This window comes from Tenrec ecaudatus, chromosome 14 (genome assembly GCF_050624435.1).
Source record: "Tenrec ecaudatus isolate mTenEca1 chromosome 14, mTenEca1.hap1, whole genome shotgun sequence".
In the NCBI taxonomy this organism is placed as follows: Eukaryota; Metazoa; Chordata; class Mammalia; order Afrosoricida; family Tenrecidae; genus Tenrec; species Tenrec ecaudatus.
Genome location: NC_134543.1, coordinates 86,594,072 through 86,666,160, shown reverse-complemented (window position 1 = coordinate 86,666,160; position 72,089 = coordinate 86,594,072). Strand labels below are relative to the sequence as shown.

Sequence of the window (72,089 nt, the reverse complement as noted above, 5' to 3'; positions counted from 1 at the left end):
ACCACAGCACACACATTGGTACAGATAAGAGCTCTTGGCACATTCAGGACAGATAAAACCCTTGAGAACAGTAGCATGAGTAGCAATATTATGGGGGTAATGGGACAGGGGAAGGAAGAAGGGGGGAGGGAAAGAAGGGGGAACTCATCACAGGGGTGAATATGTACCCCACCCCCTAGAGGGATGAATAACAGAAATATGGGTGAAGGGAGACAATGGACAATGTAAGACATGAAATAACAACCAAAATAGAGAATTAATCAAGAATTCACAAAGGTGGGAAGGTGGGGGAGGGAGGTGGAAAAGAGGAGCTGATACCAAGGGCTCAAGTAGAAAGAAAATGTTTTGTAAATTAAATGTCTTATGCACAAGTGTGCTTAATACAATTGAATGATGGGTTGTCATAAGATTCGTAAGAGCCCCCTCCAATAAATTGATTAATAAATATACATATATATATAATTTGAGCCATCTTCTCCCTAATAGTTATTATATCATAAGACATCCATCCAGAACCATGTCTTTTAAAATTGTGTCAGCTGTGGGGGAAAGCCTTGTCTCCTTCAGTCTCTGCAACACCTATGCTCCTATGCTTCATGGCAGTGTGTCAGTAGAATCATGGATGTCAAAGGCAAGTCTAGTGAGTGCGCAGGAGGAAATGAGGAGAGCTATAAATTCACCATCACCTTAGGGACTATATATATATATATATATATATATATATATATATATATATATATATATATATATATATATATATATATATATGGCACCAGCAACAGAATGTTGCTATAAATGGAGATATTAAATTTGTTTCTGGTGAGACTTTTTTAATTATGAAAATCTGATTAAACAGCAGAAGAAGGTTGATGAATTTTATGCAGTGGCAAAGATCTTGCCTAAATGATGTGCAAATGGTTGTGAAAAGTAGAACTTTCTTACACATGATGAACTAGGATATTGGACTGGGGAGGTTCTAAATGAAGTCTTAAAGGGGCTGTGTGGTTTCTCCTTGATGCCCATCGAAAAATGTCATAGAAAAGAGATAGAATTAAAATGAGCTGTGCCCAGTCTGTGTGATCATGAGGTGTGGAGCAGATCAGGTATGAGGCATCAAGACCCAGAACAATAAAATATATCAGTGTGAATGAGGGGGGGGTGGTCGTAGTGGAGACCCAAAGCCCATATGTAGACAACTGTACATCGCCTTACAGAAAGGTCACAAGGAAAGGACGAGCCGTCAAGGTGCAGTGTAGTGCCAATGAAACATACAACTTTCCTCTAGCTCTTTAATGCTTCCTCTCCCCCCCCCCACTATCATGACCCCAATTCTACCTTACAAATCTGACTAAATGGACATTGCTACAGGTAAGAGCTCACAAAACAGGGAATCTAGGACAGATAAACCCCTGAGGACCAATAATGAGAGTAGAGATACCAGGACGGTACAGGGAAAATGGAGAGAGAAAGGGGGAACTGATCTCAATGATCTACATTTAACTGCCCCCCTCCGAGGGGGACAAACAACAGGAAAGTGAGTAAAGGGAGACAGCAGTAGATGTAAGACATGAAAATAATAATAATTTATAATGTATCAAGGGTTCATGAGAAAGGGATGGTGGAGGATGGAGGGGAAAAATGAGGAGCTGATACCAAGGGCTCAAGTAGGAAAAAAAATATTTTGAAAATGATGATGGCAACATATGTACAAAGGTACTTGACACAGTGAATGGATGTATGGGTTGTGATAAGAGCTATATGAGCCCCCAATAAATGATTTTTTTAAATAAAATAAAATGAACTGTGCAAAATAAAAGCAAAACTTCACATTTTGTTTTCCAAACAAGGACATGTGTACTAAAATTCTCTCTAAGCACATGACTATAATCTTTTGTTAAAGAGATCAAGCCTATGATACAATGATCTAATCAATTACAAAAGCAGAAAACATATCAGCTAAGACTGAAGGGGAGAGATAGGGAACGAAAGGGGAGAACATTGTCTGCTTCATAGAATTCTGCAGACAAGAAACAGATCAAAGATGTCACAGTAGTTGTCCTCCAAGGAAAGAACCAGCCCCAAAGCACCTCAGAGATCAATAGGACTGTTAGAAACAACACAAGAAGCAAAGTTCTCTCAGTCTCAATGGGTGGGACCACAGACTCTGGGATCTTGATAATGAGGCCATGGGCTCTGAGGTGTCAGAGGGTAGAGCCACAGCTTCCAAAATTTGAAAGAATCAGATCTTCAGCAAGTTAGTTCCAGTGTGAGGGGATACCATTCAGTTTGGCCAAAAGGATGGGTCAATCCATGCTCAAAGCTGAAGGGTGCGGCCTCCTTGTCCCTAAGGCAGAAGACTAAGGCATGCCGACCCAGGAGAGGAGGTTGCCACTCAGATGACCAGAAGAATGGGATCACCCAAAGCCAAGGGAGCCGAGTGGAGGTCCCAGAACCTCAGGTCTGAGAATCTCCATCCAGAATCCAGAGAGTGTGGCTAACATCCACATTTTGGAGAGTAAGGCCATTGCTTGGTGGTCTCAGAGAACAAAGGAATGTTTTCAAGCCTTAAGAATGAATGCAATTGTTCTGCTAGGTTTTGGATTTGCTTAGTGTCCATTATCCCTTTGTTCCCTCTAATTCCTCCCTTTTTTATGGAAATGTATACCTTCTGCCTGCTCCACCAGCATGCTTTGGAAGTAGCTATTATGTGTTTTAGATTCTACAGATTCACAGCGGAGGAACCATGCCCCAGGATGAAATACGCATCACATCTCACTTATTTCATTTAGATGGTTCAGAAGATGAGATTTGCGACTTGAAGTTGACTTAAGACTTTAAGGATGATGTGACAGCATGAGAGTGTTTTGTATATGCCAAGACATGAATTTGGGGAGATGAAATGGTGGAATATTATAGATTGAATTGTACCTCCAAAAATTTGTCTTGTAAATCCTCTGTGCCTGTAATAGGAGCCTTGAAGGAATAGCAGTTAAACACTCAATTGTCATCCCAAAGGGTGGTTTGGACCCAGCAGCCACTGCCTATGAAGAAAGCTATGGCAGACTGTCCCTGTAAAGATTGCAGTCGGCCACTCTATAGGGCACATCAACTTTGCCTGGTGGTTTCCACTCTGAGTCAGAATGGCCTCACCAGCAATAGATCTGGGATTTTGTTGTTTGCTGTTGCAGTTTGTTGTTATTGTTTTTATTCTAATTCCTGTGTTATAATCTCTTTTGGGGATGGGTTATCTTTTTTTTTTTTTGAGTCAGGATCAGTGTCAGGTGTGTTTTAAGTCAAACTGTTTTGAGATAGAAAAGAGATTGAACAAGCATATAAAAGAAGTAGAGGTGGGGAAAGAGAGGAGTTAAGCCACAAGATCTCCCAAGGACAGAAGCTCAACGAGATAAGGGCTTTCCCCCAAAGTCAAGAAAGAAAGAAAGTCTTTACCTAGAGCCAGCACCTGAATTCAAATTTCTAGCTTCCTAACTGTGAAAAAATAAATGTATATTTGTCAACGATATCTACTTCTGGCATTCCTGTTACAGCAGTATTATATAATTAAAGCAGAATTCAACAAATATGTGGGGGAGAGGGGTGCAAAACAGCATAAAATGTAACTGACTGAATAGGTTTATGAATAAGGTGCTGTGGAGTGGCTCCTTGTATTGATTTTTACTACACTGCTTCCTAGCATTAGAATCAGGATTTTTTTTTAATCTGTCTATTGTGGGAACTTTAAGATTATATTGCACCTAACAACTTGTTTTGAGATTGTATATAGTCCGTGTGAAAGAAATTGGAAAAATCAAAACTAGGTTTCAGGATGTTTGTGAAAATGTTGACTGAAATATAGAGTAGAGACAGAATCAATTAAGAGTAAAATCTGAAAAGTTTGAAAAACTCAAAATTTTAATTAAAGAATAAAATGAGTTCTAGATGTTATATTTAAAAGGAAATTGAGGTAAGCATTGTAGATTCCAGAAAGTACCTAGTTCACACTGTTCAGACCACTAGTCCACTTACTCCTCTCCCATTAGAACAGCATACTTCTACTCTGATTTCTAGTATCATTTGTTCCTTCTGTCTGAGATGCTTCTCAATATCCTCATGATGAGTTCCCTCACATTTTAAAGTCTGTGCTTGAACTCTTGCATACCTGCTAGGCTCTCCTTAAAACAGATCATCTACCTACCTACACTAATGCAGAAGTGTGGGAAAAAAACAACTTAACAGACCAATAACAAAAGAAATAGGATAGGACCTTTTAAAAAATCCCAATAATAACAACAAAAATCTCTGGCCCAGATGACTTCACTGGAGAATTCTACCAAACAGTCTGAGCAGAAATCTGCCCAAACTATTTCAGAACATAGACAAGGATGGAATGATCCCACATTCATTCGATGAAGCAAACATAACCCTGGTACCAAAGCCACGCAAAGGCATCACTAAAAATAAAATAAAATTCCTCATGAACATAGACACAAAAATTCTGAACAAAATCAAGGTCATTAAATCCAACATCATAACAAAAAGAGACAAACGAAAAAACATTATAACCAAGTGGATTTAGACCAAGTATGCAAGAATGGTTCAACACTAGAAAATCAATCAGCATAATCCACCACAAAATAAAACAAAGTAAAAGAACTCCATGATCATCTCAATTGATGCAGAAAAGACATTTGAAAAAATCGTAGGCCCATTCCTGATTTAAAAAAAAAAAAACTCTCAGCAAAAGAAGAACAGAAATTTCTCAACATGATTAAGAGATTTATATAAGGTCTCTTATCTTTCAATTCCATTTGTCCATGAACTTTTGGAAGCCCCAACGTACCCAAATCCACTGGTAAACATTATTCTCAATGAAAAGAGACTGAATTCATTCTCTTATGAATGGAAATCAAAGATGACCTTTATCACCATTCCCACTTAATATTTCATTGAAAGTGCTAGCCAGAACTATAAGTCAAGAAAGAGAAATAAAAAGCATTTAACTTGATAAGGAAGAAGTACTATTATTTGTGTTTGAAGATAATATGAGCTTATACATAGAAAATTCCAAAGACCTAACCAAAACTTTTTTCAATTACAAGAGTTTCTAAAACTAATAAAAAGATTAAGAAATGTAAAATCAGTATATAAAAATCAGTTTAATATGGTGAGGAGAAAAATATGAGAGCAAAAATTATGAACACCCAATTGTTGGAGGGCTATGGGAGATGACGGGAGCCCAAAATTCATCTGCAGAGTATCTAGTCAGAAAAATGAAACAATGTATGTTTCATACCATATACTAAAAGGAACTCAATATGCATTAAGTATCTAAACGTAAAACCTAAAGCTATAAAAAATCCTCATTGAAAAATAGAGACAAACTTAGGAACCTGATTGTTTTAAGCAGGTTTCTCTAGAGAAACAAAACCAGGACACTTATGATTATATACATGTAAAAAGATAGGTTGATACCACAAGAAAGAATATAACAGCTAATTAGTCCACACAGCAGTACAGAGGGTTCGGTTCAACTCACTTTCCTGGGACAGTTAATATACTGAAGGTCCTTCAACTCACACAGCTGCTGGTTCAAGATCAAGGAAGCAGACAGAAGAATCTGCCCTCGGGCAAGACAAGCAGAATCTGTCAGTGCTGGGTGGGCAGCAACAACCTATAGCACAGGAGTGTAGTGAAGCAGGCCATGATGCGGTCTCCATCTTTAGCAATGCACAGCAAGGCCTCACAATTCATGGGTTGGCTCAACCCACAGGTAGTGCAGCACAGGGTTGAAGCAAAGGACTAAGTCAAGCAGCAGCATGCCGGTCCAATCACCAGGGAGAAAGAGAAAAGCAGACAGGTCTCAGAAAGCATTTATCTTAGTTGCACTCCAATCAAGCGATGACCTGATTAAACTCTGCCTACATGCTCCTTCAGAAGCCTAGTTGACAGAATTGACCTATCACACTGATTTATGTAATAAATTGTCTAGCAAACATAACCAAAAATGCACAAGCAAGAAAGATAAAATAGACAACTGTAATTTCCTAAAAAAGTAAACACTTAAGGGCATCAAAACTTCTCTGGAAAAAAATAAATAAATCGTTTCTCTTAAAGTGTAAAACAACCTACCAACTGGGGGAAATCTTGATAATGATATCTCTGAAAAGAAATTAATATCTAATATATTATTAAAACTTAAACACCTCAATTAGCAGAAAAAAGCAAATTGTTATTTTAATCATTTTAGTTATTTCAATGGACCAAGAATATGAACAGACATTTCACCAAAGACAACATTCAGGAAGCCAACACACACATGAAGCAATGTTCACAGTTATTAGCCACTAAAAAAACAAGCAAGAAAACCCTTTATAGCAATCAAGTTAATTCCAATTCAGAACAGACCTACAAGACAGGGTAGAACTGTCCCTGTTCCACTCTTAATTGAAGTAAAAAGTGTTTTCTTGCTCCTGAGGAGAGGTGATGGTTGCTAACCTTTCAACTAGTTAACAACTCAATGTGTAACCACTGTACCACTATGCCAATCCAAACAATAATGAGATAGCATCTCACCCCAGTAAAAATAGCAAAGTTTAAAAATGACAAAAAGAAAAATGTTTGCAAGAGTGTGTAAAATTTTAAACTCTCATGCACTGTTAGAAAAACTGGAAAATGACACAACCACTATTGAAACTGGTCTGGTGTTTCCTTAAAACGCTGAAAATAGAAATACCATATGATCCAGCAATCCCATTACCAGGTATATGTCCTAGAGAGAAATAAGAGCCTAAGCATGAAGAGGTATATTTACCTTCATGTTCTTCACAACATTATGCACAATATCAAAAAGATGGAAACAACCTAAGAGTCCATCAATGGATAAATAAATCAACATATTATGGTACATATACCCAATGGAACACTATACACTCAACAATAATAAACAATGCTGTGAAACACTTTTTAGTAGATTTATTAACACTTCATCCACACATCATACAATTAAATTATATCAAGAAGAATTGTGCTATCATCACCACAATAAATTCTAGAACATTTTCTTCTTCCTTGTACTCATTGCTATTCAGGTAATATTTTTAATTGTGGTCAAAATATACACAGCAAAAAGTTCCCCAGTTCTTCTCTTTCTTCCTTATTCACTGTCAAGCTTTCACAGACATATGAGGTCACTGAAAATACCATGACTTAGGGCAGACACACCTGAGTCTTCAAAATGGTATCCTTGGTTTTTACCCCTTTAAAATAGATCTTTTGCTGCTGAATCATCCAGGGCTGCATGTTGTGTTATTCCATAACTTTGCTTTCAGGGGCATTGATTATGGATCCAAGTAAAAGGAACTCCTTGACAATTTCAAGAGTATACTGAGGTGAACGTTCTGGAAATTTCCTAGCCATAACCAAACACCTTGAGGAAATGAGTCTCATGGCTTTGGTACTTAGGACAAGAGCTGCACTAGAGATTTCAATCAATTCGGCATAACACAGAGACCTCATATTGTCCATAAAGATTACTCTAGTGAATTGTAACTACGGGCTTAAAACCATGCTAGGGGCCATCAAGATGCAACTACTGGTCTCTCCCGATCCAGGGAAAATGAAGAAAACCCAAGTCTCAAGTCAACAATTAATCCAAAGGACTAATGGACAACCTGAGCTACTACATTGATACCAGAAGAACTAGGTGGTGCTCAACTACCACAGCACCACTCTGATCAGGACAAAAGTAGAGGATCCTAGATGAAGTGGGAGGGGAAAAAAATTTAGGAAAAAAATTCCAAATCATAAAAAGGCCAGACATACTGGTCTGATAGAGACTAGTAGACCCTGAGATTGTGGTCCTTAGATACCCTTCAAACCTCGAACTAACCCCATTCCTGAGAATCAACTCTAAATAATAGTCAGACCTATAAAATTAATAATAACACCTAAGTTAGCCATACAAGACCAAAAGGGAAGGCTTTTCCCAACAGCAAGTTAAGGTGAATGGGAACAGGCAAGCTAAGGAGGAAGTGAGCAGAGTGCTGTGTGGGGATTGCCGCAAATGTCAGGAAACAAAATGTGTACATGTATTTTCAATGAACCTGATTTGCTCTATGCTGTTTGTCACCCAAAGCACAACAAAAAGTACTTTGGCTTTTTGAAGAAGAAAAAAACATCAATATAGTTCACATGCACACAAAAACTATACAGAGAGCCTTTAAACAAATGAAAAGATATTCAATTAATAGTCTAATTTCTTACATCATAGATCTGCCCAGAAGCTGGACAATATACTTTCATATGCACTCATGGCACAGCTTTCATGGAAGAAGATTTGAATCTATCTAACAGCGTGCATTTATCCTTCCTGTAGTCTCCCACTTCAAGGATATGTGCTGAAGCTACACTTTGATAAACAGGAAGCAGATATGTAGAAGGATATGCATTGTGTTAGTTTAGGTAGTTTAGAGAAACACATCCACAGAAACTCATGTATGAGAGAGTTTTATATAAAGGTTAGGTGAACATCAAGAAAACATCCCAACCCAGTGCTGCCCAAGCCCACAAGTCCAACATTAACCCATATGTCCAATACCAATCCACAAAGTCCTCCTCCATCTCACAAAGCACACACAGTGATGCCGACTGCAGGAGGAAAGCTCAATCAGTGAATGAGTGGACATCTCAGTGCTGGCAGGAGTCTCCACATGGCTACACCAGCACCCAGGGCTGAATTGGGGTAGGTTCATGTGGCTTCTCCTTAGGGATGTCTTGAAGGAAGTGAGCCTTGCTGGCTGAAGCAGGAAACTGGCTAAGGCAGCTTCACCCTACTCCAACCATCAGAAAGCAAGGGACCCAAGAACTGGAAAGGTGAGGCTAACTGAACCATTTATCACTCCGCCCTTCAATTAACCCCAGATGTGTTTATCAGCCAAGTTGGCACAATAAATGTACAGAAATGCATTGAAGTATTATTTACTACAAATAGTGAACAAATAGAATAATAGCAAAACAAATAAAAACAAAAATTTCCACCAAATTCAAGAATGTGTTCCTCAAAAAAATACATTTACAAAGAAAAAAATCCTGTTAAAATTACAAGCCCTTCCCCCACTCAAAATCGCCCGCTATGTTTCATTTGCTGTTTTTGCTTATTTTCTGTTACCTGCCTCCCTGATTGAACTGAATTGCCCCACAGAGTCAAGACCATTTTCTCTTTCATTTACCACTATCTCTCATGTCTGTTAAACACTTGATTCATGTTCATTGAGTGCTATCACAGGCCTAGCTCGCAACTCGAATGCCTCAAAGCAACGAAGGTATGGACTGACATTGGTGGACTTAGAGCATTTTCTCTTCGAACTAGAAACAGGGACTCTAATGGTAGATCTTCCCACTGCAGTCATCACGACAAGCTCTATTACTCTTTAATTATTCCCCAGAAATCATTAGAAACACAAGGATCTGGTTCACCAGGTACTATTCTTTAGGGAATTGTAACATGTGGGATTTCACAGTAAATACGTAAAATTCAAAATCTATCTCATCAGTGGAACAAATACTTTGAAAGCATCAGGGGACAGAAGTTCCAAATCTCAAAAGACCATGATGCAAGGAAGTTTATATACACAATACCTTCATTTGAGCTTCCTATTGACCGTAAGGATGAACTTTGGTGTTAAGGAGAAAAGATGCATGCTACTCATGGCAGGTTACAAACTGTATCGTTCAGTTCTTCAGAAGGCTCTCTCATCCTTTTCACCCTGTGGACTAATATTTGATTTCCCTTCTCTGACCTTTCTTCTCAGCACTTATTCAAACAGTGAGTTAAAAGTTTGCATCAATTTTCTGCAATAATTAGGTTCACAAGGTCTTTCTTCCTGCTCTGAGAATATAAAAGTTTGTTTAGAATAGCATGCATGCTGAGAAGTCTGAAAATATTAATTTCCCTCTTGTTCCCCTGAATCTTGGGGAATATTTTATCTAGTTGCCTGATTTCTGTAAAGTTTCCCTAATGATTTCCAATGGAAATTTTACCGCTGTAAATAGATTAATTATTAACATTGTGATGATTGTTGTTGCTTTTTAAATAGAGAAAACATGGTAAACCTCTAATACTGCTGATACACTTATTTCAACAACCCAAATACTGCTCTCAGTTTTACTAGATTAATGTCTTGGCTCTATGTTAATGAACATGACTTTTTAAAATTATGAAACAATTTAGCAGCTGTTTGCTTCTTGTTTGTTGAATTTATGTAGGATCTTCTTTGGACAGTGGCTTTCTACAGTTACTATACTGAGGCAATACTACAAAGAGAGACTCAAGCGAGGCAAGCATTGATATTGACTTGATATGCTGGTGTTAGTGCCTGAGTGTAAGTGAAATTAATGAAAGAATTGGCAGCAGGATTCTGGAAAAGTAGGACTCACAAGGGATAAAAATAACACACATTTTAAAGTCTGCCAAAATGTTGTAAAGAAATTGAATATCCCTAAGACTTGTGTGGTTGAATGTATTTCCCCACCACACACACCAAAAGAATTCGACAGAAAAATCTGTGCGCAACCGACAGGTAAGGCTATTCTCAAATTGACATTGACGTTCATATTCTTATGTCATGTCTTTGTCCGTGTATATGTTTATGTTTTCAATACCTATAGATAATGTAAATGTTAATAGTTTCAACTCAGAGGTGTTTCATTCTTATTTCTAGTGAATTATTGAAAGTCAAGAATCCCTAGCTCCTGTCTCTAAACTTCTGAGTTGATTCGGATGCAGAGAACCTGATGGTGTGTGTCATAGTAGACTGGGGTCTATAGCGTTCCTGGTAGCTGCACTTTGAAGAAGGGCATCTCCAGGACTTCTTTCAAGGTGCCGCTAGGTGGTCTGAAGCTCCTTTCAGTTAACAGCCTAGCATGTTAACCAGTTTGACCCTGGTAGGGCAGCATTTCTCAACCTGAGGAGTCACTAGCCCTTTGGGGGTCGAATGACCCTTTCACAGGGGTTTCCAGGTTCATTTCAGTATCAAAATTACAGTTATGAAGTAGCAACAAAAATAATTTTATGGTTGTGGGTGTCACCACAATCTGAGGAAATGTATTAAAGGGTCGCAGCATTAGGAAAGTTGAGAACTACTGTCCTAGGGATATCTCTCGAGACAAGAAAAAAATTACTCTTTCTTAGACACTGTACCACAACTTAAGTGGAGAAAGCATTCAGGAAAAAACATTCTAAATAAGCTTTATTTTATCTGTACCACATGAGCACAATAGATTCAGATAGAATCTACGTATTCCAAGATAAAGCTAGTGTGCATAAAGAAGACCCATCTTATAATTTGAGAGATTATGGTACCTGGCCTACAATGCCACCTGATCCAGGTTGTGTTTAGCCTCGATAGTTACAATCTGCACTACTCCCTAATAAATGGGTGCCAAGAGTAGGAACTTCAGAAACAAAATCTTAAGACGTTGATCTTTGATTCAGTAAGAACAAACTGTAGGCAGAAAGAGAACCAGAAGTAAATGAAGCAAGATATCCCATGTTTCATATTTGTCCCAGTAGAAAATGCCAACATGAGTTTTTCAAGTACTGGAGATTAGTTTAAAAGAGAGCAGGAAAGACCTGGCATAGAAAAGACCTGTGAAAAAGTAACAAGGGAATATACACATATCTACACACATTTTTAAAATTTTGTTTACATTACAATTTCTTTTAGCACTAAAATTGGCCAAGTCCACTCACATTCAGCAAGCCACCCATTCAAACCAATTACTTTCCCAAAGATCAACTGCTCTAAGTGATATGTCTAATGCTAGTTCACACATTCACAAAGGTGTGTGTGTTTAAAATTCCAACCATTTTTAAAAGCTTTAGGTGTCAAAGTTGTGAGATACTTTGACATAGTGTGGAACTCCGATGCTGAATCCTTCAGACTCAATAAAGAGAAGGCATTTCTTATATGCAAACACCTTGTGAGTAGAGTAAAAATAAATAATGAAATAGTCAATATTCTAGAATCAGAGAAGTCTACATAGTCATCATTTCACAAAACTTGAGAAAGCAAGTGGGCTAAGAGCAGGGAAATATTTCATATGCTCTTCCATTGCACTGCAGTGAGACAGAACCTTTGAAAGTGATTGTGAGGGACATTTCTTTTCTTATTATGAGCACTATCCCTAGTTTGGATTGCTCACCTCAATGAGGCTGCCTATTCCCAGAAAGACGTTCAGTCTCATCTGGTCACTGAGAGTCTCAAGTGAATTAATGGCAGTAGAGTATTACTAATTATGATAAATTTGCTTTCTATAAGGATTTACAAAGAACTTTACTGTACATTGATTTGTGTTTAAACTACGCCGTAGATGAAACATATGAGAAAATAGGAGGACACTTCCTAAAGTGACTGACAAAACAGAATTTTTAAAATAATGGAACTTTTCCATGCCCTTTTAGAAACTCCCTCACAAATATCTCAGCTCCCCAAAGGTGAAGGAGGTCTGCTTTTACCTGTGTCATTACGTCTTTAAGTGGCACTTGCAGTTCAGTCAGAACAGGTGGGTAAAGTCCTTATTTAGTCTTACTTTAATATCTAGAATCCCAAATTGGTCTGATCACTGGAAACACCTGGTTGTCTGGTGAAATGACAGATCCCAGAGCGCCATTTGCAACCTAATGAATCAGGATCTCTAGGAGGAGGCTCGCACCCAATCGCCAGATGATTCCAATGAGGTTTAGGAACCTAGGCTTTTGTGCAAGAAATGATTTAAAATCCTTTTCAGTTATTTTAAAAACTGCAAGCACAACCCCTGAAGGTGATTGTGATGAGGAATTTGCACACAAGGAGAGTTGGTTCAATTGGTTCAAAGTTGGGTAAATTTACATAAAATTAAAGAGTAAGTAAGGGTTATATATAAATGAGATATTCACCGTGGCCTGCAGAAGCTAAGTGACTTATCAAAATCACAAAATTTGTGATTTTGTGGTTCTCCTTAGGTAAAAGCTAATATCTTTGTCCAATGTTTACAACAAAACATGTCTTTTTTCTTTTATTGTTTATTTTATATATTAAAATGAAATCATGTTCTTGGAGAATAGACTGTAAAGATCACAGTACTCATTTTTGGTACTCATTTTTCAAATAAACCATAATTGGTGTCTTCAGGGAGAACCAACATTCAAGTTCACTAACCAGCATCCTCTCACCATGTCTTCCAGAACAATGAATACATCCAGCAGAGACACCACCAACTCCGTTACCCACTTCATCCTCCTGGGCTTTCCCTCAAGCCCGGAAAGGCAGCTCCTCTACTTTGGGCTCTTCTCGGTGACCTACACGCTGACCCTGATGGGGAACACAGCCATAGCCTGTGCTGTGCAGAGGGACCGACGTCTGCACATCCCGATGTACATATTCTTGGGGAATTTCTCTTTCCTGGAAATATGTTATGTCACCACCACGGTCCCTAACATGCTGGCCAACTTCCTCTCCACAAGCAAGTCCATCTCTTTTGTGCGTTGTTTTGCACAGTTCTACTTCTTCTTCTCTTTTGGCTGTGATGAGGGCTTCTACCTGTGCATCATGGCCTTTGACAGGTACCTGGCCATCTGCCGTCCTCTACATTATCCACGCATCATGACGAAAGAGCTGTACACGGGCCTGGTCATCTTTGGGTGGTCGTGTGGACCAATACTCTTTATAACACCAGTCATACTTATTTCACAATTGCCCTATTGTGGTCCAAACATCATCGACCACTTTATGTGTGACCCTGTGCCATTGATGATGCTGTCTTGTTCTGAAGACACCACCACGCAGTTCGTTTACTCTACTTTCAATACTATCTTCATGGTTGGTACTTTTCTTTTCATCCTTTGCTCCTATGTACTGGTGATCCTGGCTGTGCTCCGGATGCCGTCAGCAGCGAGCAAGCGCAAAGCTTTCTCCACATGTGCTTCTCATCTGACTGTGGTGGTCCTGTTTTATGGCTCTATTATGATGATGTATGTCCTCCCTGGATCAGGACATCCAGTAGAGCTTCAAAAACTTGTTACCTTATTTTACTCTGTGATAACGCCCCTTTGTAATCCTTTAATTTATAGTCTCAGGAACAAGGAGATGAAGGCTGCCCTAAGGAAAGTGTTTGGGACTGAAAAACTTGTTCATAAAACATAAGTGAAAAGTCACAGTTCACCAGTTCTGTCACAACACGTTTTTATTGATGTAATTTCTTTCTAATTCAATCATTTGATTACTAAATTGTCACAACAAAGTTTTATTGAAGACGTGAAATTACCTTTTGACAATTGAACCTAACATATGTAATTGGATCTCCTCAAGTCAGCGTAAGCATAACTCTCCTCTGTATTTCAAGTAGAAACAACATGTCAGATTGGGACACAGGCCATAGACGGCTTTGATAATTAAACCGTAACTGATTCTTCTCTGCTGGCAGCTACTGGCTTAAAGCGAGGTTTTCTACATGAAATAAAGCCAACATCACAAATGTGACCTTACCACTGGGCCTCCACAGAATGGTTTTCCTTGAAGTATCCTTCAGAAGCAAACTAGTAGTTTCAGCTCTATACTAAGTAGCAGGACAGGGAGTACTCGAAATAAGAATTAGTAATTGAATGGATACTGTTGACCTAGAGTAAACTTAAGATAGAAGCTAAATGTAAATGGTCAGACAGTACTGGGGACTTAACTGCCTTTGCTGTAAATGTGGCTTCCAGCGATGAATTTTAGTATCATATTCATTTTTAGTATTTGTGCTGTGTGACATATTTAAGTATTATCATAAATTTCTTAAAATTGTCGTCTCTTTCTTCAAATATGTAACCCCAACTGTGTCTTTAATTATATTTTTTATTCTAATCACCTAAAATCAAATGAAAAGCAGCTGACAAATCCGCAGTTGCAGCGGGCAGCTAGTCTAGAGCTAGTCAGGAATTCGAGTTGTCTGGACTTTGAGAAGAAGTGTTTATGGGAGTTCCACAGCAAGAGTAGACGTTTGTTTGTTGTATTGGAAAAAAGCAAAGTAAAGTGAATGGCCAAGCAAATGCATGGGGATTATTTACAAAAGCAAAAATATGTTTAACAATTAAGACCTTCACCCAAAATATATGCATGCCAGCCTAAGAGGCAAATGTATTCCTGACTATTTAATTCTACTTTCCCTCAGAATACCTAAGGTTCACTACCTCTTTATCTATCTTTCTTATCAAAGAAAGGGCAAAGGGGTGAAAAGACATGGAACTTAATAAAATATACTTTTGAATATATTTGTAGTCACTTTTGAGGTATTAATTAAGTAGTCTTATAATATATCTGGCTTTCCATATCTCGGGAAGATGTATGAAGTATGAACCTCATGCTTTAGGTTTCTGTAATAAAATCTAAAATATTGGTAACTTTTGCTGAATTGGACTTCCTAACTTGGGAATATAATGGTAGCAAAATTTTTACTCCAATTTGTCTAGTTAATTTTAAAAGATGAACTATTAAAGAATATCATCAAAAGTCTATCATACTCAGTAGATTTTTACTTGTCTTGATCACTCAACCATTCTCTCTCAATCCACTTGATACATTTTCATCTACCTTTTAGACAGAGGACCATTTTTTCAGCCCATTCCATTTCAATAATGTACACTCTACGTTGTTAGTACTTACCAGCTGCTAGTCACTGAAATCTGTTAACAAATAAGCTACACACCAAGAATAAACCAGACCAATTAGCATAAAAGAATGACATATTAAAGGCTTGGATAAGACATCAGGTGGAGTATAGCACCTTATAAAGCTGGAGCTCTTTCCTACAAGTAGTATATAAGTAGGTGCCAACTTAATGCGATGAAGACCCAAATCCTCACAACCACACCAATAGGTAACATCGGGACTACTGGAGGAAAGGTTGAGGTTGTCGGGGATTTTGTCTTGCTTGTATCCACGATCAATGTTCGTGGCAGCAGCAGTCCAGAGTTCAAAAGACATGTTCCATTAAGTAAATTTGCTGCCCAAGACCGCTCTAACGTTCTGAAAAGTCAAGAATGTTACTTTGAGGTCTAAGGTGTGCCTGACCCAGGCCGTGAGATTTTCAGTTGTCTCATACACATGTGAGAGTTTGACATTGAATTAAGAAGACTGAAGAAAAATTCATACATTAGAATTTAGGTACTGCAGAAGAATATTAAATGCACCATGGACTTCTAAAAGGACAACCGATCAGTCTCAGAAAAAAAGTATTACCAGTGAGCTCCACCAAGACAAAGATGGTGAGGCTTCATGGTACACATATTTTGGACATGTTGTCGGGAGAGACCAGTCCTTGGAGAAGAACATCGTGCTTAGGAAAGTGGAGGGAGGGGCAGAGAGAAAGAGGAAGGCTCTCAAGGAGGTAGACTGGCACAGTGGTTGCAACGATGGGCTCAGATATGGAAACAGTTGTGAGAATGGTGCAGGACCAGGTAGTGTTTCTTCCTGCTGTGCATAGGTCTCTCTGGGTTGGAACTGACTTGATGCCGCCTAACAACAACAACAACATGCTTGCGATGGCTTAAATAAACTAGTTGGTAGGACTACACCCTATCTTCATCACTCTCAGTAACCCACTTGCAGGATCTGTACCTGCTGCCTCCAGAATTTTAGCTCTGATGCATGGGAGGCTATTGTTGCCAAAGCGGGTGAGATTTCTATGAATGTATTCACTAGAGTTCCATTGAACATGAGCTTCTAGATGCCACCCAACATTTGACTTTCTCTTGATATTAAACTAGCAATTGCATGTTAATATCTTAGTAATGGCAAATCATCCTTTTTACAATAAAAAGCAAGCTTATGCCACATGACAGAAGCACGAGGGATTATAACTGACTCTTGGGCAATTCAATATGCTGTCTCTTGATAGTTCCATGTCAAAGTGTAATCATGAACAATTAGGGTAATCAATACCTGTAAAAGGCAAGGCAACCAAGGGCATGACCCCTTAAGAAAGAAGGTCTGTCATCACATCAAACGAGCAACTCGAACCATCAGAAGTGCTGGCCAAAGAAGACAGAAATCTACAATGAGTGCTGAATGAAAGAGATGGGGAGCAGCTACTGTCACATCTTCATGACCATCTTCAAGAGTAGAGATTGCAGCTTATTTCACTAGTCCTCTTCTACACAATATATTTATAAATTGTTGCCCTCTATTTCTGGGATACATCCTCACACTCCATGGGGATCTTGGTAGAATTAAGCCACTGGTGTCTATAGCAGATTTGACTAAAGCAAAATTACCTTAGTGGAACTAAGAATCCATAAGAACAAAACCCTCTAAAGTGAGAACAGAAGGACTATATGGTATCCAGCCACCCCTACCTCCCATGTAGACGGGAACACAATAGGTGCTCCAGATCAAATACAAGAAAACTGTAGAACAAACTCAAGGTCCTAACAATTGACACACTTGCTGGACCGATAAAAAGGAGAGGAATCCCTGACTATCACCATTTGAACTTGCATTTGAAGCCTTTTGTGTAGGTCACCAATCAGCCAAATAATGCATTAGCTTATAAAAGTAAACAATATCATTTAGGATGTTGTCCAACTATGTGGACACCTGCCCCTCCCCCTAAAATAATTTATTTCAGAGGACAGCACTGAAGCTGCAACTCAGGGAGAGGGACATGTCTGATGAGAGCACACGGGAGCACACCCTGGCCGACCTAGCTTTGAGGATAATATTCTCTCTCAGTGTAGCCAATCCACAGAGAAGACTAACTACATTGCCAGCCCCAATATAAGACACGACATCCCTCACTGACCCATATCCTTACAGTGAACAACACTGGAGACACAGTGTAGGAATTCCGTTCAATTTGATCCCACCACACGGAGGCAAAACACTAAGGGTGCGCAACAGAGCAGCAAGTGGAGCAGAGCAACAGAGTTCCCAGGGAATACCAAAAATAAACTTTGGGGCCAGGCTTGGCACCCCAACAAACTCGATGGAACACACTCCTATAGGCCAAAAAACAGTCCTTGAACTAACTACAAGCTTTTCTTTCTTGTTGTTTTGGTTTTTTTGGGGGTGGGGGAGTTGTCATTGGCTTGTTCTTGTTGTTTTGTATAATTTTGTTGCCTAGTTTTTCTCTATGTTATTTTTGTGGATGTTATTATCTCCGCAGTTCTGTCTAAATAAGATAGGCTGGATAAACAATCTGGAGGAGAAAATAATGGGACCAACAGTTCCAGGGGGACAGGGAGGAGGGGGAGATGGGGGAAAGGTAGTGGTGTTAACAAACCCAGGGACAAGGGAACAACAAGTGATCCAAATTGGTGGTGAGGAGGGTGTAGGAAGTGTGGTAGGGTGTGACCCAGAGGAATTATTGAAACCCTAATGAAGGCTGAACATAATAGTGGGACAAGAGGAAAGTCAAAGGAAAGAGAGAAAAGAGCTAGGAGGCAAAGCGCATTTATAAAGGTCTAAATAAAGGGATGTACATATGTAAATATATTTATATATGAGGATGTGGAAATAGATCTATGTACATATATGTATAGCTTTAGTATTGAGGTAGCAGATGGACATTGGGCCTTTACTCAAGAACTCCCTCAATGCAAGTATACTTTGTTCTATGAAGCTGGCTTTCCATGATGCTCACCTTCTCGACATGATTGCTGAAGATAAAGCGGGTGCATAAGGAAATGTGGTGAAGAAAGCTGATGGTGCCTGGCTATCAACAGATATAGCATCAGGGGTCTTAAAGGTCTGAAGGTAAACAAGTGGCCATCTAGCTCAGAAGCAAAAAAGGCCACATGGAAGAAGCACGCCAGCCTGTGTGATCAGGAGGTGTTGACGTGATAAGGTATCAGGCATCAAAGAACAAAAAACATCACATCATTGTGAATGAGGGGGAGTATGGAGTGGAAACCCAAAGCCCATCTGTAAGCAATTAGACATCCCCTTACGAAAGGGTCAGGGGGAGGAGATGAGCCAGTCAAGGTGCAGTGTAGCAACGATGAAACCTAAAACTTTCCTCTAGTTCCTTAATGCTTGCCCCCAGCCCTGGACACTGAGATGCTTACACACTCACTGATTCAGCTTTCCTCCTAAAGGCGGTGTCATATAAGAATGTTTTGTGAGATTGAGGTGGACTTTATAGATCAGTATTGGACATATGGGTTAATATTGGACTTACGGGATTGAACAGCACTGAGTTGGGATGCTTTCTTAATGTACACTTACCCTTTACAAAAAACTCTCTCATGAACATATGTGTTTCTATGGAGTTGTTTCCCTAGTCAACCCAGACTAACACACCTTCCTTCCTTCTGAGCTTTCTATCTGGATAAATGCTGCCCTTTTGATCTGGTATGGTTGATTTTTCTAAGGAGTGTGTACCTCCCCAATGGTATTGATGTGCTTTCTAGATCTGTCTAATGTTTGGCTGAAGTCTGAGTCATGAGTGTGGGGCTGAGTTCAGTTCCAAGCCCGCACAGTATCTAAAGGCCATTGTATCTGGAGTTCCACCAGTCTCTTCTTATATACACAGATTTTAGTGCTTTAAGCTAAACGGAAAATATTTAAGATATTTACTTTGAAATAACGTTTGCATAGCAAGGAAAAGGTTTTGTATGTGTCTGAAAATTTCATAGGAGGATCACTACAGACTACGAGGTGGATGTTAACCTCTTTGCATCTACATCATGATGTTTCCATTGACAAAGTAACAGCAGGATGTGATGGATCAAGTTAATTTTTTCTGTTGTCATTCTGAGACATGGAGATTATATTCAGTTGGAAAATAATAGGGAAGCTTGTGATGCGAGTTGGCTCTCACCAGCAAGTTTACTAAGAGCACTGACTGAAGCAAGAAAATATTTGGATACAAGAAATTATGTTCAAGAGTGAATCCAGAAGTATAGAAACAAAGTTCTTGTAAGACAGCAAGGAGTTACAAGGCACAAAGAGAGGACCGTGTGGCAGAAAATTCAGGCAGTCTGACTAGTTCAGCTGTAATTTGTCAATGGAAAACAGGAGATGATCCAGAAAAGAAAGATGGCCAAAGCTTTATCTAAGAAACATTTTGCAAGATTATTTGGTGCGGTTTAATGAAACTAATGAGGATTTCCTAGTTGAAAGGTTAGCCTGCTAATGAAATGACTAGAAGTCCAGTCCATCCTGAGTCCCTTACAAAAAAGTTCTAACATCTACTTCCAAAAAATCAGCCATCAGAATCCACTGCATCACAGTTCTATTCTAACATAGGGTGGCCATGGGTTCAAAGAGTTGATTTCTCAGCCCTCTATTTACTTCTGAATCTTTTAAATCTAAATATTCAGTTCATGAAATAAAGTAGCAGTTACTTACAAATATTTCCTCTCATATAAGTCACACAGAATTGGAGGAGAGTTGCTATGTTACTATCTCTGTGAAAGAGAATAAGAAACAACAGTTAGTTATCTTAATTACTGCCAAAATCTAAAAATAAATTTAAAAATTCTATTTTCCCCATCTTCCAGGAACACAATTCTTTTGAAGATGATCTGCAAAGACAAAATGAAATTTTGGCAAAAGACATTTTCTTAATCCTTATCTAATAAAATGTGTATAATAGTCATAAATTTGGTATTCCTTTTTCTTATGAATGTATGAAACAAAGTGAATCCTAAGACATAGGAAGGAAGTTAGAGCTCCACATACTCAGATATCCTGAACACAGCCCAAAGATCTGAGATGTTAGCTCTTTGTTTGGTAAAGAAGTCCGTGTGGTTCCTTTCTTCACAGACATAACTTTGTGACTTTGCTCAGAGAATACAACACGTCAAGAATCTCTTCATTTCCCATTATTATACCTTCCCAATTAGGAGGATCTGCATCTGGAGAGCACAACCTCAGCAGCAATGGGAGAAATTAATGGGCATCACACAGACCTGAGTGTGTCTCCTTTACAGTGATGATCATACTGGAAATGAAAACTATGTGATTCACAGAAACCAGGTACAGGAATGGGTATAGCAATACCTGAAGGGTAGGGGGAAAGGGGATGAAATGGGGAAGAACGGGCTAATGATCACATAACCACACATACACCCTCCAGGTGAAAGAACAACAGAAACCAGAGGGGAAGGGAGACAGTTGTAGGTGTGAAATATGAAAATAATAAAAATCTATAATCTATCAAGAGAACAAGAGGGTGGGGGAGGGGAAAAAAGAGGAGCTGCTCCCAAGGTCTCAATAGAAAGTAAATGTCTAGAAAAGAATGATGGCAGTATATGTACTAATATGTCTGATACAGTTGATGTATGGATTGTAACAAGAGTTGTAAGAGCCCCCAATAAAATTATCTTAAAATAAAAACTATGTGATTGTGCATACATTCCTGTGTAAATTCTCTCACATCCCCATACACTTTTTGTAGGCTAGTCACTCAATTGTGCTTCCTCCAGAGTTATTTGATCTGGCCGTAAAATTGTCCCTTAGATAACAAAGCTTTTCCACATGAGATGCACCATTGCTTTCATGGTTAGTGAGGTAGTTAGTTTATTGTGCCAACCTGGTCAATAAACACAAGTGGGATTAATTGAACAGCAGAGAGATAAATGACTCTGCAAGCCTCACCTTTCTTGTCTCTTGCTCTTTGATCATCGGACCAGTGTGTGGCTGCCTTGTTTGTTCTGTGCCTCAATTTGCAGGCTACACTACCTGTGGGACACCTAACCCGTGGACTTTGTCACTCTAATTTGAGATTTCTTCAAGACCTGCTTCGCCGCACCATTGGAATTTACATCTCTTGAGCCAGGGACTATCAGACTCTGTCATCTGGCTGACTGGGTGACCTGCCTTGCTGTTTTCTGCCTGTGGCCAGATAGCCTGATGTATGTATGAATTGTGATAAGGGTTATATGATCCCCTAATAAAATGAATTTTAAAAAAGAATTATTTAAACCTAGAACGAATGTAGTATGGGTCAATAAGGAGATCAAATAACTCCATCTATTATAATCAGGTGCACCTGACCCAAGCCTTGGCATTCTCAGTCGCTTAGATGTATGTAAAACCTGAACAATGAGTAAGAATAAATGAAAAAAGAATGGATTCATTTGGAGTATGGTGTTGCTGAAAATATTGAAAGAGCCATGAGCTGTCAGAAGCACAAACAAATTTGTCTTAGAAGAAGTATAGCTAGAATGTTCCTTGGAGGAGATATGGCAAGACTTCCTCTTAAGTAGAGTAAGACTGAATGTGTCACGTACTCACAAAGACATATTTGGCTCAATTTTATAATACAACATCAATCAAAGCATGCTTTCAAAATAGTTTTATGGGATGTGTCAGTCTGAGTAGACTAGAGAAACAAATTCATAGAGACACTCATATGTGTACAAAAAAGAGCTTTATATTTAAAAAGAAAGTAAGAGCTTTATATACAAGAGCAGATGATTGAAAAAATAGCCCAGCAGTCCAGATCAAGTCCATAATTCCAATATTAGTCTATATGTCCAATACCAATCTATAAAGTCCTCTTCAGACTCACGAAGCACATGAAATGACATCAAATTCAGGAAGATCACAGGCGAGTGGATGGGAAGTCTTGTGGATCCAGTGTAGGTAGAGACATCTCAGCACTGGCAGGGGTCTCAACGTGGTTCCTTCAGCTCAGGGTACTAGCATAGTTCCATGTGTCTTGTTAGATGCTGTATCTCCCAGGGTGTGAGCAGAGAGAGAGAATGTCTTCCACATCCAAGGAGGAAGTACCAGAATTCCCAGAATCCTTAGGGGAAAGACATGCCCACACAGAGGCCTCATTGGCTATGACCCGATTAACAGACTAGACGCCTCTCCTTCACTCTTAATCCTCTCAAGTTCCAAATTGACATCAAATTATGTAACTACCACATGGGACAATAATAGAGTGTGCAATAAGAAAATATTCAAAATAAATTATTCTAATAAATGCTTTATTTTATTATTATTATTACTACTACGTTAAGCAAGTTTCTTTACTGAGGCTCTTTACAGCATCTTTACAATATGCATATGCTCTGTAAATCACAAAGAAGCCAAGACAATATTCAGCATTTTTTTAAATATTTATTTTATGAATATTTTTATTCAGTGTCAGAAAGTGCTAGTGCTTTATTGAATTGATCTTTTCATAAAATCATGAAATATTTTATTGGCAAATGATAAAATAAATTAAATTAAATGTACAATGCATTTAACGTGAGATATAAATAAAAATTCAAATCTATAAGACAATGAAGGCAAGAAAAAGGAAAAAGTATGCAGATATGTAATTAAATAACTGGAAAATATGAAAATGATGTGGTTGATATAAAAGTTTATCAGCCACCAATTATGAACCAACATGATATGGTGCAGGACTAGGCAGTACTTTATTCCACTGGGCATGGGTTGCCAAGAATCAGACCGCAGGGATAAAGCTTAGAAAGCAGAAAGGAATAGGGAAAAAGGAAGCAAGGAAATGATAAACACAGGGGGAATTGAAATGTGCTGTTATTTTGTGGGAACTGTAACCAATGTGTGTATGAATTGACACATGGAAATCAATTTTCCAATTTTCTCTATAAACTTTCACCCAAATCACAATTAAAAAGAAAAAAAAAGCTAACAAGTTTTTACCTGAATTTAATTGAACTATATCTGCTTGGCAAACTTTCTACTCTTCTTGACTTTTATGCCTTCCAGATTTTGTGATGAATACTTATTACTTAATAATCAGAGAAGAAATTTATTTTTAAATTGCTGGGGCAATGCTGACGTACAATGTATTATAAGGGATAAATAAAATTATTTCTATATAATAATTTGTCACTGCCTGGAATAAGATGAATTATCAATGAGTAGCAACTTCCTGATCTGTTAAGCAACAAGGTAATTTATTAAAGAATTTAGGCTCTGCACTCAGAGAAACATGAGTTCAGATACTGAACTGACACTCTTATTAAATTGCATGACCTTGAGCTAATAGATTAATTTATCTAAACTTCAATGATTTCACCAATAAAATATAAATAATAGTAAATTACTGGATTATTAAATTAAAAGAGATTACTCACAAAAATTACCAAGAGCCTAGAACATAATAAACTTTAAATATTAACTATTAATATTTGTATGGTAAAGGTCAACTGCAAACCATCTGAGGGCCATATAATCAGTTAAAAAACAGTAAACAAAATAAATGTGCCTGTAATAAGAGAAAGAACGCCAAAAGACAGAGTGGAATTTCTGGTTCAGGGGAGAGAAAGCAGTATGAGATGCTTAAAATGAATGAACTCATCAAAGAATATGTATGTCCTTGGGGCAATGTACATCCACTTGAGTGACTCAGTGACTCTTTCCCCAAGGACCTTTGGGGAAGCTGGCTCTAGCCCAAAATAATTTCAGTGGGACAAATGAAGAATTCAAGCTTTCATTCTTATCACTGATGGGGAAATATAAATCCACATCTTTTCCTGTCTTGGAAAAAAAATTCCCAAATGCACTTACAGTGAAAGCACCAGGGACAGAACTCTGAGATTTAGGGAAAGTGAAGAGCCAAAGAGAAATTCTCTGCCATCCTTACTCCCTAGTCCCAGCCAGTGCTAGAATCAGCTCCTACCTCCAAGATTAGATGTCCATGTTTCATGAAAATGAGAGCTGGAAAAGTGGGTATTACATTTTGAGTTTCAAACTGTGGATTTAAGCAAGTACCCTTCTATCTGATAGTTTCTATTTGGAAAGGACACTATCCATTTTAATGTTTGCCCATTTAAAAGTCAGATGAAAACTTACAAGATAAAGGATTAGATTGTGCCCACAAAATCCTTTTTACTATTGCCATGATTTTCCTGTTGTTCTTATAAGTTACAGCATTCCACTTAAAATGTACTTAAAAAGTCAAAACCAAAAACTCTAACTAATGCCATTCTCTTTTGTGTTGCCGTTTCTTTTAGAAAAGAAAAATAGCTCCTTCCAAACAAGAGAAGGAGTAGCAACACGATTCCCCTCCAGAAGCTGATGTTTATTAATCAGAGTGTTGCAGTCCATTTTTATGATTCACTTCTGATTATAACCCTGACTTATTAAATGGTACTGATCACCCAAAAATTTAAATACAACCTGCAGAATGCCTCCTAGGAAATTTCCTTTTCCCTCAACAATGGAACAGAGGCTGGCTTCATTGATTTTTCATCGGAGCAACAACTGAAGAAGAGATGACTTCGTACAGGGTGAGTGGCACATGGCACAAAGAGGAGGCTGCCTGGAGTCCTAAAAATAATAAAAACCACAAACACTTCTTAAGGAAGGTAGAAGACCTAGAAGAAAAAGTACCCTTAAGACAATATTTTTAAATGATTATTTTTTCAGATGATAAAAGCAGTACATTATTCCTAGAAATATTTAGAAATAGAAATTCATTACCATCTAGTCAATTCTGACTCCTAGTGACCCTATATGCAAAATATGTAAATAACCCATAATGCAGCCATGCAATACTAAACACAATTAACTTTCAGCTGTGTTTCTTTCCAGGATTCTGTTCCCTATTCCATTATATGGGTTTTATTTTTTTCTTCAGAAATGTCTATTCAGATAGCAAATAATAATAATAATAATGTAAGGGTCCTGTGGGATAGGGTAAAGAAAGGAGAGGATAAAGGGTAACTGATATCAAAGAGTTCAAGAAGAACGAAGATGTTTTGAAACTGATGGTGGTAGCAATTGTAAAATTATGCTTGATCTAACTGAATTATGGATTGTTATCATCTCTGTAAGAGCTCCCAATGAAATGATTATTTTTTAAATGTCTTTTAGGAACTACATAAATCCTTGCAATGTAAAAACTCTGGTGGTGTAGTTACAAGGTGGGCTGCTAACCACAGGTCAGCGGTTTGAAACCACAAGCTTGATCTGCAGGAGAAAGATAAGACTTTCTATCCCTATAAAGAATAAGTCTCAGAAACCCACAGGGTCAGTTTTACCCTGTCTTATAGAGTCCATAGGAATTGGAATTGACTGGATGGCAGTGAATTGAATTTGCTATGCAAAGAACATCATAAAGTATAAAGTATACGCCTTTGTTAATCAGTGAATTCCCATTATCTTGCTGAAGTTTTGAATTTTATCCCCATCCCATTCTGTCTGAATGAAAATCTGCATTTTAACATGATTCCTAAGTGATTTTTTGTGCTGTCATCTTATTGCTAATTTTTCCACCACTAATATATATTTAATGGTTTAAAAAGTTTTAAAGGCTCTGTGTATTTCTAAATTACCTGCCAAAAATAAAATGTTTTGCATATTTGTATTCCCTCAAACACTTTTTGTAAGTGTCATTTTATTGCATCTTCAACATGATTTTTCAACTTTGCTGATTTGAAATGAAAAGGGTGAATTGCAGCTTTCATATTTAAATGAACAATAATAATATACTAAAATAATATATAAAATTTATATAGATTTAACTTGCAAATATACATCTAAATTCTCTATTTACTCCTAAAATTACCCTTAACTTGGTTGAAAACAATATTTCTAATTGCTAAAATATTTTACATTACAGGTTTAAAAATGTTGGGGGAATTAAACACAACATCTCCTGTCAAGCCAGAAAAGCTCTCCACAACTCTGAGACCAGAATGAAGTTAGTCCACTGAACTAACCGCTTCCATGTGTCCTATTTTCATCCACATCCTTCCCTCTGAATGAGGAAAGCCCATAGTTGCACCGTAGGAGGCAGCTCCTGAGCTTTTAAGACTCCAGTCCCTACTCATTGAATCAGGATGTAGAACCCTGTCTCTGTGAACCATGTTATGCCAATTGACCTTGATGACCCCTAAGACTATGGAGCTGAACCCTGAGGCCAGCGACTCATTCTCTTGAGGTATTTGGTTATTTTTGAGTTTTCGAAACTTTGTCTCCTGCATGCTCCAGTACATTCATGGATATATTTACAGCAAAAGTCAATATACATATACAAATATCCCCTGCCAAATATATATATTTTCATGGGTATACTTCCACTTTCCCTCTCCCACCTGTTCTCTGCTGCATTCCTTACAGGGCAAAAGAACATGACCTCAGAAGCCAGAAATCGCTCCCGCACAGTGAATGAGTTTGTCCTCTTGGGTTTCCCTTGTCGCTGGGAAATACAGCTCTTCCTCTTTTCCATATTCCTTGTGACATACATCCTGACTATTCTCGGAAACATGGCCATCGTGTGTGCAGTGCGCTGGGATCACCGACTCCACGCCCCCATGTACATCCTGCTGGCCAACTTCTCCTTCCTGGAGATCTGCTATGTCAACTCTGATGTGCCCAACATGCTGGCCAACTTCCTGTCCAGGACCAAAACCATCTCCTTTACTCGATGCCTTCTCCAGCTGTACTTCTTCTTCTCACTGGGCACAACTGAGTGCTTATTTCTCTCTATCATGGCCTATGACCGGTTTCTGGCAATATGCCGCCCCCTGCACTACCCGACACTCATGACTCCTAAGTTCTGTAGCAGCCTGGTCATCTTTTGCTGGGTGTATGGGTTCTTCTGGTTTCTGGTTCCAGTGATACTTGTTACTCAGCTACCGTTTTGTGGCCCAAATGTGATTGATGACTTTCTATGTGACCTGGGTCCCCTATTGGATCTGGCTTCAGCCTGTGTCCCAATCCCAGGGACTGTTCTCATATGTGGCACCATGAGTTCCCTCCTCATCTTTGCCACCTTTTTCTACATTATTGGCTCATACACCCTGGTGCTCAGGGCTGTGATGCAGGTGCCCTCTGCTGCTGGCCAGAAGAAGGCCTTCTCTACCTGCTCTTCACACCTGGCTGTCGTATTTCTGTTCTATGGGTCTGTCATGATAACATATGTGAGCCCAGGATCAGGACAGGCAGAAGGCATGCAGAAGTTCACTACTTTGTTCTACTCTGTTTTGACCCCGTTTTTTAATCCCATGATTTACAGCCTCCGGAACAAAGAGATGAAAGATGCCTTAAAGAAAGTGTTAGGATGCTCCTAAAAATGGTTCATGATGTTCATGAGTCAATTCCACGTGAGGTCCTTATGAATCTCTTGTCAGTAAAAAGGTGATCAACTCCAAGTAAATGTGAACTTGTGGAAGGAGGCAGCTGTAAAATAGCCAAGCCAGTTGTTTTTGGGTTGATTCCAGTCCAAGATGATGCCATGTGCATCTGAGTAGAACCATGTTCCAATATTTTTCGAAGGCTGGGATCTTTTAGAAACAGATCACCAGTCTAAGGCCTTGTCTCCTTGAACTCATTCAATCTCATCTGAAAATAGGAAACCAGACCTTTGGTTCAAGGTAAATCTGGGTAGACTTGAATCACTAACTTTCTAGTGTATGGTTGAACACAACCATAAAATATGATCATTTCAATTCCCTGGGCTCCGCCTCACATGTCCTATGATTTGATCTACTTGTAAACAAAAAATAGTACATGGGAAATATCAAGATTCTAATAAATAACCTACAATGCCTGATCCCTCAACTCCACTTACTTTTAACTCCCATGCCCTAAAGAGCAATAGTATGCATTCTTCTCTAATACCAGACATAGCCTCCTTCAGACCTGCTTCTTAAACACTGATCATTCTTATCCCTGGAGGGGAAGGGGATGTAAAGTCTTCTAACATAGATAATATCCAATATCTTTACATAGTGTTCATAGCCCATCTCTCAGTTTTCAGTGTTAATAGCTCCACCTAAACTTCTCTACTGTTCTCTCTCTCTAGAAATTTTGTTGATCAGTTATCTACTTTATTCTTACATCATCAATCTTTTATTAGTTATTTCCCTGAGTATTAAAACATACATCACTTTCCTCAATCTTAACAGGATTCTTCCAATTCTTATTCTTAATTTTACCATTAATTTCCTTTTTGTTACCAACTGCTCAAAATAATGCACTGCACTTTTTGTCCCCACTCTTTCATTATATCCTTCTTCAGTTCCCTGAAAACTTATTTGCAATCTCAACACCCCATGCTTCATTTCCTGCACATTAAAAAATGCACACTATACAATGTTTGCCACTGGGTAGGGAATGGTCTTTAGAACATCCTCTGGGCATCCCTTGAGGGGAGAGGAGAGCAGAAATTAAAATCTCAGAAGTCCTTCCCAAATCAATCTGTTATATGATCTAAAACAGATTGCCTGAAAGGGTTACATTAGCCACACCACAGGTGGCACTTCCTATTGACACCTCTCTCCACTTGAGTAGCACATCTTAGCCATTGACTGGGAATTAACAGTGAAGCCTCAAAAGAAAACATGTACGTCTACAACCATTGAGCCTATTCCAACTTATAGGGTCACTTTGGGGTGGCTGTAAATCTTCATAGGAACAGAAACTCTCTTCTTCCTCCCCTCAAGTAGCTACGGCATTTGTCGCCAACCCTGTGGTTAGCAGCTCAATGCTTAAAGCCAGCATCGGTACCAGGGCTCCTTAGTGGAGCCTAGGCACAGCTATTTTCTGAAAACTCCTTGGGAACCCATCAGTAAGAGTTATAGCATGAAACTAATAAATATTGATTTAAATGGCACGCTACTTCATAGTAATAATCTAAGGCACCAACTCCCAATCTATGTATTTCATAATTCCTTGGCAAATTTTTACAAAGTTCCTCTTTTTTATCATTTTATTGGGGACTCATAAAGCTCTTATCACAATCCATACATACATCCATTGCATCAAGCACCTTTGTACATGTTGCCATCATCATTTTTGAAACGTTTTCTTTCTACTTGAGCCTTTGGTATCACCTCCTCATTTTTCCCCACCTTCCCCCACCATCTCTCCCTCATGAACCCTGGATAATTTATCAATTATTTTTTCATGTCTTACACTGACCTCTGTCTCCCTTCACCCACATTTCTTTTGTTGGTCCACCTGAAAGAGGGTTATAATGTAGATCATTGTGATCAGTTCCTCCTTTCTCTCCCCACCTTCCCCTTACTGTTCTGGTATCACTACTCTCATTATTGGTCCTGAGGAGTTTATCTGTCTTGGATTCCCTGTATTTCCAGCTCTTTTGTATACCCATGTACATGTTCTGGTCTAGCCCTATTTGTAAGGTAGAATTGGGGTCATGATAGTGGGGGGGGTGGGCATTAAAGAACTAGAAGAATGTTGTATGTTTCATCAGTGTTTACTGCACCCTGACTGGCTCCTCTCTTCCTTTGTGACCCTTCTGTAAGAGGATGTTCATTTGTCTACAGATGGACTTTGGGTCTCCACTCCAATTCACATTGATATGATTTTTTGTTCTGGATTTTTATGCCTGATTCCTGATCCCATCAACACCTCATGATCACATAGGCTGGTGTGCTTATTCCATGTGGTCTTTGTTACTTCTGAGATAGATGGCTGCTTATTTATCTTCAAGCCTTTAAGATACCAGACACTGTATATTTTCATAGCCAGGCACCATCAGCTTTCTTCACAACATTTGCTCATGCACCCATTTTTTTCTTCAGCGATCATATCCGAAAGCTGAGTATCCCGGAATGACAGGTTATTAGAACAAAGTGCTCTTGCATTGAGGGAGCATTTGAGTAGAGGCCCAATGTCCATCTGCTACCTTAATACTTGACATATAAATATGTGTACATAGATATATTTCCTTATCATTATGTATAAATATATTTACATATGTGCATGCCTATATTTAAGCCTCTGTAAATGTTCTTTGACTCCTAAACCTTTCCTCTATTTTCTTTTACTCTCCTCTTGTCCCACTATCATGTTTGGCCTTCATTTGAGTTTCAGTAATTCCTTTCAGCTGCATTGCCCTTGATCAAGCCCCACCAGTCCTCCTATATCCTTATCACCATCAATTTTAGATCACTTGTTGTTCCCTTGTCCCTGAGTTGTTTGACACCCCACTTCCTTTCCCCCCCACCTCCCCCTCTCCTATGTTCCCCCAGAACTGACCCATTGTTTTCTCCTCTGGATTGTTTATCTCTCCTATCTTATCTAGATAGACACGCCGAGACAATAATAAGCAAAAAGACTAGACAGAACAAAACAAAGAAATGAAAGAAAACAAAACAACAATGACAAAGAAAAACCTATAAATAGTTCCAGCTCTGTTTGTTGACCTTGTTTTCTGGTGGAGTCTGATAGGGTTCCACGCCCTAGATAATAAGAGTCAGATCTTCAACCGATCACCCTACCCCAATGTTTTCTGCACCATACCCTCTTTTATTCCTTTATAGCACTTATGGCTTCTGGAATTAGAGACTATGTGTTTAACTGTTTATTAAATGTTTTGCTTTTAGAATACAGTCTTCATGAAGGGACTTAGTCTATTCTGTTTTAAGAGAAACTTTCTATGGGGAACAACACTGGAGACACATTTAGGGAATTGTGACCAATCTGACCCCACCACACTGAGGCGGAATACTTAGGGTGTGCAACAGAACAGCAAGGAGATCAAAACAGTGAAGTCTCAGGGAATACCAAAAATAGACTTAGCAGCAGGGTGGGTACATAAACGTTAATGGCAGGTTTATTTACAATAATCAAAGACTAGAAACAAGCCAAACACATCCATTAACAAGTGAATTTATATGTCGGGATAACCATATGCTTGAATATGAAAATTCCATACTCATACAAGGAATAAAGTATGGATCTGCACATTTATGAGTCTATACAATTATGCTGAGTGAAAGAAGTCAGGCAAAAAAAGAGTATATATCATATGATTCCATTTATATAAAACTGTAGAAATGATAGTGAAAGTGAGATCAGTGGTTTCCTAAGGAGTGGGAACAAGAAGGGAAGGAGGGAGAACTGAAAAAGTAGCACAAGGAATTTTTAAGGGTTGCAACTATGAGCACTAACTTGATTATACTGATGGTAAGTAATAGGATAAGTCTAAAAAGTACTGCTAAAATGTCACAGAAACCTTTATTAAACAAAAATACTGACATGTCAGACTAATCACATGTCAAATGTCCCAATGATCGCCAGGTGGCCCCCATCCCAGGGGGGACGGACAGCAGAAAAGTGGGTGAAATGAGACAGTAGTCAGTGTAAAACATGAAAAATAAAAATTTATAAATTATCAAGGGAGCATGGGGGAGTGAGGTAATTCAATGAGAAGCTGATGCCAGGGACTCATGTAGAAAGAAAATGTTTTTTAAAAGGTGATAACAACATATGTAAAGATGTGTTTGACAAAATGGATGTATGTATGGCTTGTGATGAGAGCTGTAAAAGGCCCCAATAAAATTTTAATTTTAAAAAATACTGAAATATAAAACTTCTTTCTCAATATATCCTGCAATGAGGGCTATATACTTCCGAAGGTAGTTATTTCCATATCCTTAAATCATCCTCAAAGAATTCTGTGTTTTTCGATTTACACCTTTTAAATGTTGAGTTTGGGGACAAGAAGTCTGAAGTGGAAAGGGCAGGGCTGTAGGGTGGATGCGATAAGTTTCCCCCAAAAAATTCTCATAGAACAGTCCTTGCTACCTGAGTTAGTTAAAGTTTATTGTGCCAACCTGGCCAATAAACACATGTGGGGTTAATGGAAGGGTGGAGAGATAAATGGCTCGGTGAGCCTCGCCTTTTGAGTTCTCCAGTCTCTTGCTTTGTGATGTTCATACCAAGGTGCAGCTCCCTTAGCCAGTTCCCTACTTCAGCTGGCAAGGATCACTTCCTGTAAGACATCCCCAAGGAGAAGCCGCATGGACCTACCCCGATGCAGCCCTGGATGCTGGAGCAGCCGTGTGGAGACCCCTGGCAGCACTGAGATGCTTACACACTCACTGATTCTGCTTTCCTCCTGCAGTCGGCATCATTGCGTGTGTTTTGTGAGATGGAGGTGGACTTTGTGGATTGGTGTTGGACATATGGGTTAATGTTGAACTTGTGGGCTTGGGCAGCACTGGGTCGGGATGTTTTCTTGATGTGCACTTACCCTTTCTATAAAACTCTCTCTCATACGTGAGTTTCTGTGGATTTGTTTCTCTAAAGTACCCAGACTAACACACAACCCCTGAAGATTGAGCAGGCTCATTGCTGGGATGAGAAGGGAGGGACTTTCCTCATTACTTTCCTGGACTTTTTCTCACCACTGCAGCTTTCCATTTTCTGAAAACATAAGCTTCCATGATCATCTGTGTGCCTCAAAAAAAACTATCTAGATTATCCCTTTGTCATAAATATATGCATACATAAAAACAGTCACTAGAACTTTCTGAGTGGATGTATCTGCCTGACCCAGATCTCAGAAGGCCCTATTTTGACTGGACCTGTTTTTGAACATGCCCTGATGAGACTCATACGATGCATACCTGAGACCACAAGTCTGTAGCCATCCACTGACTGCAGAGATCTGTTTTAACCCAATTTGTTTGGAATAAGCCCATGTGTGTTCCAACTAGAACTCTAACAGCAACATTTTTTGATTGACCTTCATATATGTGAAAATGGATCATAATGGCATACTTGAAGTGCATACAGTCTAATGAATGCCAATTGTGCCTCCATGAATATGTTTAAAAAGTGGACTGTATCCTTAGGCTAATCTCAGAGATGGGAAAAGGATCAGGGGAAAGCTGGCAAATAGGAGCAGAAGTGCTTCTCAACGATACTCACCCTCAGAACCTGCTTTTCCAGGTCACTTTCTCTACTCGGATGACTCTTCCGGGGCAAGCCATTCACACTGGATGCTTTTTACACTGTCTATAGAATCCAATTACACCACAATATATTTTTCGGGTTCCCACTGTGTGCCTAAGTGGTTCAGTGTTACTAACAGGGAGACATTGGCAAGAAGCCCTTGAGAAACGGGGCAATAGAGTGACTGAGTCTGAACTGCACAGAGCCTCCTTTGCCAAGGCCAGGACCTTGAATTGTGTGCCAATGACCGAAATAGTCTTGGTTGCCAAGCAAAAAAAGTGTGCTGAACTAATTGGTATTTTAGATTTTAAAAGGCTTCTGCCACCCCAGGGATGGCAGAAAGAAAGGGGGTCAGCCGTGTTAAGAGGCTTACTCTGCTGTTGAAGATGAGTAACCTTAGAGCCCACCTTTCAGAGGAAGCTGGTCAGAGAGCAGCTGTAGATTGACCCTGCTCTGACCGCCCTTAGGTCTATCCTTAGGCCTGGAAGGTGACCCCTGTCTTCCTGGTGATGTCTAAGTCATCACCAGACCACCCACTGTCTTCCTGGTGATGTCTAAGTGAAGTGAAGTCTCACGAGAAGAACGTCAGGTGTCTCAGCCACCATACTCTACCTGAGGTTGGTTAGTGCCCTTTAGCAAAGACCACATAACAACTGTAGACAGACAAGTTGGGTGTGTTGCTCTTGATAATGAGGAAGAGAACATACCAGGGGAGAACCATGGAAAGAACCTAGGATGTATTTGGGCTTTGGTGGGCGGTTTAGGGAAAGGATTTAAGAAAGCACCGAGTCCCTGGATGGCACAAATGGTTTCGCACTCAACCACTAGCTAAAAGTTTGGCAGTTCACACCCACCCAGGGGTCCTCAGAAGACTGGCCTAGCAATCCAATTTCAAAAGAAGACAACCTTAAAAATCCTACTGAGCATTCTACTATGAACACATGGGGGCACCGTGACTGAATCAATTCCACAGCAACTGACAATCACTAGAGAAGCAGAGGTTTGTTCCAGATTAGATGTTGTCAGAAATGAAAGCAATTCTATAATTGGCTGTCTCAACAAATATTATCTATAGTGAGTGCATATTAGAATCAAAAGTAAGCTGCATTCCTTTTTAATAGCTGTCACTCATTTTAACCATCTGAAGAGAATATTTGACATTTTATGAGCATCACAGTAACCTTGTTATTTTACTACTTAGGTCAAATTATAAACATGCTTTATTTTGCCTGATTTTTTTTTATGATCTCAGAATAACTTTGACCCGGGTTGATATTCTGTGAGGTTGCTTATATTCAATAGAATAACACAGACTAGCTGTGTTTGGACAAGCTTGTGATAGCGTTAAGCTCTAACTGTGAATGTTAGATGAATCTCAGATACCAAGGCTCTTATTTGCCTGTGTTTTGTTTTGTTTCCTTCAGGTTTATAAGATTTTCCCATAGCCATTGGGGTAGTTACCGTAAGGGGACTTAGAAATGGAATAATTTGTTTATAAGTTAATTAAAGAACCAATAATCAAGTTTTGATATTCCATGCCACCTAGTAGAGGTTTAAAGTCAAGAAATTATATTTGTATCATCTTGTTAGGGTGGAGGGGTGGGGCCCGAATGGAGGCGCCTCAGGGGAAGTGAATAACAAGCTGTGAGCTATCTCCTGACACTGCTACTCTCCTTCAGACGCAGTAAGTAGATCCTCAAGGAGCGGGGGGGGGGGGGGGGGACACTCCCCGGCAGTCTTTATAACCCTTCCACCCTCCAGCAAAAAAAAATCAGGAGTCCACGTCACAAGGAGTTTTCCACCTCTTTGTTCCTCTCCAGAAAGAAGATGATCTCTTCTCTCCAAGAAAATAAAAAGGAAATTCTCTGAAAAGCTTCAGATTGGGATTCCATTTCCTGATCCAGGTACAAATGTTTAGAAGATAAATTACAGTATAGGTGCAGAAAATCCCAGCCTTTACCTACAATTATCTTTGAATGTGCTACAGCCATGCACATACAATTGATATTTCTTAAGTTCGTCCAAGTCAGCTTCTGGTCAAAGAACTTCCACGGCCATTATTTATTCAACAGTATCCAAAACAGCTTTGGGGTTCTTGTTTTCTGTAAGGTTTTAGGGTGGTTTGTTTGGGGTGTTTTTCCAACTTTTTACTGTGAAGTGACTGCAGTCCCCACAAGGAAACATCACTCATCCCACTTCACCCCTGTGCTTTCTATTTTCATTCCCCCTTCTTTCCTAACGCACTCAAGCGTTGACCTTGAATAAATGCTGCCCTTTGGACCGCAAAGGGATGCTCATTCTAAGGTGTGCATGCCTCACTCCAGTCACTGTTTTCATGGTATACTGTCTATTACTGGGATGAAAATTGAGCCCTGGAGAGGTGAGTTCATTTCCAGACTCAGAGATTCATTTCCAGTCTCAGGGATTCTGATCAGTAAGCCTGCTCTTCTTATCATTTTGAGTTTTGTTGCATCCTTTTTTCCGACTCTATACAGGACCCTCTAATACGATCCCTTACGGATTGTTGGTAGCGTTAGCCAGGCACCATACGGTGCCTCAGGGTCATGGAAACTGACACTAGTTTGTATAGTCCATTAGACTAGCTGTTTCTATGCAGCCTCTATTTCTTTACTCTTCTTTCCTCCAGACAGGAAGAGACTAATCGTTGCACCTTAGAGGGCTGCTAACAATCTAATCATGAAAATAGGATCTAGAACAATGTCCTTGTCGACTCTGTTATGTCCTCTGAGCTCGGTGTCTGCCAAAGCCCCAGTTCTGAGCCCCAGGGTGCGTAAAAGCTTTTTGAAGAAGGTGTAGTTGTGCCCATTTTATAGCTAAGAAAACTAATGGGGTATAAATGGTCTGTACTCTAGTGGTGCAGTAGCTAAAGTGCTTGGTTGTCAACTGCAAGGTCTGCCGTTTGAACTCAGCAGCCACTCTGTAAGAGAAAGATGAGACTGTCTGCTTCCGTGAAGATTTACAAGCTGGTAACCCTCCTGAGGAGGATCTTTCTCTCACACTGTGCATGCCACAGGACCTGGGTCACCAAGACATAGCTATCCCAACCTTTCTAGAGCTGACTCATTTAACAAGCCAACTAACAAACAAAAACTGTGGCGGTTGTTGCTGTGAAGTCACCCAGTCCGCGCAGCTGGAGAACAAGGGTGTGGATGGCACAAGAGCAGACAGTGTTTCGTTCTGGGCACATCAGGCAGCTCTGAGTCAGAGCCGACTTGATGGCCTCTCACAACTGCAACAAGCAGGCTGAGCACAGAAAAGCAGCGTTAACCACGTGACCCGCACACTCCGGGCTCCCTCTGCAGCTGGTTGAGGACGGATCTGCTAGTGCTGTTGTTGACAACAGCTCAGACTTGGGGCAGGTAAACGCAATCATTTCTTTCTGTGTGGGGACTCAAGGAATAAAAGACGATTGCCGATATAGTCTGGTTGCATCTGTTAGGTGGAAAACAAGACGGTGATGGGCCATCCCGAATCATATTTATACTTTTCTCGTTCTCTAGACTAATAATTGAAAGTAAAGCTTTCACTTGCAGAATTGCTCTGAGAGACAATGGCATTAGTCAAAGCTCTGTTTTACAGAAAGCCTATTCTGCTGCTCCCTGGAAAATGGACTGTAGAAGGGTAAAAATGAAAGTTCTATTACAATGTTCTTGCTGATGATCAGGGGAAGAAAGGATGCCAGTTTAAATAGAAGAAAATAACAACCCAGCCAAAGAGAAGTGAGTGTGTATAAGTAATATTTTGGGGGGTGAAAGTAATAACTCTTCCTGATGAATTAGAGGTAAGGGGAAGAGATATAACATTTAAATGGACTAAACCATAATTTTTAAACAAAGGTTTTCAGCATTAACCAAACAATCGACTGTGCTAAAGTATTTTGAGATGATGGACATAGTGCCTTGCCTTGCAAAATACCTGGACTGAAAAGGCCCAACAGACATCTAGGTCGCTATGCATAACATAGTCCACAAAGATGATGTTCTAGAACCTACTTTAGTAATTAATAACTGGACTCTTAAAAGCTTGTGAGCAATCATCTAAGATGTAACTATTGATATTGTCTCGTCCGGAGCAAAGAAGAAAATCAAAGAATCAAGGGGCTCATTAGTCTAATGGACTAATGGACCATGTAAACCACACTCTGCACTACTCTGAGACCAGAAGTCGATGGTGCCGAGCTACCACTGCAGACTTCTCAGGTCAGGATCACAATAGAAGGTCTTGAACAGAAGAGGGGAGGAAATGTAGAACAAAATTCCAAATAATAAAACAGACCAGGCTTACTGGTCTCATAAAGATTGGCAAAAAAAAAAAAACCCAACTGTGGTCCTTAGCTGAGCACCTTTCAAAACTGAAACTAAACATACTTCAGATATCAATGTTCAGCCAAACCACAGGTAAGTCTATAAAGTGATCATCACGCCTAGGAGAAATGTACTCCTCGGTACGAGCAATCATGTAAGACGAGAAGGGCAGCAGGAGTCCAGGGGGCATGGTGAGTCTTTCACCTCGGGCTGCTAACTGGAAGATTAGCAGTTCAAACCCACCAGCACTCCACTGAAGAAAGATGAGGCTTTCTACTCCTGGGTAGCGTTCCCTGTCTTGGAAACCCAGAGGAACAGTTCTACCCCGTCCTCTAGGGTCACTACAATCATAATCTACTTAGTGGCAGTGAGTTTGAGTTTATTAAGGCAGCATTTTCCCAAAAGTAAAGTTCAGAAGGTCAGAAGAGGCGGGTAAGACAAACTAAAATGGGCAACCCACTGGGAAGAATGCTGTTACACCGAGGAGATTGCAACCAATGTCACAAAATAAAATGTGTATACATTGTGAAATGGAAGAAAATTTTACTCTAAACTTACTCTCCATGTACCACTGAAAAAATGTCCCAACCACAATTTCTAATCAATTATTTTGATTTAATGAAAACCAAATGGCTCTGCTCTGAAATGCTAGCAAATTCATAGACCTAAAAAGGATTTATTTTAACCTTTTGCAACTTAAGGTCCATAAGTAACCTTCACCTGTTATAGCAAATTTTCCTTTAAATCATTCCTATTTATTAATAGGGAGCATACTCTCATGGATCCAACATTAGCTAGAAATTCCTTTTAAAAAACACGGTAAGGAGGAATTGGTTGCTTTAGAAAGGACCCAGTCTTAAAACCTCATCTCAAATGAAAATAGTGTACAGAGATAAAGAAAGAAAACATTAGATATTTTTATGTCTAACTTCAGTTCACTTTCAAAAAAGATAAATATCTTAGTACATGAAACTTAGTCCCTAGTTACACGGCTTTAAAGCAGAGAAGAAGGAGAGGAAAGGACATTTTAGAAGGTAGAGGTTTATGGTTCAAGGACCAGAAAGCCCTCAGAGGATATCAATTTAAACACAGACCAGCAGAATCTTGGGAAACATTATCGAAAATGTGAGTTTCCCCTCAAGAAGATCACATGAAATCTAGAAGTAGAACAGACTCGGAGAGGAAAGTTTTTGTACATATTTTATAATTTCCAAACTATTAATAACTTTGTTAGTGTCTTTTGACTCGCCCTGATGCCTTCTACCATTTATAGTGAGACGTCATACTTACTGGATTTGCAAATGCCAAGCAAATCATTATCGGATTCTTTGGATAAGTGTGGTAGCTTTCAAAAATAACATTATATGTTTTATTTAGTTAGTTTATTAGGCGATATATAGGGAAAATAGATATATTTTTAACATTACTTAATCCATGCCTTTATTACTTATCCAGTCCCTTTAACAAAGGACTATTGGAACTAAGTCCAATGTCTGAGTGTAGAATTAATTAATGATTGTTTTTTGTTTCATTTTAACTCAGAAAGGAATGCCATTGTGCAGTTGTGTAATCATCCAAACTCATTCTGCCTTGGTCCCAAGCAAGTGATCAAAAGATGGAATTTTAAAAAAAGTTTCCTGTTCTCTTACATTAGGTTATGGAGTTTATATAACTAGAATAAGAACCCATAGATTTGCACTTATTTTTATGACCAGATAGTCAAGCTATGTCAACAAGATCAAATCAGCAACAAAAAAAAATGTTGATTGTATTCTTTGATTATATCAACCTGTAATGATTTGGTAGCTGTTCAAATACAAACATGCTGCAGCTATTTTGTGTAATTAATTTGAATTTTTCTCATAAAAATTAGTAGGTGGCATGAATAAACAAATTATTCGATGATGTCAAAAAATGAAGAAGCCTTTAAGTGAGTCACTTTGAAGATTTCTCTCTTGGTAACGGACATATCGTGTTCCACAAAGAGGCCATCTGCAAAATACTGCAAATAATATCGTTCCACTTATATAAAGAACAAGAACAGGTAAAACTAAATACCATTGTCCAGAAATGTATGATTGGGCTACTAGGTTATTTTTATTAAAAGCAGGAAGTGATTCCTATAAAAGATAAGAGACAGTGACAGTTGGAGAGGCAGAGAATAGTATTGGGGGGGGGGGGATGAAAGGAGCTTCTAGGTAATCTTGGTGGTAGTTACAATGGGGCTTTCTGTGTAATTATTTATTAGGTTGTGTATTTATCTCGGAGCCTGCATGGCACAGTGGTTATGAGTTGGGCTGCTAACTGCAAGGTCTGCTGTTCAAAACTACCAGCTGCCCTCAGGGACAAATATGGGCTTTCTATCCCAGAAAGAGTTACAGCCCTGATAACTCCCAGGGTTCGTTCTACCCTGCCCTATTGGGCCCCAATAAGTTGGCCTCGACTTGCTGGCAGTAAGTTTGGTTTCGAGTTTTGATATTTATCTAATGTATATTTTCATACATTTCACGATAAGAAAAATTCTGTCTGCCACCAATACTCAGTAATGTCTGGTCTTTTCAAACCAATAAACCAATCAGGATAGTACTTCAAGTCAGCTCCAAGTCACAAAGACCCTAATGTACAACAGGGCAAAACACTACTTAACCCCACATCATCCTCACAGTTCTGAAAGAACCCATTTTGCAGTCACAGTATCAATCCATTCCGTTTGAAGGTATTCCTCTTTTACACTGACTCTCTACTTTTCCATACATGATATTCTTTTCCAGGGCCTGGAAATAACATGTCCAAAATTCTGACTTCTATGAAGCATTCTGACCGTACTTCCTCCACGACAGATTGGTTTGTTCTTCTGGCAGTCAAGGTACTTCCAATATTTCTCACTACTCCCATAATTCAAATGATTCCATTCTTCTCTGGTCTACCTGATTGTCCAGTTTTCACATGTGCAGGAGGCCCTTTTCTCTTTAACATTTTTAAGGGGTCTGGTGCAGCAGATTTGCCCAATGCAATATGTATGGGACATAGTTAACTCTTTGATATATATTCCCTGGGGTAGTTAAGTACGGGGTAAATAAAATATTTGGGTCTCTGTTACCTACACTGTCATTTAGTATTTGGTGGTGTTTTTACAGCTACCTCTATACATGAAAATCTTCAACACTTTCAACAACTCTAGCACCATCACTGGCTTCGTCCTTCTTGGTTTCCCTTGTACCCGGGAGGGTCAGATTCTCCTCTTTGTGCTTTTTCTTATTGTCTACTGTCTGACCCTCCTGGGGAATGGTTCTATTGTATGTGCTGTGCGCTGGGATCAGAGACTCCACACACCCATGTACATCCTACTTGCCAACTTCTCCTTCCTAGAGATCTGGTATGTCAACTCCACTGTCCCCAACATGTTGGCCAACTTCCTCTCTGAGACCAAGGTCATCTCCTTCTCTGGGTGCTTTCTCCAGTTCTACTTTTTCTTCTCCCTGGGTTCTACGGAATGCTTTTTCTTGGCGGTTATGGCATTTGATCGATATCTTGCCATCTGCCGGCCTCTACACTATCCAAGCATTATGACTGGACGTCTCTGCACCCATCTTGTAGTCACCTGCTGGGTACTTGGTTTTCTCTGGTTCCTGATTCCTATCAGCATCATCTCCCAGATGTCCTTCTGTGGATCTCGGATTATAGATCACTTCCTATGTGACCCAGGTCCTCTGTTAGCTCTCACTTGTATCAGAGCCCCTGCAGTAGAGTTGACTAGCTCTACCTTGAGTTCTCTACTTTTATTTATTCCCTTTATCTTCATCATGGGTTCCTATACATTGGTCCTGAGAGCTGTGTTGAAAGTCCCTTCAGCAGCTGGACGAAGAAAAGCCTTCTCCACCTGTGGATCTCATCTGGCTGTGGTTTCACTCTTCTATGGCTCAGTGATGGTCATGTACATCAGCCCAACATCTGAGCATGAAGCTGGAATGCAGAAGATTGTCACCCTGTTTTATTCTGTTTTGACTCCACTCATTAACCCTGTGATATACAGTCTGAGGAACAAAGATATGAAACAAGCAATGAAAAAATTATTGAGCTGTGATAGTTAGGTTTTATGTGCCAACTTGGCTCCTGTAGGAACATGTGGGTGGAATTTAGACTGTCAATCAGGTCACAACTTGGTTGGAGGGTGACCAAGATAAAGAGCTTTCTGAGGTTGCCCTCCTCTTTCGCCCTAGAGGTAAGCCACACTCTCCCTGTGCTTCCCCTTCCTGTTAACTAGCCATGTGGAGCCATGCTGAGACCTAAGCAAGCCCTGTGATGTGGCCACCACCATTGAATCCACACAACTCTGCACACTGGCCTGTGATCTCCTGCATTCTGCCTCATTACATGGGGTTGCATGAGTCTGAAGAGGGATTTGTGGACTAGTATCAGATTTATGGACTTGATCTGGACTGGGCTGTGATATTTTCCTGCTTTATAATTACTTCTTGATATAAAGCTCTCTCTTATACATATATGGGTGTCGCTGGATTTTTTTTTTCTCTATTTAACCAAGCCTAACACAAGGGCTCATGAAATGAACGTGTTAGTTAAAATGATAGCAAGACAAGGAAAATTGCTGACATGTTTTGGTTAAAAAGAAAGCTAACTGGTATCATTCAGAAATCTGTTCATACTTTTGTTGTTGTTAGACACCGTGGTACATGTTTTGCATCCTAGAATCTATAGAACTACAAAGGATCTCAAAGATAAACTTCAACTCCTTAGTTTTGAAGGTTATAGATCTATAGTTTGAAATTGTGGGTACTTTATACAAGATCATGGTGGTATAGTGATTACTCTTGCTAACCACAAAGTCAACAGTTCAAGACTACCAAGCAGCTCCACAGGAGAAAGACAAAGCTTTTTGCTCCCTTCTAGTCCCATGAAGAGTTACGGTCTCTGAAACTCACAGAGGCAGTTCTCCCCTGTTCTATGGGGTCACAGTGAGTCAGATGGACTCAATGGCAGTGAGTTTCTGAGTTTAGGATACAAGGTTATAACTGTACAGCAAAATGAAATTTTTCTATTATAAACTTTTTCATCTTTACTCATCAACAAATTGTATTTATTTTTCCGATTAAACTTATATTTCAGTTGTACAGATGGCGCTCATGTTTTCATCTGTCATCATATAGAAATGGTTAATGTATTTGCTAAATAGAACCATCTTGAGATCAATAAAAAATACCATATGTGAAGTATACGAAATAAAACTATTAAAGAAAAGAAAGAAAAATACCATCAATGCTACAAAAAAGATTACAATTATTAGACAAAACTATAAAGCAATGGGGTTTTTTAAATCATTTTATTAGGGACTCATACAACTCTTATTGCAATCCATACATACATCAATTGTGTAAAGCACATGTGTACATTCATTGCCTTCATCAATCTCAAAATATTTGCCCTACACCTAAGCCTCTGGCATCAGCTCCTCATTTTTCCCCTCCCTCCCCGCTCCCCCGCTCTCATGAACTCTTGATAATTTATAAATTATTATTTTGTCATATCTTGTACTGTTTGATGTCTCCCTGCACCCACTTTTCTGTTGTCCATCCCCCAGGGAGGAGGTCACATGTAGATCCTTGTAGGCAGTTCCCCCTCTCCAATCCACCCTCCCTCCACTCTCCCAGTATCACTACTCTCACCACTGGTCCTGAAGGGATCATTTGTCCTGGATTCCCTGTGTTTCTGGTTCCTATCTCTACCAGTGTACATCCTCTGGCCTAGCCAGATTGGTAAGGCAGAATTGGGATAGTGATAGTGGTGGGGGGCTAGGGGAGAGGAAGCATTTAGGAACTAGAGGAAAGTTGTGTGTTTCATTGAAAGCAATGGTTTTTAAACCTATGAAAACATTCTATTAGAAAAAAAACAAATAGAACATTCTAGAAAATAATTTGGGGGTGTGGAAATTGCCATTCTTATCCATTACTAGTAGACAATAAACTGGTACAATACCAGTGAAGGACATATTTCCAGTAACTTTTGCATTTTAAAGGAGAATCTCTTGGGCCTAGCAATATATTCCACTTTTAGACATTAATTTAAGTGATATATATCTACATACAAAATATACTTATGGACAAGAATATTCACTATAGCCTATTTCTAATATCAAGAAATGGACCATCTAAATTTGCATTAATGAAAGACTGGTTGAACTATTGCACTCTACTGAATGGAGTAGTACATAGCTTTTACAAATGAGGAAGCTGTACATGGCACTTGATCATGAAACTGCCCTTAAGGTATGTAATCGTAGGTAAAACCAGCTGCAGGGAGCAGCCTCTCCAACTATCTTTCATGTGAATAAAACGTTGATAGCTGTGCATATATTTATGTTTACAAACACATGGATATTTCTTGAAGAAAGGAGAAACTGGTAACAATGATTTCTTGTAGAAAAAAAAAGAATTGGGTCACTGGAGATAAGAAGAGAAAATTTCTCTTCACTGTATACAGCTTTGTATTTTTATATATGTTTTCATGGGTGTGAATTGCTTAAATTGCCAATTTAAAAAAAATAAATTTTAAAGACTATCTCACTATGACCTTTGAGCCAGGAAACATTTCTTCATAATTCCTTAAATCATTGGGAAACCAGAAATAGGATTAATTATTGATAGGAAATTGACAAGGAATCTGATAGCCTCTTGGTATTATCTTACCAAACTCTGATTCTGTTGGAGCAAAATGGGGAATATCTTCCTATTCTGGAAACCTGTGAGAGTAAATAAATTGGGAAAAAATGAAGCTGGTTATTTTTAATCATGGATTTATCATTATTCTCTATAAACATAAATTGATTGAAAAACAAACACCATTATTATTCTGAGCTAAAAGCAGAACCATATACAAAAGGCAAAAGGTCCATTTCCTTCCTTGGTGGGGCTCACATACAAGTGGTAAATGGAGTAAGATCTGTCCTAAATAAACTGTTTGCAGAAGAATAATACTGAGAATTTCTAAGGGAGCTAATGAGCAAAGAGCCCACATATAGCCAGGGGTTTTGAAGGGTAATAATCCATGTCAAATTCTGAAAAAATACATGTCTGATAACCACCTACAGATCATTTCTATTTGTGAGTACACATACACTATAATACGCAGATTTAAAGTTTTCCTAGAATATGTGCCCATAAGACATCATGGTTGACAGCTAACCTTGTGGTGTAGTGGTTATATTTTGGGTTGCTAAACATAAAGCCAGCTGTTTGAAACCACCAAAGATGGGACCTTCTACTCCCTTAGGGAACTATAGTCTCAGAAACTCACAGGGGTGGTGGTACCTTGCCTATAGAGTTGTTATGAGTTGCTATCAACTCGATGGCAGTGAGTTTGGTTTTGAACATTAACATTGCTGCAAAGAAAATTTGCAAAGAGTCAAAAATTGCACAAAAGATGATAAACCTCATAAATGACCACCAGTGACCCATTTCAGTTCAAGCTATGCTGAGTCATAGTGAACCTATATGAATCAGGCAGATCTATGCCCTATGGGATTTTTGATAGCTGATTTTTTTTAATAGATAGCCAGCCTTTATTCTGAGGCATCTCAGGGTAAATGCAAACCTCCAACCTTTTGATTAGCAACTGAGAGCCTTGACTGCACCACTCAGGGATTTCCCTAATAAATCACTAGGGAAAATGAAACTTAAAACCACAAGAACCCCTGTGCATTCCTGATGGGATGCAAAAGGGAGAAATTGTTGTGGGAAACTGTTAACAGTTTAGCAGGTCTGTAAAAGTTAACCAGATAATTACCATAAGATCTGGTAATCCCATTTGTAAGTATGTATTCAAACAAATTTAAAAGATGGCATACATGGGGCCCGAATTATAAAAACATCTTGGACTTAACCAAACACCTTGAAAGAATGAGTTGCTGGTTCTTGGGAATTAAGGCCATAGTCTCAGGAGGCAAAGGCAACTAGCATAACATAGTTCACAAAGATAATGTTCTATATCCCACATTAGTGAGCAGTGGTTGGGGTCTTAAAAGCACAAAAGCTACCATCTAAGGGGGGAAAATTGGTGTTTCCCATGCAGAGGAAAGAAAAATGATGAAAATCAAGACATACAGATCACTCTCATGTACTTTTTAAATTATTTCCCTGGCCATATAATTATAACATATATGCATATTTACATTTTCACACACTAATATTTATACACTCATATGCACATATTCACATATACATCCACATAAATTTGCATTTTACAAATTGTTTTAAGATATGAAAGCATATTATGTAAACATCTTTATACCTTGCTTTCTTCACGTCATGCTACATAGATGGATTCCTTCAAAGTCAAATATTATACATCTTAAATAATTCTTCCCACTAGCCATTTAGTATTTTGTTTTCCTCATTTGCTTATTTCCCTGTTTAAATGTATTGACTTTATTTCCTCTCTTTTTGTCCCTAAAACAAAGATATACTGCACATGAATAAGTAGATGTGTGTGTGCTTGCACTTTTATTATTATGGAAAAGGTTCTCAGTGGATTCCTAGGGCAAAGGTCAATGCATATCACTGATATTATCAAATTACTTTCGCTCAAGGCTATACACAGTCCCACTCCCATCATTACTTTAAATTCTACCCACCTGATGAACCAGAAGAAATAGTCTATAGGCACTTCTTTTAATAGTGACACATTGAGTTACTGGGGTTTGTTTTTTTCATTGATGATTAGAATTACCACTGTTATGGTTTTATATTTATATTCTGATTCAGTTTCAAGTTATCTGTTTTAAAGAAATCTTTAATATTTTAGAGATAAATCCTTTATCTGTCGTGTGTATTGATTTTTTCCCCTCTAACTCATTCTTTGTCTTTGGATTTATTTACAGAATCTTTATAAAAATTTGACCCCACATACAGAATGTTTTTGCATCAAAGACTAGAGATTAATAAAAAAATAAAGACATATCCAATTGAATTGGCAGAAAAGTTGTCATCTCTCAGGTACCCCTTCACCAAAACAGGAAGTGTTGGCATCATTGAGCAATTCTCATTCCACAGAATGAGTTAGTCCTTGTCAAGTAGACTATAGGCAAGAGAGCTTGAGACTGGCATTCCTACATCACCTTGATGATGCTGTAAATGTCTGCCTTTAACTGAACTCTCAGATGTGGGATTCAGGAAATAAAAGAGATATCTATAATGGGTGTGGTGACTGCAGACAGAGCTAGCAGTGGGTCCCTAACAGAAAGTGACCAATAATGTTAGGACAAGAAGAAAATTATGATTGCATGTATGAGAACACCAATTAGGACTCAGAGTGACAACAATGTGCCTATAATCACTCAGTGAATTACAATAGATAAACCCTGATAAAATTTTACACAAATTTTAGTAAAACTCAACATTAATTGATTAGTCATGAAAATGCTCAGAGTGTCCGTTTGTAAATTTATTTCCAAAAATACAAGAAAACACTCTAAGAAGGCTAAACATATATTTTGATTAAGCTATTTAAAAGTTATTCAAAGGAGAAGAAGCAGAAAAGTTTGGAGGAAAAGAAGGGAAATAGGTGGGAGAAAAATGTTGATACCAGAAGGTAAGAACAGAGGAATAAAGAAAAACGAAAACACACACACAAAGGTAGGAAAGGAGAGAGGGTGAGAGGAAAGAAGATTTAGCCCAACCAACAATGGAATTTAAAAATGAAAGCATTTAGATGGCAAACCAGATAGCAGAAGAGAATATAAAAATGCAGGCTGGTTTGTTATAAATGACTTGCTAGTCCTGGACAGCGGTACAGTCTAGGAAAATAATCGATAACACCCCAACAAGGGGGAGCACCTGAAATTAGCTTGGTTGCAGAAATGGTTAGCCAGAATGAGGTAATATCTTCTGCACATTCTCTATTGTATCGGAAACATGGTTCCCCATTGTCACAGATAACGAGAACAGCAGGGCAATCTGTGTGGTTCTGCTTCTAAGGAATGGTAGCAGCATTCTGTTCACCAGTGGGCAGTGCCATTCAAGGTATAGCCACAGAGGGCCCATCAGCTTCTAAAAACTTTCTGCCTATAGGGAAGCTTATTGCTAATATCCAATTTACAGAAAGAATCAGTGGTATACACCGAGGCAAAGCACTGGGGGAGTTCAGCGGAACAGCAAGGGAATGGAGTGGCAAGGTCCCCAGGGAATGCTGAAAGTGGACTTTGGGGCCAGGGTGTGGTGCCCCAATAGACTGGACTGGAAAATGCTTCTAAGGGCCAGTAAACGATCCCTGAACTAACTCCAAGCTTTTCTCTTGTGAAGTGTTTTATTTTGTTCTTTGTCAGTGGTTTGTTTTTGTTGTTTTGTTGTCTGGTTGTATACTGTTGCTTTGCTTTCCTCTGTCTTGTTTTCGTGCATGTTAGTGTCTCCACAGGTCTGTCTGAATAGGACAGGCTGGATGAACTATCTGGAGGAAAAACAACGGGACAGACAGTTCCGGGGGGACTGGGGGTGGGTAGTGGGGGGGGGGGGTAAGGAAGGGGTGTTAACAAACACGGGGACAAGGGAACAACATGGGACCCAAAATGGTAGTGAGGGGGGAGTGGCAGGCCTGGTGGGGAATGATCAAGGGTAAGGTTGCGTAGAGAAGAAGTATACTCTAGCCCAGGTGGTGACGAAGCATGGTAGTAGGGCAGGAGGAAAGTCAAGGGAGATGGATGAAAGAGCTAGGAGTCAAAGGGCATTTATAGAGGTCTAGACAAAGACATGTACATGCAAATATATATATGAGGATGGGGAAATAGATCTATGTGTCTATATTTATAGGTTAAGTATTAAGGTGGCGGAAGGACCTTGGGCCTCTTCTCAAACACTCCCTCAATGCATGAATACTTTCTTTTATTAAATTGGAACTCTATGATGCTCACTCTCCCGACACAACTTTTGAAGCCAAAGTGGGTGAACAAGTAAATGTGGTGAAGAAAGCTGATGTTGCCTGGCTATCAAAGAGATAGTGACTGGGGTCTTAAAGGCTTGAAGATAAACAAGCGGCCATCTAGCTCAGAAGCAACAAAGCCGACATGGAAGAACACACCAGCCTGTGTGATTGAGTGGTCCCGAAGGGATCAGTTATCAGGCATCAAAGAACAAAAAATCATATCATTGGCTGCACACCTCCATGATAGGATCGCTGAAGATAAATGGTGCATAAGCAAATGTGGTGAAGAAACCTGATGGTGCCCGGCTATCAAAAGAGATAGTGTCTGGGGTCTTAAAGGCTTGAAGGTGAACTAGCGGCCATCTAGCTCAGAAGCAAAAAAGCCCACATGGAAGAAGCACACCAGCCAGTGCGATCACGAGGTGCCAAAGGGACCAGGTATAAGGCATCATACAAAAAAAATAGATATATGTGTGTATATGTATATATGTGTGTGTGTGTGTATATATATATATATATATATATATATATATATATATATATATATATATATATATATACCATATTGAATGAAGGGGGAAGTGCAGAGTGGAGACCCAAGGCCCAAGTGTTGGCCAATGGAGATCCCCTCATAGAGGGATTTAGGAGAGGAGATGGGTCAGTCAGGGTGCGAGGTAGTACCGATGAAGAACACAGCTTTCCCCCAGATCCTGGATGCTTCCTCCCCCCAACTACCATGATCCGAATTCTACCTTGCAGGGCTGGATAGGGCAGAGGTTGTACACTGGTACATATGAGGGCTGGAGGCACAGGGAATCTATGGTGGATGATACCTTCAGGACCAAGGGTGTGAGGGGCGATGCTGGGAGAGTGGAGGGTGAGTGGGTTGGAAAGGGGGAACTGATTACAAGGATCCACATGTGACCTCCTCCCTGGGAGAGGGATGGCAGAGAAGGGGGGAAGGGAGACTCCGGATAGGGCAAGATATAACAAAATAACAATATATAAATTACCAAGGGCACATGAGGGAGGGGAAAGCGGGGAGGAAGGGGGAAAAAAAGAGGACCTGATACAAAGGGCTTAAGTGGAGAGCAAATGCTTTGAGAATGATTGGGGCAGGGAATGTGCGGATGTGCTTTATACAATTGATGTATGTATATGTATGGACTGTGATAAGAGTTGTATGAGCCCCTAATAAAAATATTTTTAAATTTTTTTTAAAAACCTATTTCTCTGAAAAAAATAAAAGGATCAGTGGTATATCTGATGACTCCATTATTGCTTTATCTACAAGCCCTTTACCTATAAGCAAATTGCTTTACCGACAAGCCCTCCGGGTATAAATCTGTATCTACCTTTCTCTTTTATGATATTACATAATTTTCTGTCCTTAAGGAAGAAAGAAAATAATGGAGATCTTTTTAAAATGGAAGCAAGAAATGAAGGAAGCATGCAGGGAAGGAAGCAGATTTAGTGATTATTTTTTTAGGAGATTGCTGTTATCAGTAATGTATACTTCATACTTCTACATAAGTATACTTCTGAACAATTGGCTAGAAAGATATTTTCTTTAAATTCCATTTCTTAAGTTGATCTATCTTATGAAGTGAAAATGGATTCCTAGAATAGTAAACATAAACTTAAATAATTCAATAAGCCTATAATATGAAACAATAATAATATAACTCCATTCTAAAATATTAGAGCTAATTTACACTTGCCTGTTGCTTAGGAAAATATTTGTTTGTCTTCCTCTGTTTTAGCTACACACAGGATAAAATGTTTCAAGATCAATCCTGAAGGATAAATTTATGAAAAGCTCTTAGAACAAAGCAATGTATCACTAGGCCTAGGGCTAATTGATATAACATAGTCCACAAAGAAAGTTTTCTACATCCTACTTTTGTGAGGCACAAACGGATTCTTAAAAGCTTATAAACAGCCATCTGAAGTGCAAATATTGGTCTCTTTGTGTCTAGATAAAAAAAGAATAAAGAAAATGTAAGAGACATACTAACAATTGGGTCAATGGAATGATGGTCCATGTGAGCATGAATCTCCACGACCCCGAGGTCAGAACTAAATGATGCATGGCTACCGCTACCAACTGCTCTGAAAAAATCACGTTTTAAAGTCTTGGACCAAGTAGAGCAGAATGTGGAACAAAACTCAGAATCATCAAAAAGACCAGGCTAACTGGTAAGATAGAGACAAGGAACCCCATAGAACAGTGGTTCTCAACCTTCCTAATGCCACGACCCTTTAATACCGTTACTCATGTGGTAGTGAGCTCCAACCATAACATTATTGTCGTTGCTACTTCATAACTGTCATTTTGCTACTGTTATGAATCGTCATGTAAATATCTGATATGCAGGATGTATTTTCTTTGTTAAAAGTTGAACATACTTAACACAGTGATCAATCACAAAAACAATATGTAATTATATATTGTGAAATATTTATTTATAATGACAAATAAATGAGATTTTGTCTGGAAATATGGTGTAGCATGAGTAACAGTCTTCACGCCGGGTACTCGTACGTAGGTGTATCTGCATGTGGGTGGACCCACCTGGAGACGGATAGAGGAGTGGTGTCTCGGTTCCTAAGACCATCAGAAATATGTGTTTTCCGATGGTCTTAGGTGACCCCTATGAAAGGGTTGTTTGACCCCCAAAGGGGTCAGGACCCACAGTTTGAGAACCACTGCTCTAGATTATGGCCTGTAGTCACTTTTCAGTTCTAGAAACAAAGTCAACGGTATGACTCAATTTTCAGTCTAATAACAGCCATGTATTATAAAAGGAACGGTAACACTAGGAAAGCATGCCTACCTTACAATAATCAGCCATTTGAGATTAAAAGGACAGCATTCTCCCAAGGACAAGTTCAGAAGGGTAAGGAGAGAAGAAGTGATAACACGAAACAAAAAGAAAGCCACAGACGGAGATGAGTGGTGTTACATGGTGGGGATTGCAATCAATAATATGAAACAAAAGGTGCAGATAGTGTTGAATGGAAAACTGATTTGCTATAAATTTTCACTTAATTCAAGATTTTTAAAGGGGCTTTTTAAATATCAACTATACTTTATTTGCTCTTTCTTTCAGATCATATTATTGGGGCTTTTATCCTTCTTATAACAATCCATACATCAATTATATCAAGCATATTTTTGCATATGTTGCCATCATTATTTTCTAAACATTTACTTTCTGTCTGAGCCCTTAGTACCAGCTCCTCCTTTTTTTCCCTGCCACCCCTTCAAGACACTTTGTTAAATTATAAATTATTATTATTTTCATATCTTACAAAGACTGCTGTTTCCCAGACCGCATGGTTTCTGTTGTTCATCCCCCTGGAGGGGTGTGTGTTATGTCGATCATTGTGATCACTTCCACCTTCCTCCCCTCCTCTCTATAACTTCCCCCTACCCTCCTCGTATCACTACCCCATTCCTGTTCCTGGATTGTGTGTGTGATGAGTTCTTATCCCTTATCTGTACCTGTGCACATGCGCCTGTCTGTCCAGCAGTGAAAGGCAGGACTGGGGTCATGATAGTGAGGGGTGAGGAAGCTTCAAGGAACAAGAGGAATATCGTGTTTCATCAGGGCTATACTATGCCCTGGTTGACTCATACTTTCCTTGAGACCTTCTGTGAGGGGATGTCCTATTGTTTACAGAAGGGTTTGGGGTCTCTGCTCCAACCTCCCTTTGTTCTCAGCAATATATTTTTTGGTTTTGTTTTGCATCTTCTGATGCCTATAACCTGATCCCATCAACACCTCATGATCTCACAGGCTGGTGTACTTCTTCCATGGGGGCTTGTTGCTTCTCTGCTAGATGGCCACTTGTTTAACTTCAAGCCTTTAAGACCCCAGACATGATATCTTTTGATAACTGGACACCATTAGCTTTCTTCCCCACATTTGCTTGTGTACCCATTTTTACTTCAGTGATCTGGTCAGGAGGGTAAGCACCACAGAATGCCAGGTTGTTAGAACAAAGTATTCTTGCATTGAGGGAGGGCTTGAGAAGAGGCCCAAAGTCCATCCACTACCTCAATGTATTGCCATATAAATATATGTACATATGCCAATACCTCTATTTTATGAATTAATAGTTTTACATATGTACACACCTATGTTTATACCTCTAACTGTAGCTTTGCTTCCTAGATCTTTCCTGTTTCCTTTTACCTTCCCCTGGCCCACCATCATTCTTGCCCTTCTTCTACCTCTTGGCAATTTCTCTGAGCAAGATTGCTGTTGCTCCAACACCTCCAGGATCTCTACATCCTCCTCATTATTAATTTTAATTCCCTAGTTGCTCCCCTGTCTATGGCATTGTTTGCTCACCACTCCCTTCCCCTGCCTCCTCTCCCCCCCGCCCCCAAGTTCCTCCGGAACTATCAGTCCTGTTGCCTTCTCCTCAAGCTTGCTTCCCATGCCTGCCTTATATAGGTAGGCAAATCAACAATAATAGAGACAAAGCAAAGAGGGAGAAAAAAGGATTGAATAAAAAGAGAAAAAATAAAAATAGCTAGCAAAAAAAATAGCATGCAAAATTCCAGGGCTGTTCCCTGACCTTTATGATTATCTCCCCACCGGTCCTGGGGGATTCCGGGAACTTCCCCTCCTAACATGAAGTCTATTAACAAAAAGACTTTTTAAATAATAATTTGATTAATGTTAAAAACATCTATTATGAAGTACAGTACTGTCTGTGATAGAATAATATGCATATGCCTAGGAGAAAGACCTATTAATAGTAATAGTATTTAGATTTGCATACAATCCATATTTCCAAAGATGAAAAAACTGAATATTTTTACCAACTTCTGCAGTCTGTAACTTATTAAATTGCATTACTATTTAATGGTGATTGGTATGGAAAAATTGGAAATTTAGGAAGGATCAGAAGTTGGCAACTATAGCCTTGGTGATAGAAACAGCATAGATCAACAGGAAACAAGTAAATAAAACAAACCAACGGCAATGACTAGATAAAACAAAGAAAACCCTACGTCAAAAAGAAAGCAGAAAATGATAAAAACAAACAATTTTAAAATGGATCAAAAGGGACATCACATGATAAGGTATCAGATTGTAAATGAACTACATCTGCATAATTGACTTTCAGTACTCTCTGCCTTATAGCAAGGCTCTTAACGTCCCTGGACTGTGGTCAGAGGTGATTCAGTGGAGGGTTAATCCATATGGGATGGGTGCAAATGGATTTGGGGTTTCCACTGTCATCCCTAGCCTTCTGAAAACCAATTCACGTATTGCATTATAAAGCTGGCCTATACTTGTGTAACTTCCTTTTCTCAACAGTGTTTTGAATTCTATACCATTAGCTAAATTAATGACACTAGTTATAGAATTACATTGTGCCCCATGGGAGATCATGTATAATGTTCTTTGTCATAAAATGATCATTGTGTCTCTAAAGTGAACCAGAGACATACATAAACCCTAGATTTATGAATGGATTTTGAACTCAAACTTAATTATAGCCCCAATCTAGGAACAATTCATTCTTATGGCATGATCCTGCCCAATGCTCACTCATGAAGTGATCACTGAAGATGTGGGTGCTATAGCAAAGAGTGATGAAAAACAAATGGTACACTGCTATCAGAGAGAATAGTGTTTGAAGTCTTAAAAGCTTGTCTTCAAACAATAACCCACTTAAGTCAGGCATAGATTAAGTCTATATGGAAGACACACAACACTCTATGTGATTCAAGGATTATAAATCATAAAATCCAAATTTGGTGAAGGAAATGACCCCAAGCTTAAATTGTGACCATCAAGCATCATTATGTTTCCCAACAGTTTTATTGACAAGTAATTTACATATCATATAAATCAATAGTTCGGTCACTCAATCATATCATGGAGAATTGTACATTCACTCCACATCAATTTTAGAGCACCCCCCCAAACTTAAATCACCTTTAAGATGATTTATACATTCACAATCCATTCTAGTGCTCCCTCCCACCTCTCACCTTAATTAGTTACTACGAAATCCCTTTCCCTCCCTATCTCCACCCCTCCCACCCACCCACATCCTTGTGTTCTGTATATACCCGTATCATTATTATCATTATGCATCCATTCCTCCTGTGCTTCACAGCTGGGAGACCTAGGTTAATTAGATAGATGGTAGATAGATGGAGATAGATGATAGATAGATAGATAGATAGATAGATAGATAGATAGATAGATAGATAGATAGATAGAATCATGCTAAGGTTGGAAGGATAAATACATAATAGTAAACAGACAAAAATACTAATAATACGTAAGAAGGAAAATACCCTCTAGAATGTTCAAAAAGCCAAGGAAGAAATTTCTGTCATGAACCAGAAAGAGATGCCCAGAATAGATTCAGGTTGCATCTATAGCGTGCTCTACTAACCAAGTATTGAGTTCCATCCAGCATAATCGGGATTACAATGGTCTCTGCCTAATAGTTAGCTCTTCCAAACTCTTGCCTGTGGCTAGAGAGGATCTGCCGGTGACTCAGCCTGACTCGATACTCTGCAGATGGGTTTTGGGTTCTCACTGTTAGCTCTCCACAAATTGAGCATTCATAATTTTTTCTCTGATGCTTTTCTCCTCACCATAGTCAAGCTTTTTAATTATCATCTTTGGATCACACAAGCTGGTGTGCTTCTTCCGTGTGGACTTAGTTGACTCCATGCTTAGATGGCTGCTGGTTTGAATACAAGCCTTTAAGACCCTAGACACTATTCTGATTGATAGCCAGGCACCATCTGTTTCTTCACCACACTTGGCTGTAGTGCCCTTATCTTCAGTGATCATTTCATGAAGGTTAGTATCAAGCAGGGCCAGCCATGATGTAAGAACTGAATGTTCTTATGAGCCCAAAACCTATTCTTGGATCTATGTGGGAAACAAAGGTTTCTCCCAAGTTGTCTCCCCAAAAATATGCCAAACTTAACTGCTTGCTACATGTGGCAAATGCCTATATACTTGGAGGTCAACAACAGTAGGTCCGGGGTTATTCTCCCTGGGGTCATCAGCCATCTACAGCATCAGACTGTATATTCTGTCCCACCCTAAGTAGGGCCCACTCGCTTCTGATATGTATAGTAGTAGACTGTTTTCTTGTAAGAGAGCCCAGGTAAGTCAAGCCCACTCAAGGATGAGCAAGGTTAGGCCGCCATCATGAATCTTGTCACTTGTATACCTCTAACTCATCCCCTTTCTGTTATGATTATGCCCAATGTATATCCCCCTCCTGGTGCTTGTATTGCCTATTGTACAACCCTTATGACAGATGTCTGTACCTAGTGATTAAGAGGCATGCACACCCCTAAAGAGGCATAAGCCTTGGTTAGCAATAAATCTCTGTCTCTCCTGCCCTCTGGCCTCCCATCTCCATGTGGACCACCAAGCAGGGCTGAAGTGAGCACACTACCATGAAATGTGTCTGACTTCTTATTTTACTCTCTCTCTCTCCATTCTCTCCCATTTCTCCATGACTTTACTATAATCTTTATTTATCTTAACCATATAATTGTGCTTACTGAACCCATGATTGGTTGCAGTGGGGCTGGCTACCCCCACAGATCTATGCCTTTATTCTTTTTAATTAATTTTCTATAATTTGGGAGCCAATACATACATCATTTCATTCCATAGTTCAATTGTGTCAAACATAATTGTACAATTTCTTGCAAAATCGTACATGTTTTCCAAATAGATGGAAAAACTAATCAGTCATCACCAAGTTTATATAGAAAGGGGAAATATTCAGGTTAAGCAAAGCACTACTAAAAAGTAGAACAGGGGAATGGGGAGCTGATAGCAATGATGATTGCATAACCTCACCCAATAGGATTGACCAACGGAATTGAATGTAAATGAATAGATTGGATTGTGCAAAATATATCAATAAAACTATTATATATTTTTATTAAGTAGAACAAAAGAGAAGGTTTCTCACTTCTTGACCTCAAATCCTACTACACAGCAAGAGTTGTAAAAATAGATTGGTACTGGTACAGTAATGACTATGTAGACCAATGGAACAGAATAGAAGCCCCAGATATAAATCCATCCACATATGGACAATTGATTTTTGACAAATTGCCAAATGTGTGAGATCATCTCTGCAACAAACAGTGCTGGGAAAACTGGATTTCCATTTGCAAAACAATGAAACAGGACTCTTACTTCATTCCATATACAAAAATTAGAACACGATGGACTAAAGACTTAAATATACACCATAGAACTATAAAGATCATCAATGAAAAAGTAGGGACAAACTTAAAGTTTTTGCAAAAACAAATTACATGGCATAGCACATTGTCAAATATAATGAAAAACACCCACAATGGAATAAAAAATAGATGACTTGGACATTCTGAAAATACGACACCTGTATTCATCAAAAGACTTCATCAAAAGTGTAAAAAGGGAATCTATAGACTGGGATACCATTTTTGGCAATGATACATCAAACAAGGAACTAAGGTATCTGAGCAACCAATAAGCATATGACAAAATCCTTGATATCACTAGCTTTCCAAGAGATGCAAATCAAAACACTGATGAAATACTACCTCACACAGGCATTTATAACAACATTAAAAAGAGAAAATAAGAAATTCTGGGCAGGGTGCAGTGATATTGGAACTCATTCACTGCTGATGGGACTGTAAAACTGTACGACCACTGTACATCTTGAGAAAGCAATATGATGCTTCCTCAAACCGCTGAGACTAGAAATGTCGTATGACTCAGCAATCCCTTGACTGTATCCCCTAAAGATATGAGTCATAGTACAAACAATTAGACATACACTCATGTTCAACACAGCACTACTCAAAAAAGCCATGAGATGTAAACAACCTAAATGCCCACCAGTGGAGCATGGATAAAATAAACGTCGGCACATATACACCCTGGTATACTACTAATCACTAAAGAAGAATGATAAAACTGAAAACACCTCGTGACATGATGGATTTGGAGGAGATCATGCTGGGTCAAGTTAGCCAATCACAAACGGACAAATAATGTAAGAGACTGCTGTTATAAACGGAAAAAAAATCAAAATAAACGTTTTTCATGACTAAAGAAACAGACTGATGGTTACCAGGGGGGAGAGGGGAGGAGAGGGCAGGGAGGCAATAGGCTAGAGAGTAGTTAGGTATTAACTAGGGGTGAAGAAGATAATTTCCACAAGAGGGAGAAGACAAAAGGGGGACACTAAATGGCAAGCTATTAAGAGATTGATAAATTGCTATAACTGTTGAATATAGGAATAATGATCATATATTTAAACCCCCTACATAATTCACAATTTAAAAAGGTTTTAAAAAATCATTTCTAGGAGAGCTATGCACACAGTTAGATCAGGAACCCAGGGGAGGTCTCCCTTTTCCATGTTGTGATGACTAAATTGATTCCATACACGGTCCTCTCTTTTTCTACCACTTATTTTCTTTTTACGTATGTGTATTAGGAAAAAGGTGATATAATTGACAGCAGTTACATAAAATCTCTATATACTAGCATGCTGTCAATGTTAGTTTCCTGGTTTGATAAGTAAAGCATGGCTATGTAAAATATTGATATGTGGGGAGTCTCCGTGGGAAATACATGAGTTATTTGTACTACTTTTCCATATTGTTGTAAGTTTAAAATTATCTCAAAATGAAAGATATAAAAGCACACCTCTAGTCTTTCTCTTCTTTCTGCAAAATCAGAGGTCATTTTGTCCCCAAAGCCACTCACTTTAGAGTGTCGTCTATCCACTTCCTGCACCTCAGCCATTGTAATCCACTTTAATGGACTTTCCATTAGACCTCTGGTTGGCTCTCTGCGTGATCTTGAAAATTAATTAATTATATCTCAGAGCAACCCTAAAAATATTGAGGCTGGGAAAAGTAATTTCTTCTGGAAAATAAAATAAAAGCATATGGCAGTAGGGTCTCCAGAGAAGGCGAGTCCCTAAGAAAGGGAAGAATTAACTAGAAGCAATCTCCTGACACTTTTCCCTTCTAGAAGTAGTAAATTGATCCTGGTGGAGCAAGAAACTAGGACTCACTCCCTGGAGGCTTTGTGTATAACTCTTGCATCCTCCAACAAATACCGGAGAGAGAGCTACACTTAACACCATTTCTACTCCACTTATAGAAGAGACCACACCCGCTCTCCAGGATTACCAGAAACTGTGAGCGACACTTACTCATAAAAAAGATTGTGAAATGTTTAGGAGACTCCCCCCAAAAAACTGTCAGAGCTAAAAAAAAAAAAGCCTACAACTCTATAAATAATCCCCTGGCTTAATTTATTTCAGCTGTACATTGTGCAGTTTACAAATCCTAAGTGCTACTATTGTTTAGCCCCTAGAGAAGATACTTCCTTGTCTGTTCTCTCATTCAGTCTTCAGCCGTTTGACTAACCATTTACTGGTCCGTTTTACCATTTGGAAAAAAAAATGAGTGCTACTTAATAGAACTGACTTAGTAGAGTTCCCAACGTGGGTTAAGTCTGAGTTGTATTTCAAAACCTACGTTCCTTACTCTAAATCAATTGCTTCTTTACTAAATCTTAGCTTCCTACCACTTTTCAAAATGGGGTGGGTGGATGATGGTGGGGAGTGTTCTTAATTTTAAGAGTTTTTCAAAAATGGGGTGGATATGACTAAGCATCCAGATCAAAGAAAACAGAGAGCCATCCTGCTGAGAGAAAGGACAGCAGTGAAGCCTCCAATTATTGTGCCTTCTTGGACCAGCCTTAGGGGAAAAGTGAAAATCAGAGCAATGTCATTCTCTCATATAAGGCACAGGATCTGCCCCACTCCGATCTTATCTATCCCAACCTCACACCACCTGAACAGCACTGTACTCAAATTCCCACTGCCCCTGCACAGTATCTTTGGTGGCCAGTTCAGGGGACTGGTTGTCCCTTATGACTTCTGAAGCTTAGACTTGTTCCAGGTAAATACCAGGGGTGCTCTCTGTACAGAGGAAATAGGTAATAAAACGTGAGTAATAATACAATCTTATTAGAAATTAGAATAGCTTTTTGAACAGCTGTTGATTTAGCTAGACCAATTTTAACATGGTGTCAGTACAGAGAATCCTTTTCCAACCCTTCTTGTTTTCTAGGGCAGCTTTGTCAGACTCTCAGAATTAGACATTTGCCCTGGGCAAGAGCTGGCCTGGTTCTTTCCGCTTCAAGTAGAAGGGGAAAATTCTCCATCCAATGTTTTCAGCTGAGAGATAAATGTAACAAAAACACCTATATCTATAAAGCCTTGACAGCATGTGTCACTGTGGAATTTGCAAGAACAATAGGTGTTTTATATTAAAAGGGGATTAACCATCTAATCTAACTCTTTTATGATTTATAAAGGTTTAAATATTCCACTGGACTGACTAAAAAGTTTTTGCAATGACAAACCTAGAATCTGCATCCTATCTTCTCTCTTACTTCCACATCCAGGACTCAACAACTCACAGGCATCAAGTCAAGTCTGACTCATAGCAACCCTACAGGACAGGATAGAACTACCCCTATGGATTTCCGAAACTGTAACTCTTTACGGAAGTAGAAAGTCTCATCTTTCTCCCCACATCCAGGACCATGAGCTTTTAATTGACTTCAGTAGCAGGACAGGAAGCCATCTACTGTGGAACATACTACACCACCCAGAACATTCAATTTCCCATCACTTCTCTTAAATCAAGTTCTCTGGAAGTGAACTTGAGTCATTTGGAACCTTTCTTGTATATGCCAGTTCCTCAAATGTCATCTTACAGGTTGGTAAAATACCTGACTATCTATCTGGAGGAACCCTGGTGACATAGTGGGTTACCCCGGGGATGCTAACTTCAAAGTTAGAATTTGAAACCTGCAAGCCATTCTACTGTCTGCTCCTCAGTCTTGGAAAACTGTGGGAGCCATTCTACTCCCTGTTTTTATGTTACCATTAAAAATTTTTTTAATCTTTTTATCAGGGCTCGTACAACTCATCACAATCCATAAATCCATCCATTGTGTCGAGCACATTTGTACATTTGTTGCCATCATCATTCTCAAAACATTTGCTTTCTACTTGAGCCCTTGGTATTGGCTCCTCATTTTTCCCCCTCCCTCCTCACTCCCCACTCCCTCAAGATATTTTTTTATATTTTCAAATATCTGTGAAATCAGTAGGAGAGCAAAATTTCTTAAAAGTTGGTTTGGGGTTTATCTTTCTCTAGAGATCTCTCATTTTCTCTCCTCCTTTTGCTATCTTTCAATGTTGAGTATATGTATAGAATATATATATTCTGTTATAGAGACAGAAAATATAGGTTCTATATAGATGTCTACAACAGTACAGGCAATCATCTGGAACAAATATTTACAAACTACTTACTGTCGGGTATGGGCATGAACAGTGAACATGAAGGACAGTAAGAACAAAGATCTTGAGTCAGGAAAGAACTTAACTTATTTAGAAAGAAAGGCTAAAGTTACTCTGAAATGAATGAAGTGCTGCGGTGGGGACCTCTGTTGGTGAATGAAAGAGCTCTGTACTGCTGTCTGCTACATGGATTGCTAGTCACAAGGTCAGTGGTTCTGAAAGGAGGAAGGCGAGACTGCTCCCATAAAGATTTTCATTCTCAGAAACATGACCTAGAGTTGAGATGAGTCATACTCATCTCAGTGGCAGTGAGTCATGAGGGCGTGCATGCGTGCATGCGTGTGATAAAGGCAAATCGTGGTGACTTAGAAAACTCATTCAATAGCCTACGTGAACACAGACAGGCCCAGCAGTTTTGAGTTAGCTTAGTAGAACAGACTGCTTCTAGCTGCCCACCTGTAGAGGCTGCTGCTTTCTAACAACCAGGGCACTTCATTGTTCTGTAGTAAAATTGATAGATCTGGCTTTCCTGTCCCGGTAATCACGTAGAACAGGAGTCGTGGGTTAAATCTGATCTGCTGCCTCTTTTTACATTACCAATAAGATATTTTTTAACATATGTATCAGTAGGAGAACAAAATTTCTGAAAATATTTGACATTGTGATGTAAATTATATGAAATTCAAAATTTAGTGCCCATAAAGTTATATAAAAAATTCAATAGTGTTCATTCATTTAGATATTATGTTTGGCTACTTATTACACAACAGCAATGGAACAAAGTTGCTGTGATAAGCCTAAAATATTTAAGGGAAAACAAATCCCCGTTTCTCTCTCTCTTTTTTTTTAGAAGTACATCATTTTTATAATAATATCATTTGAGATTTGTTCTTTGTAGACCTTTGTTTCAATCAGGCTCTTCTGAGGCTGGCTGCTGAGAACATTGAGGTTCGTTAGGGTTATTTTTCAGTAGCCAATCAGCTAGCCAGATCTTCCAGAAACAGGAATCAACGTTCTCTTTCTGCTTGTGGCAAAGTCATTACTGCCATGAAGTGCGTTTCTTAGATCATATGCGCCACAAATTGCTCTTAAGCTTCCTGGATGTGTTTCCTTAGAGACTAAGCTGTGACTTGGTCCCATAAGCTCTTTCTAGCAGGAGTTGGCTTTATGTCTAGCTAATATCATGGCAACAAGTGGTCCAGAACTCATGAAAGCTGTTAGATTTGGGAAAAAACATTTTCCATACTGTTCCACATAAAAATTACTGCAGTGTCCAGGGCTGAGATGTAGTTTTCTTCTCTGCACAATAGTGAATCCAGAGCTGAGAATAATATCTTGTATTTCCTCTTTATCAACAATATCTGGCTTGAGAATGGCCAGTTTTTTCGACACATACCTGAGGTGAGGGCACTGCTACCTCCATCTTGGCTTTTAAGAGTTTCTCGACAGGCATCAACTTAGTGAACAACCCAGGTTGCCGAACAATTGATTGTTTTAACTGCTTGTTGTGAAGCAGGACGATGAAAGGGGAAGGCCGGAGAGTGTCCTTGTGTCCTCTCTGGGCTGCACTCAGCGGAGGCCAAAATTCCCCATTTCTGATGGAGGTGATTACAGGACTTAGGGCCGTGCTCTACTGAAACACAGACTCTGATGAGTGCAGTCCAGGTCTGCAATCTCTCAATGAGATCACGAAGGTCAGGGGAGATGGGATGAGCATCCATGAGTCTTATCTGCCATTGTTATTTTCAGTAGACCATTTTGCTGAACACAAAATTCAAAGATAATTCTGCCACTATCTGTTTCCCAGGTTCAGGCAAAATTCAAATTTTCAGTTAGATGTATATACACATGCACAGCCAGATGGTGTGTGTGTATAGCAAAAGATTGTGCCAGGAAAATAGTTCATGATTCAAGAGAAAGAGCAGAAGTGTCTGTTTTCTTTCTCAGTATGGTTTAATATATATCTGGCCACCATCTGTCTTTACACTGCGATTCTGTTTTGGTTGGTCTTTTACAGCACACAGACACATGAACATCTTCAACACCGCTAACAACTCCAACAGCATCCCTGGCTTCATCCTTATCGGCTTCCCTTGCACCAGGGAGGGTCAGATTCTCCTCTTTGTGCTCTTTCTTATTGTCTACTGTCTGACCCTCCTGGGGAATGGTTCTATCGTATGTGCTGTGCGCTGGGATCAGAGACTCCACACGCCCATGTACATCCTACTTGCCAACTTCTCCTTCCTGGAAATCTGGTATGTCAACTCCACTGTCCCCAACATGTTAGCCAACTTCCTCTCTGAGACCAAGGTCATCTCCTTCTCTGGGTGCTTTCTCCAGTTCTACTTTTTCTTCTCCCTGGGTTCTACGGAATGCTTTTTCTTGGCGGTTATGGCATTTGATCGATATCTTGCCATCTGCCGGCCTCTACACTATCCAAGCATTATGACTGGACGACTCTGCACCCATCTTGTAGTCACCTGCTGGGTACTTGGTTTTCTCTGGTTCCTGATTCCTATCAGCATCATCTCCCAGATGTCCTTCTGCGGATCTTGGATTATTGACCACTTCCTGTGTGACCCCGCCCCGCTGCTAGCCCTCGCTTGCAAAAAAGCTCCTGTGGTAGAGCTTCTCTTATCCACCTTGAGTCCTCTGCCCCTCATCATTCCCTTTGTCTTCATAATGGGGTCCTACACCCTAGTCCTCCAAGCCGTTTTAAGGGTCCCTTCAGCAGCTGGACGAAGAAAAGCCTTTTCTACCTGTGGGTCTCATCTGGCTGTCGTTTCGCTGTTCTATGGCTCAGTGCTGGTCATGTATGGGAGCCCTACATCTGAGCATGAAGCTGGAATGCAGAAGATTGTGACTCTGTTTTATTCTGTCATAACCCCACTCCTTAACCCTGTCATATACAGCCTTAGAAATAAAGATATGAAAAGTGCCTTACAGAAAATTCTGGGAATATGAAAATGGATACTAATTGTGGTAGCTACAGAATTTCATGTCAACATGAAGATCTTTACAAGTCGAGGGGTGGAATTTAGCCTGTCAAGCAGGTAACAGTCTGACGATGACAACTTCTGGTTGTGACCTTCTCATAAGGAGGGTCCCGGGAACCTCCTCCTCCCTCTCAGCCTTCACCTTCCTGCTGGTGAGCCACTCTGACACCTGTCAGATCCGTACGACTTTGCACCCAGCAGCCTGTGATCTTCCTGCATTCTGAATTATTGTATGTGCCTGCCCGAGTCTGAAGAGGGACTGATGGACTAGTATCAGACTTACAGATTTGAGTAAGATTGGGCGGGGATGTTTTCCTGATATATATAATCTCTTGATATTAAACTCTTTCATATACATATGAAAGTCGCTGAATTTGTTTCTCCAGTCAATCTGGTCTAACACACTAATCAAAAAGAACTTTAAGCAACATTAAACTCATCTTTAACCTACATCTCAGATTATTTTTAATGGTGTCATTGTTATAATTGTTTGTTCTAGTCTTGATTAAAATCCTTAATCATCTAAGAGGAGAGAATCATGGTCAGCCTCTTAACAAAACACCTCAAACAATTAGAACAGAGGCAACAGCATAATCCCTCCAACAGTGTGGTTGTTATGTAATTGTTTTCCAATCTGAGAATATTAAAAATGAAGGGGTGGAGTCTAGCCTGTCAAACATGTCATAGCCAATGAGGCCTCTGTGTTGACATGGCATTCTCCTGAGGATTCTGGGAACTCTGGTGTTTCTCCTTGGAGATGGAAGACACATTTTCTCTCTGCTCACTCCCTGGGAGACATTGCAGCTGATAAGATACATGGAATTATGCTAGTGCCTGGAGCTGGAGAAGCCACATGGAGACCCCCGGCAGTGCTGAGATGCTTACACCACCATTGAATCCAAAAGACTTCCTACCCACTGGCCTGTTATCTTCCCACATTTGGTATTATTGCATGTGTTTCATGAGTCTGAAGAGGACTTTATAGATTGGTATCGAACATATGGGTGAATATCTGACTTATGGACTTGATCTGGACTGGGCAGGGATGTTTTCTCAATATTCAATTACTCTTTATATAAAGCTCTTTCTTATATACATGTGAGTGTCTATGACTCTGTTTCTATAGTCAACCCAGACTAATAAATCATAAAAATAAGGGAAGAAATAAAGAACTGGAAAACAGAAGAAAAATTTTAAAAATTAACAAAACAAGAAGTTGGCTCTTTGGAAGTATCAACAAAATCTACCAAGAAAGCAAACTTAAAAACAAGTGTGAAGGAGCAGACATCAATATTGATGAAGTCAGAATAAAGCTGATACCAGAACCAGTCAAAGATCCCCAAAAGATAGAGGACTACAGACTGATATCTCTCATGAACATAGATGCAAAAATTCTCAACAAATGTTGGCCAATAGAAAGCAACATATCAAAAATACTAATAATACATCATGACCAAGTGGAATTCATACCGTGGCTGCAGAATGGTTCAACATTTGGGAAAATAAGTGAACATAATCCACATTATAACAAGGAAAAAGACAAGAACCATATGAGCATATCAATTGATGCATAGAAAGCATTTGATAATATCCCACACCCATTCCTATTAAAAATTCTCAAGAAGATATGATTGGAAGGGAAAATTCTCAATACTATAAAGGCCATATACGAAAAACCAAATAGTCAATATTACACTCAATGGAGAAAAGCTGAAAACATTTCCATGGAGAAAGGGAATCCAACAAGGATGTCCTGAGATAGTTAAGGTTCATCGTGCCAACCTGGTTACTAAACACATGTGGGTTTAATTGAAGGGCAGAGAGATAAATGACTCAGTTAGCCTCATCTTTTTTATTCTCTGATCTCTTGCTCTCTAATGGTCAGATTAGGGTGCAGCTGCCTTAGCCAGTTCCCTGCTTTCAGCTGGCCAGGCTCACTTCCTGTGAGACATCCCTGAGGAGAAGCCACATGGACCTACCCCGATGCAGCCCTGGGTGCTGGAGCAGCCGTGTGGAGACCCCTGCGAGTGCTGAGATGCTTACACATTCACTGATTCGGCTTTCCTCCTGCAGTTGGCATCGTTGCGTGTGTTTTGTGAGATGGAGGAGGACTTTGTAGATTGGTGTCAGACATCTGGGCTAATGTTGGACTTGTAGGCTTGGACAGCACTGGGTTGGGATGCTTTCTTAATGTACATTTACCCTTTCTATAAAATTCTCTCTTATACATAAAATAAAAATTTTAAAAATTGTTTCAGCTGTGTATTTCTTCTCTTGGTTTTTTAGTCATTCAGTCCTGTTTCTGAACATGCCTCAGTTTTATTTTATTTTTTGGAATGCACGATATTATGTTTTTAAAATTCTGAGGACATTGGGCATAATAACCCAGCCAAGAGAAAATTTTCTTCTAGCAAGTACCCAGAATAAAGGTGGAAAGATGTAATCTCATTTAAAGCATTTTTATGGGATTTTAAGATGGCCTATGTCAGTTTTTATCTTAATCCTAAAATATTATCCTTACTCCAGGAAAATGGCCTTCCTGAGATCCCAACTGCAAGTCTGGACTGTTCACTTGATCCCTTCCTGCTCAGTGTGTCCTGGCTCCTGTTCTGGCATACTCCTTGCACACTCTGACTCCTGGAATTTCTGCTTATCTCTTTAGAATCTTAGCTTCTGCATTCTACTAGATTTCTTAAAGTCTCATCTTTCACATGGAGGGTTTAAGAATTTAAAAATACTTTAAGAGATGTCATCAATTTTGACTCACTTCTCTGTGGTCCCCCACTTTCAGGAATTTGTTCCTTAACTACCCACTGTCGGGCAGCCATAAACTTCTATCTTCCAAAACCTATATCTCCCTGGTTCAATAAAGCAACTGCTTTATACTTTTTTCCTTTATCTCTCCTACCCTAAATCTCGTCCTCATCCCTCCTCCACATTGTAGTAACCCAGCTTAGTTGGAAGAACTCCATTTTGTTAAAATTGCCATCATATATGACCTCAACCTTGCTACTCCTAGCCCCTCCCAATAACCTGCTAGACTCTGACTCATCCACCAATACTCTTGCCAGATAAGAACCTCCAAACTTCCTGACAGACCTTAACCAGCTTCGATGACGATGATGTCCCCTCACCCCTCCCAGTAGCCTACTGCCAGATAAACAAGGAATATAGTAAATCCTGACAGACCTTGACTCATCAGCAGGTGTCCTCTTATGTTTAAAATATGTGCATATGTTTTAAAATATGAAAAATAGGGACAGAACAATAAATTCTCTGCTGATCATTCACTCACTCCCAATTACCCTGGAGAAGGATGTCACGTTTGATAAAATGGGAAGGCAGTGAAAAAGAGGAAGGCCCTCAATGGGATGGATTGACACAGTGGCTGGTTGCATCAATAGGCTCAGGCAGAGGAACAATTGTGAGGATGGCACAAGACAGTGCACTGTTTTGTTCTGTTTTGTCACTATGAGTGAGAGTTGACTTATTGCTACCCAACAAGAACAAATGAATCAGTACACAAGTCTTAATTTTATTTTGATGTACCAGTAACAAAAATTACAAATATTTTAATGATACTGTGGTGGTTTCATAATATCATGTCAACTTGGTCAATCACATCACAGCTTGATAACCTAATTTGGAGGAGTAGCTGTGATAAATGTCTCCCTGGAGGTTGGCTCCTCTCTCTCCCTATCTGCTTCACCTTTCTGATGGCTGAGACCTGCCAGAGCCTTGTGATGCTTCCATAGCCATTTGATCAACAAGACTGCACCTACTGGTCTCTGATCTTCCTGCATTATCCATCATTCCATGTAGCTGTGTGAGTTTGAAGAGGGATTCATGGACTACTATTGGACTTATGAACTTGATTAGGACTGGAATGAGATGTTCCCTTGATATCCAATTACTCTTTGATATAAAGCTCTTTCTTTCACATATATGAGTGTCACTGGATTTGTTTCTCTTGCCAATTCAGCATAACACAGATACCATGTATAATCACATCCAAAAAAACCTAACTCTTAAAAATAAATCTAACAAAAGATTATAAAGCCACATGATATAAAAAATTATTGAAGATTTAAATAAATTGAGGGTTTATTATTTTATGCATTGAAATTCAGTGTTGTAGAGGTAGTAATTGAACAGAGTGTCAAGGGGGCAAAGCAATTAAGTCTCTGGGGAATGCCAAAAATAGCCTTTGTGGCCAAGGCGTGCCACCCCATCAGACTGGACTGGAAAACAGACCTGAACTTTATAGAGTTTTCTTTTATTTTATTTTTGTTTTGTTGTCGTTGTTGTTTGGCCTTGAGTTTGTTGCTGTTGTGGTTTGGGTTTTTTGTTCTCTTTTGCTTGGTCTTGCTTTTGTGCTTATTATTGTCTCTCCATATCTATCTAGACAAGATAGTAGGATAAACAATCCAGAGAAGAAAACAGTGGGACTGATGGTTCTGGGGGAAATACAGGAGGGAGGAGGTGGGGTTAAAGAAGGGGAGTGACAACAACCCAGGGAAAAGGGACCAGCAAGTGATCTAAAATCAATGACGAGGAGGGCATAGGATGCCTGGTAGGGCTCAATCAAGGGGCAATGTAACCGAGAGGAATTACTGAAACCCAAATGAAGGCCAAGCATGCTAGTGGGACAAGAAGAAAGTAAAATGAAATAGAGGAAAGAACTAGGAGACAAGTGGGCATTTATAGAGATCTAATTACAGGCATGTACTTATGTAAATATATTTTATATAACAATAGGGAAATAGATCTATGTACATATATTTATATGTTAAGTATTTAGGTAGAAGACAGCCATTGGACCTCTACTCAAGTACTCCCAGAATGCAAGAACACTTTGTCCTAATACCCTGGAATTCCATGATGTTTAGCTTCCCAACACAATCATTGAAGACAAAATGAGTGCATAAGCAAATGTGATGAAGAAAGTTGATAGTGTCCGGCTAGCAAAAGATATGGCATTTGGGGTCCTAAAGGCTGGAAGATAAACAAGTGGCCATCTAGCTGAGAAGCAACAAAGTCCACATGGAAGAAGCACACCAGCCTGTGTGATCATGAAGTGTCTATGGGATCAGGTATCAGGCATCAAAGTCCAGAACAAAAAAATCATAACAATGTGAATGCAGAGTGGAGATCCAAAGTCCATCTGTAGATAATTGGACATCTCCTTACAGACAGGTCTTTTGAAAATCGTTTGAAAATGATGATAGCAATAAATGTACAAATGTGCTTGACACAATGGATGGATGTATGGATTGTGATAAGAGTTGTATGAGCCCTAAATAAAATGATTATTAAAAAATAACTTGCAACACAGAGAATCCAGGACAGATAAACCCCTCAGGACCAATAATGGGAGTAGTGATACAAGGAGAGTAAGGTGGAGGTGGGAGGAGTAACAGGAAATCTATCACAATATATAACCCCCACCCAAGGGGATGGACAACAGAAAAGTGAGTGAAGGGAGATAGCAATCAATGAAAAAATATATTATAAATTATCAAAGGTTCATGAAAAAGGACAGGTGTGGGAGGGAGGAAAAATATGAAAAGCTGATACCAAGGGCTCAAGTAGAAAGAAAATGTTTTGGAAATGATGATGGCAACATATTGAAAATGTGCTTGACACAATGGACATATGTATGAATTGTGATAAAAGCTGTAAGAACCCACAATGAAATGATTTTTTAAGTATTAATGCTCCCCAAATTACTCTATAGATTCAATAAAATATCAACGAAACTTCCAGCAATTCTTTTTGAGGAAATTAATAAATTAGTTCAGATTTCTTGTAAAGTAATTTAAATTATCATAACAAAGAATAGTATATTATCTATTACAGTATATTCATATAGTGTGGCATTAAATAGCTGTTAGGAGCAGTAAAGATAGAGGAGGAGAAAGGAAAGGGAGAGATGAACAATATGGGAAGGAAAAATTTAAAAACAAGCGTAGTTGGGTGAGTTATTCTTCCAGATATCAACACTTATTACAAACAAATTGAAATTATGATATTTGAGAAAAGACGAGGTAAATTTTCTGCAAGGCAGAAAGGTTTGAAAGTGCAAAAAAAGTCATGAAAAACTGCAGAATTGATAAGTATGTGAGTAAATTTAAACAACCAACAAGTTCTACAATAATTAAAAATATCTTCTGGGATTTATAGCATATGAAGAAATACATGGGTAATTGAGTTTAAACCATTTTTTGCCATCTTGAATTGTTCAGTAAGTGATTAAAGTACTGATTTAAGGTACCAACTGTAAAAAATCAGGGATGTATATTGTAATCAGTAGAATAATTACTTAAGAATGTATATTATTATGACTATATAGGATTAGAGGAAGAAGATGGCATCCAGTTAGATTTACCCACCCAGCACTTCCGTTGCCAGACCAGAAAATTAAAAGGTAAAGTGAAGGAGACTTGGAAGCAGAGTCCTAAAATTAGAATCAAGGTACTGTTAGGCAGATAGGCAGGGATGGGATGTCCATTGACACATGCCCAGGAGAGCCAGCATAGAACAAAGGTGGCCTGGGTTTTTCCTCCGGTGGGTATGGATGGGCGTTAAACCTGGATCAGCCCAGCTGGGCCAGGTGATTGCAATTCAGCCAAGGGGATCGACCTGGGGTCATTCACCACACCTCCTCCGGGAATCCTTGAAAAGGCAGGAGCCAGGGGGAGAGAGACAGAGAGAGAAAAGAGAGGAACTGGGGAGAGAACTTGAGAAAGAACTTGAAACGGATCTTTTTTGGAGGAAAACTTGGGAGAGAGATCTTTGGGTGACCCCGAGCAGTCTCTGCCAGGCTGCATGGTCAAAAGGAATCCTATGGGTGCCGTGTAAAACCTGAAACTTCTTCTAACTCTCATTAAATTCACTTGGATCACGAGCCCGGCTTCGGCATGAATTCTTTCTTGTGCGGAGCCAAGGACCAAGGTGTAAATCTAGCCCGGAGAGAGAGACCTTACAGTACGAGGGTCTGTCCCAGCCCCACTTGTTTTTTCACTCACAATGTGAACTGAGAACACACTGAAACACCCTTGGTTCATTGTGCTGGGCTCATGGACTCAAGACCGAGCCTCTGCCAGCGCCCTAGTCGGGCAGCAAGTAGCAATTTCCCCAGGCTGATGTCCAAAACGGTTCATAATCCACGACTAGAAGAGAACCTCTGGAAGCTAGTCACAAGGCCCCACACTGTTAGCTACCTTGCGCTCATAACCTAGGGGTCTGGGTCTGCATGGGTAGCCATAGATTTGGAGCAATTGAAAAGATGTAAGCATGGCAGAGCACAAGCTGGTAGCCACAACCCAGGGGGCGGGGGGGGGGGGCGGATCCAGTGGGCCAATAAGAAAACAACCACTCTGATAAACGAGAACTCCTCCCCTAGGAGTCAGCGTGACAGCTCTGAAATCAGGGCACCCCATAAGCCCAATATAAAAAAGAGAAAAAATATTTTCTAGGTGAAAACTACAAATCCCAGGCTCATTGTTTAACTCCAAGACAAACTGACAGAACACAGCCTTTAACATACATTAACATAATAAGGAGCCAGTGCTAAGGAATGCCAGAAGTTAGCTACAGAGTCCAGAGCTCTTGGAGCAAGTCTCAGTTTCAGAATATCTCAATAACCACAAATCCAGTGCCCATAGCCAGGGAGCCAATTTAGTTTAATTCAATTCAAGCTGGAGTTGGAGTCCAGGGACAGCTGTTGGGGCATCAGCAGTCTTGGCACAATCTAGGGCAACTATGAAAGCCCAATA

The 72,089-nt window shown here is 39.4% G+C and overlaps 4 protein-coding genes across 5 annotated transcripts; all 4 read left to right on the top strand.

Moving 5' to 3' along the window:
• The first annotated feature begins 13,208 nt into the window (after nt 1-13,208).
• On the top strand, nt 13,209-14,177 carry LOC142426656 (olfactory receptor 11G2-like). The gene has a single exon (XM_075532240.1). The coding sequence runs from the start codon at nt 13,209-13,211 to the stop codon at nt 14,175-14,177; it is 969 nt and encodes a 322-aa protein (XP_075388355.1).
• A 12,899-nt stretch (nt 14,178-27,076) lies between these two features.
• LOC142426283 (olfactory receptor 11H6-like) lies at nt 27,077-28,018 on the top strand. The gene has a single exon (XM_075531794.1). The coding sequence runs from the start codon at nt 27,077-27,079 to the stop codon at nt 28,016-28,018; it is 942 nt and encodes a 313-aa protein (XP_075387909.1).
• Nucleotides 28,019-41,088: 13,070 nt separating this feature from the next.
• On the top strand, nt 41,089-42,072 carry LOC142426655 (olfactory receptor 11G2-like). Its single transcript, XM_075532239.1, has one exon. It carries the CDS (start codon nt 41,131-41,133, stop codon nt 42,070-42,072), a length of 942 nt encoding a protein of 313 aa, XP_075388354.1. The 5' UTR covers nt 41,089-41,130.
• A 21,256-nt stretch (nt 42,073-63,328) lies between these two features.
• LOC142425664 (olfactory receptor 11G2-like) lies at nt 63,329-67,554 on the top strand. 2 transcript variants are annotated; one of them, XM_075530978.1, is made up of 2 exons: nt 63,329-64,263; nt 67,521-67,554. In XM_075530978.1, the coding sequence occupies exons 1-2, from the start codon at nt 63,344-63,346 to the stop codon at nt 67,552-67,554; spliced, it is 954 nt and encodes a 317-aa protein (XP_075387093.1). In that variant the 5' UTR covers nt 63,329-63,343. The 2 variants fall into 2 exon arrangements, with proteins under 2 accessions (XP_075387093.1, XP_075387094.1); XM_075530979.1 differs by lacking the exon at nt 67,521-67,554 and having other exon boundaries at nt 63,329-64,279.
• Nucleotides 67,555-72,089: the final 4,535 nt, after the last annotated feature.

What these genes read in the sequence shown, in the direction of transcription:
- LOC142426656 (XM_075532240.1), top strand. Translation starts at nt 13,209, where the DNA reads ATGTCTTCCAGAACAATGAATACATCCAGCAGAGACACCACCAACTCC.
- LOC142426283 (XM_075531794.1), top strand. Translation starts at nt 27,077, where the DNA reads ATGACCTCAGAAGCCAGAAATCGCTCCCGCACAGTGAATGAGTTTGTC.
- LOC142426655 (XM_075532239.1), top strand. Translation starts at nt 41,131, where the DNA reads ATGAAAATCTTCAACACTTTCAACAACTCTAGCACCATCACTGGCTTC.
- LOC142425664 (XM_075530978.1), top strand. Translation starts at nt 63,344, where the DNA reads ATGAACATCTTCAACACCGCTAACAACTCCAACAGCATCCCTGGCTTC. An exon ending in ATGAAAAGTGCCTTACAGAA is followed by an intron (nt 64,264 to 67,520) that starts AATTCTGGGAAT and finishes ATCAGCAGGTGT; the next exon opens with CCTCTTATGTTTAAAATATG.